Raw genomic sequence first — 72,089 nt, 5'->3', positions numbered from 1 at the left:
TTTAAACCACAAGAGGCAGTCCTTATTTATTTTTTCAATAATTTGTTAATCTAAATGTAATTGTTGGGCTTGACTGCAGGCCTTTAAGCCCAGGCCAACCTGGTAAGGTTATGGTGGACATAGAGTTTCTTTGGATTCATAATTCATTTCCAAAGGGAGACTTAAAGTCTTTCAGGGAATATTTTTATGAAGTTAGACCAGAAGGAGGCATAGAAAACTTTGTAAGTGACCTGAAAGAAAGGAGCTCTGTTTAGACCTGGTTCAACATCTTACTCATTTTTTGTGTGGAGTCATGGGCATAGCAGGGAACTGGAACCCCTTCTCTAGGAGACAGATACAGTAAATACTCAGAAGGACTTGAGAAATTTTGTTTACATTAAGTATTTGTTCAAATAAGTAAGTGTGGATTATGCTGAACAGTGAGCATCAGATAAAATAGAGGCTGGAGTTGGGGTGCTTTATTCAATTCTATGAATATGACCATGTGGCAGGAGAACCTGAGCATAGGACATAACTGTGTGAACAAAGTATATGAAAAGATTTGGACAATAGATTGGGAACTCTGATTATTGAAATGAGAGGTGGCATTCTAAGCAAAACTTAGGTGTAAGTCTTTAACGGATTTAAACTGGGGAGACAGAAAGAAAAAATTCACACTCTGGCCATGTCTTCTTCTAGCCCTGTAATTTTTAAGATTACCAAATATTTATGAACCTCTGTTAATTTCATTTGTTAAACAGACTTAATTAATAAGTATACTTTGAGTATTAAATAAATGAAAATCTCCAAACACATTTAATGCAACCATTCATTCTATATTTTGACTAAGGTAAAATCAGTTGTTAATCTTATTTCTGTTCCTGAAAATACCATCATTTGCCACAAAATTATTATGTGTTTTTTAACAGTGTCTTATGGGGAAATTTACAATATAGAAGACTTTCACCTTTATAAATTATGAAATGCCAGGATGTATTACTGAGAATGATTAATACAAGATAAGAATTTAGACTCCATTTTATTAAATATCAGATAGAGAGAATAGATTTTCTCCCAAATCACTCATTCTACATTATATGAGTTTCCTAATCCTATTGGAATGTTGAGACATTAAGACTCAGGTATTTTTGCTATCTTTTGACACAGAGGATTTTCAGGAGCATATTTGCATGGCAGGACACAATTTTCCCTCTAAATAGATGAAGTCCTTGAATTTCTCACCCCATGAAAAATGCATTCTTAAATTTCTTGATGACTATCCAATTCCAGTTGGATGAGATAGAAAACTCAGTGCTGAGTGAGTAATATTGTTGAATATCTCATGTGGAAGAACCAACATGATTTAGGGCAAGTATATTCAGAAAGGCAAGTTTAAGGTAATGTTAGAAGGATGTGAGAGTACACAGGACTGTCATGTATGCATCATAAGCCAGAAATAGTTATATTTGAGAAATTCCAGAGTGATTTCTCCTGAGGTGAAGACCCAATATTTTGATATCAGGGAGGAATTGGAAATCTCTGGAAACCATTAGCCAATGGATATATAAAATACAAAGATTTTCTTGTCCTTTTCTGAACAATTAAGGTATCCGTATCATCTTATCCAGAGTAGCCAAGACCTTCTTACTCATGACCCTGGCAAAACATGGTTACCCCACTTCTTATCTTAGAACACACTTCACATATCTGTTGATTGGACCTGGGTTACTACCAGATGAAGGGTTGGGAATCAAGAGATTTAGGTCTGGAAATTGAGGACAAGGCCAGAATATCATCATTTCTTTCTCTCTTCTCAATATGCTCACTGGTGCTTATCTGGTGGTGAATGAAAACCCGAGGAAGACAGTTGTCAGCTGACCTATGGACAATGAAGCCACTGGGGAGTAGGAATTATCCTTGCTGAAATCACCTAGGTATTGTCAACAGATGTGCATGAACATTCTAAGCTCATTTAGGAGATATGAAAGGATCCAAGTGCTAGTTAAGTTCATCCAGGCGTCTAGATGTACTATCTGGATAGTACATCAAAAAGTAATCTCCTTTCCAACATGAATTTGCTTTGTACTCCTTAAGGTTGTGTATTCACTGGAAAGTTGAGAAAGTTTCTCTCTTTGTCATTATTAGTAAAATATTGCACTCATTGATCCTGCTAATGTCTACAAGTGGCTTAGCCATGCAGTGAACATAGGTGAGAGAGATGAGTAACAACAGAATTTTACAGTCAGTAGGGAGGCTGGTGTTGAGTAGGTGAGTTCAATCAACACACTGTTATAGGTGCTTGGAGGAGGGCTGTGCATTGTTATGAGGAACAAAACTGAGGGTTAGTTAATAGAAGGAAAAAAAGATCAGTTATTTTCCCAACTTCTAATTTCTTAGAATATTGATATATATTTGCACCATTTCAAAGCTTTAAAAAAGATAACTAAAATTATCCTTTTCCTAACATCCTCATTGACCACTTTCCCTTTCTGTAAATAATCTATATTCAATTTTCCTAAGTGAAAGTAATGAAAATAACTTTATTTTTTAATTTTGGTTTACATTTGGGAGGAATATATTGGATAAAATTAACTGTCGTGTGGAATTTTTTGAAGAATTGGTCAGACCAGAATGGATTAAAAGGCTTCTTTGTACTCTCGAGCATATAATAGGAGGTGAAGATATAAGAGAGAAAATGAATAAGTGTACTTGAAGATCCCAAGGATAGTTGAGATGGGAATATCTCATATTCATGGAATGATCAGTCTAGGACCATCATTCAACACAGCACTCTCAGGAGATTATGATGTGTGCTGCTGAAATGTCTGTACTTGTATGTTGTGATTAACACCTGAGTTATGGAGAGTTGAGTGAGGCAGCATATACTGATTGCATTCGGTCCATGATACCTGTTTAGTACTTCAAACTGCTGGCCTATGTTACAAGATTTTCTTCAATTCTACTGAATAATATACATATGCATTATGATCAGATAGGCAGTAATGTACACACAGCTCATTGGTCTTTCAGAACATGTACAGGTTGTGAAATGATATCAAAGATGAGAGGAAGCTGAGGTCATCTTGGGGAATAATGTAATGAAAGCTAAAATATAAAGGGGGTATATCATACATGTTTCTCACCTTAGAATGTGTGTAAATTTACTTGAAATTGTTGGAAAACAGTGTTTTAGCTATGAATGCTTAAGTTCAAACTGTATATCATTATCTGAAAGTAATGAATACTAGTGTATTAGGAAATTTCCAGATTACATCACTCCACATGTCTTGTGCTCTTCTTTATTTTTCAGCATTTTTCTCTTGTATGGTATAACATGTACAAAGCAAAGAAATAAAAAGCAATAGTTTTCAAAGCATTCTTCAACAAGTAGTTATAGGACAGATCCCAGAGTTTGTCATGGGCTACCGTACAATCCTCTCATATATTTCTTTCTAACTGCTCCAGAATATAGGCAGCTAGAAGGCTTAAATACTTTTTTAACATCACAATCGACTGTTTTCCTTTTCTTTGTGAAAAATAACATACATATACACACACAACAAAGCTATAAATTTCCAAGCACAGCACCACAATTAGTTGTAGAACATATTTTAGAGTTTGGCATGAGTTACAATTCCACAATTTTAAGTTTTTACTTCTAGTGCACTAAAATACTGGAGGCTAAAAGAGATATAAATTTAGTGATTCAGCATTAATATTCATTTGTTAAATCCTATTTTCTCTGTTTGACTCCACCATCACCTTTGATCATTCCATCCCTCTCTTTAGGGGTGTTTGGGCTATGGCCATTCTAAATTTTTCAAGTGGAAAGGTCTGCCACTAATATGGGGTAGGGAGATGCAAATATCTGATATTCTGGAGAGGTTGGGGTAGGTTTCCGGACTTATCTGGACCAGGGACACATCTGGAGGTTGTAGATTTCTGGAAAGTTAGTCTAGTGCATGGAACCCTTGTGGCATCTTATATATTTCCCCATGTGTGCCTTAGGATTACCTGGAATGTTCCTGATTGGGGGATGGCTGGTTATGATAGGTAGCAAGGTCTACCTGAAGCTTGTATAAGAGCAACCTCTGAAGTAGACTGTTGACTATACTTGAACTCTCTCTGTCATGGACATTTTATTACATACAATTTTTCTCCCTTTTGGTCAGCATGGAATAGTTGAACCCACAGTGCCAGGGATTAACTCATCTCTGGGAGCCATCTTCCATGTTACCAGGGAGACTTTCACCCCTGGATGTCATGTTCTATGTAGGGAGGAGGGCAGAGATTTCACTTGCAGAGTTGGGCTTAGAGAGACTGAGGCCACATCTGAGCAACAAAAGATGTCCTCACGAAGTAACCCTTAGTCATGACTATTGGTAGTCTAAGCTTCTCTTCTACATAAGCTTCACAAGAATAATTCTCATGATCAAAGGTATGGCTTATTGATTTGGGTGTCCTTGAAGTTTGACACAATATCAGGGGATTCCATGATGGTAAGGTTTAATACTTCTGCATTCTTTCTCGCATCGCTCAGGGGACTTTGCAACATTTTTTGATTGCCTGCTTAATATAACCTAGGATGTATCCAGGCATTACAATAATCTATACAGGATTAAAGGACGTTTCTACTTCTGGGCTCCCTGTGTTTCAGTTGTTCAAATAAGCCATACAGATAGTTTGAGTTAGATTATGCACTACAGAAAATTTCAGTTCCACACCAAATAAATCTTTCTTCCATTGGTCTCAAAGAGTATGTGTGGTTCTAAAATATAGGCACTGTCTTCCTTACCCTTATGTTCTGAATTATTTTAACCCCAACCTGCTCAGCTTCATTCTTATCTCTAAATATCAAGGTATATATATAAAACAACCTCTCAAATTCCAGAAATAATAATCACCACAGTGGACTTAATGTGTCTGCTCTAAAATCTTGCAATCTAGGCCCCAGTTTTCTAATAAGCATTTTCTAAAAGTGACCATAACCTTTTTCTACTTTTGTTTCTGGCTTACTTTGTCCCACCAAGTGTCCCACATGTCCATTCACATTGTTCCATGCCTCATGACTATACTCCTTTTTGTAGTAGCACAGCTTTTGTTCATGAATATACACCATCATTCACCAATATACTTCTCAGTCAGTGCATCCTTCAACCACCTACACTCATGGGGCATCATGTAGAGGGCCCAAAGTCCACAACCTATCAACATTCTCAATTTTACATAATTTCATTGTTCCCAAGAGAAAGAAAACCAATAAACACACCCTTGCCAAATAGGAAATCTAAATTTCCTCTTAGCTCTTGTCCCTCCCCCCTTATTTACCTCTGCTGTTGCTGTGGTAGTGCTGATGGTTTCCTTTTGAACACAGCTCATAGCATGAAATAGTGATATTCCCCCTGTACCCTGACCTTAAGCACTCTTTGTACAAAAATCATATCTTTGAAGTAATTCTTGCAAGAACTTATTCATATTACTAATTGTAATCAGTGGGACACATATGTCTGTACAACCCCTTTCAATTTTGTTCATCTTCAGTGGAATGAAGTTGGATCTCAATAACCACACAAAGAACATTTACAAACATATAGGGATTAAATAACACACTCTTAAGTAACCAGTGGGTCTAGGAAGAAATTGCTAGAGAAAGCAGTAGCTATCTGGAGATGAATGAAAATGAGAATAAAACTTATCAGAAATTATGGGACATTTGCACACTGATGTTAAAAGCAGCATTATTCACAATCACCAAAAGATGGAAACAAAACAAATGTCCATCAACAGATGAGTGGATCAACAAAATGTGGTATATACATATGATGGAATTTATGCAGCAGTAAAACAAAATGACATCCTGAAGCACATGAAAAGATGGATGAGCCTTGAGGACATAATGTTGAGTGAAATTAGCCAGACACAGAAGGATAGATACTGTGTGACTCCACTTCTGTGACCAGCATGTGGGTATGATCAGAGGCTTATAATGCAAAATATAAGGGACTTAGAGATATATAGAAGCTAGAGATGAGTGAATTGTTAGCTAATGAGGTTGAAATCAAATGTAGGGGAATAGATAGGAGTGAAGGTGGTTTTCTATTGGGTCTATAAGATGAAACTTTTCCCCCATTATATCCTCAACTGCTCTTCCTAGCCCTTTACTCGTCTCTCCTCCTTCTGGAACACCAATGATTCTTCTATTTGTGTGCTTTGTTTTGTCTATCATTTCCATGAGATCCAATTTAAGTTTTCCCATCCTTTTTGCCATTTGCTGATTTGAGTCTTCAAACTCAGTTATCCTGTCCTCTACATCACTTATTCTTTCCTGTGTCTTCAGATCTGGTGTTGCGTGCCTCTAGAATGTTTTTCATTTTGTCAATAGAGTCTTTAATCTCCATGATATTCACTATTTTTCTATTCATTATTTCATATTCCTCTTTATGCTCTTTTACTGTCTTATTGATCTCCTTGATGTCATTTGCTATTCCACTTATTTTATTAAGTAGAGTTGTATGAACATCTTTGATTAGTTATTCCAATGTCTGTGTCTGCTCTGGTGTTTTAGTTTGGTCATTAGGCAGGGCTATATCTGCCTGCATTGTGAAATGCTTAGTGATCTACTGTCTTAATGGCATGTAAATATCTTGATTGATTTACTTTGGGGGTTGATATCTTTCAGTAGTCTAAGACCTTGTGTTTGTGGGATGGATTAACAGCACAGTGCAGTGTATAGGATGGGGCACTCAGTGCAGAGATTTGTTTCAGGGAAGATATAGGCACAGATTGGGGATTCTGTGTTGATACTTGTGAATGTGGGTGCCCAGTGGAATGTGGTGTACCAGTCTGGGGTCCATAACCCTGGTGTGCACTGGTCTAAGGCATGGGGCCCTTTGTGTGCATGTGTATTGCTGTGGCAGCTGGTCAATGTTATGCCTTCATGGATTAGGGGAAGATGTGGCCCAGCTGTATAGGTTAGCACTTTCTCAGCTGGGAAGTGTGGCTGAGGACTGTGCACATGTGTGGTTCTAGGACTGCTGTAAACTGAGGTTCCCAGAGCTGAGTGACCTGATTGGGGGTTTGTGCACATGTGTCCACCTAGGTAGGCTGTAAACTGATTCACAGAGCTCATGGGGGGTGGGGTGAGGCTGTGCAACACTATGGGCAGGGAGCAATTGTAACCTGGGTATGGAGGTTACTGCTTGCAGCCTTTATGTGCTGGCAACAGCCTGCAGGGAACAGGAATTGGAGTTAGTGTTTGAGAGGGGTGCAGGAGTGGTGGGTTGGGCTGAACTTGGGGTGAGGCAAGTGTATGCACTTGTAGCTGGTGGGGTGGAGGCATCTGGAGTATGAGGAATGAGAGTGAGTGACAGGGTTCAGGTGCATAGGATGTGGGATGAGTTGCCAGGTGCAGGGCTGTCCTGGTGAGGAAAGTTCACCCAAGGAATGTGGCCTGGCTTACTTCCTAGTCCCTGGTTCCTGTGTGTGCACTCCCACAGGCTCTGCACCTCCATGCCAGGCTCCATCCAGCTTTCTGCCTCTCAGTTCCTTGGCCTCTGCAACTAGGACCACCCTATGTGGTGCAGAAACCTTTCCCAAGTCAGCAGCACTCCTGAATCACCACCTCAGTCACCTCCTGTCCCTTCTCTAACTTTTCCATGCAGCATGGCTGATCTTGAGCTTCTCTATTTGACCATCTTCCTGGAAGTCTTGGGATGTTCTTTGATATGGAGTTTAAAGTAATCAAATTGTATGTTGTACATGTCTGCCTGTGTGAATTTCAGATAACCATTCATCACTGAGAATGATCTGACCTGAAGTGCCTACTCAGTTTGAATTTTCTGAAAAAGGCACTACTTCCTCAGTGCTGCCCCTCAAACATCCTACCCTGGACATCAGTAGAGATAATCCTCTCTGAATCTGAATGTCTGTGATGTCTTTAGGAATTAGTGAACTTGAAAGATATAATCATAGACTTCACCCGGAAAAGTGGTCTCTCCTAGACACATCCTGGAGAAAGCTGTTCAGAGATGTGATGCTGGAGAATACCAGTCATCTGGTCTCTGTGTATGAGTCAGATTTAGCTATCTATGTGATCTACTTTCTTGTGAAGGATCTAAAACAGCTTTTCCATATTGTTTTATATTCTTTTATATTTTATTTTATAATTTATATACATAATTTATTTAGTTACCTATAGCATGTAAATCTACTTAAAATATTTATTCTTCAGTTATTATTTACATCTAGATTTGCATCACACTAGAATGTACTCTTCTTGGGTACAAATTTATTATTTTTCTTCTATTCAATGTCCAACACTCAGAGCAGTGATAGGAATTCAATGAATATGTACTGAAAGCAAAGGTAAGAGGATTAAATGTATCCTAAATAATTATTCTGCTGTATGAATTTGTTGTAGATTTAGAACTTAGTAATATAAACAGCAGCCATATACTTTTCCACATCAACTTAGACTTTTCTGGGGGAATTCTTGTTATTGGATTCTCTTTGAAAATAAAAATGAACTATTGTGGAAACATAGAGTTTCTCCTTGTTTGAAATTATGTAAGGTTCTGCAGCTTATTTTTCGACTTGGGTACCTGCAACTAGGGTTCTCACTGTATTTAGACACTAGGCCAAACAACCCTATGATGATGAAAAAAGTCAATATTACCATGTTCCATGTAAATTTGCTTGCCTGACCTTCAATGCTTACCTATATCTTCCTTGGTCACTGTAGTAATTCAAGCTGCATGTGCCATAGAAAAATATGTTCATAAGCATAATACATTCTTGTGCATGTGAATCCATTGTACATAGGATATTTCATTGAGGTTACTTCAGTTCAGGTGTGTCCCACCCCAATTAAATGAGCCTTAATCCTATTAAAGCAATCCTTTCAAAGAGTATAGGGCTCAGATAGAGAAAGAAAAACCATAGCAAATGTGGAAGGCATATTGGTGCTTCCTCAGGAAGCTAAATATAGAATTGCCATATGACCCGGCAATACCATTGTTAGGTATCTACTCAGAGGACATGAAGTCAAAGACACAAGTGGACATTTGCATACCAATGTTTATAGCAGCATAATTTACAATTGCCAAGAGATGGAAACAACCAAAATGTCCATCAGCAGATGAATGGCTAAACAAACTGTGATATAATCATGCAATAGAATATTATGCAGCTGTAAGACAAAATAAAGTTATGAAGTATGTAAGAACATGGATGGACCTTAACTCAGATTATGCTGAGTGAGATTAGCCAGAAACAAAAGGACAAATACTGTATGATCTCACTGATATGAACTGACATTAATGAATAAACTTGGAGTATTTCATTGGTAACAGAGACTATCAGGAGATAGAAACAGAGTAAGATATTGAGTAATTGGAGCTGAAGGGATACAGATTGTGCAACAAGACTGATGGTAAAAACTCAGAAATGGACAGCACAATACTACCTAACTTCAATATAATTATGTTAAAACACTAAATGAACCTGAATGTGAGAATGATAGAGGGAGGAGGGCGGGGGCACAAATGGAATCAGAAAGAAAGATAGATGGTAAAGACTGAGATGGTATAATCTAGGAATGCCTAAACTGTATAATGATAGTGACTAAATGTACAAATATTTAAAAATTTTGTTTTAAAATATCTTTTTGCATGAGGAAGAACATAGGAATGTCATTACTGCAGGGTGTTGAAAATAGTAATTAATATTTTAAAATTTTAACTTATGTGTGAGACTAAGGCAATAAATACTTATTTGGTACAAAAAAACCCATAGCAAATAAGTAGGTGAAATCAGTGAAACTAGGAGAAGAAGTATACTGAATATGCTGCCATGTTTCTTGCCATATGACAGCCTAAGGACCCAGACTTGTGAGCTGCCAGCTCCCGAACACCACAGCCTTTGGTAGCCAGCACCCAAATGCCCTTCCTCACGATTATGCCTAGATTTGGATATTTCCATAATTAAAACCATTAGCAAATAAATTTCCATGCTTTTAAGTAACCTAGGAAACTGAAACAAATTTTGGAACAAGGAGAGTGAAGTGGTGCTGTTGCAAATACAAAGAATATAGAAATAGCTTTGGAATTGGGTAATAGATAGAGCTGGAGGAATTTTGAGACACTTGTTAGAAAATGCTGAGTTTGCTTTGAAGTGATGGTAGTTAGAAATATGGATACTGATGGTAGCACTTATGAGGCCTTAAAGGAAATGATGAATTTGATATTGGACACTGAAGGAAAGGCAACCCTTCTTTAAAAATGGCAGAGATCTTGGAAAAATTGAATTCTAATATCAGATGGGAGGCAGGACTTGAGAGTGGTGAAATTGCATATTTAGCTGAGATTTACCAGTTAAGCTTGGAAAGTGCAGCCTGGTTTCTCCGTGAAGCTTATAGGAAAATGCAAGAGTAATGGGATAAGCTGAAAAATACACCATGGACAGACAAACCAGAAACTGAAGGTTCAGAAAATTCTGAGCTTCTGGAATGTGGGCCCTCAGAGAAGAGTGCTTCATGTGAATGTTTAACTGAACTTGGAATCAATCAGAAATTTCCAAGAAAGTCTGGATCTTGAGGTAGTTTCCTAAGAAGGATCTGTGGAAAGTCCTTCTATTTGCTAGTTTGGACACTGGTGTAGTAAGTTTTGTACATGCAAGCTCAACAAGTTTCTTGTGAGAATTATAGGGACAGACCTGATTCTGAACAGCAACAGCCTACACTAAAGGAACAGAAAAGGGGCAGATTGAGAGTAAAATCACTTCAAGGGTAAACCCACAGAAGCTGATTCTGGTCTTCTGAGGCCAGGAGATTGGGTTCACTGGTGTGGAAAGCATGAGTCTGATCCAGCACTTGGAGAAGTGGGTTGTTGGACCCATTGTTGAGGAACAGTGTTTCCACCTTACTATTTTAAGAAGCTGTAGCCTATGCCAGGGAATTGGACAGAGTCTGGTCACCATTCCAGTATTCTCAGATAAAAGAAAATTGATGATGGAGACTTCCCCCTAGTGGCTGGGGAGAACACTTATAAAGGTGAAGCTTCTAAGTCATCAGTCCTGGAGAAGAAAACTTTTCCATAGTGGCTGTGCCATTATACATTCCCACTAGCAGTGCAAAAGTGTCCTAATATCTCCAAATTCTATCCAACATTTGTAGTTTCCTTTTTGTTTAATAGCAGCCATTCTTATAAGTGTGAGAATGTATCTCATTGTAGTCTTGATCTGCCTTTCCCTCATAGATAGTGAAAACGAGTGTCTCTTCATGTGCTTTTCAGCCATCTATTTGCTCATCAGAACAATGCCTATTCATATCTTTAGCCCATTATATAATGGAGTTGTTTGTTCTTTTGTTGTTAAGTTGTATAATTTTTTCTGCATACAGGATATCAAACCTTCATCCAATGTGTGATTTCCAAATATTTTCTCCCTTGAATTGGCTGTCTTCACCTTTTTTACAAAGTCCTTTGTAGCACAAAAGAATTTCTATTGCTGCTTGTACTTTATGTGTAATATTTGGGAGGCTACCTCATATTCCTAAGTCTTGAAGATGTTTCCCTACTGGGTGTAAGACAATGCTACTTTTTCATTCTTTTCTTATTGATATCTAGTTCTCCCTTGCCCATTTACTGAAAAGACTATTTAGTCCCAGTTCAGTGGATTTTGGTGCTTTTTAGAAATTTAGTTGATGACAGATTTGGTGGTCTATTCTGCACTCTTGATTAAATTTCATTGGTCAATACTTCAATCTTCATGTCAGTGTCATGTTACTTTGAACAAGGAAGCTTTATAATTTAAAAAATCAGGTTCTGTTAATTCTCCCACTTCATTCTTTTTTAGGATGTTTCTAGCAATTCAGGGTCTCTTTCTCTTCCATATGAACTTAGTAATTAGCTTTCCCAAGTCTTCACGGTAGGTTGTTAGAGTTTTGATTGGTACTGCATTGAATTTGTGGATAAATTTCAGTAGATTTGACATCTTAACTATCTTAAGATGTATACTTTCTTGGAAATTTCTGACTGATTCCATGTTCAGTTAAACACTCACATGAAGCACTCTTCTCCGAGGGCCCACATTCCAGACCTCAAAATTTTCTGAACCTTCAGTTTCTGGTTGCTATCTGTCCGTGGTGCAGTTCTCAACTTATCCCACTGCTCTTGCATTTTCCTATAAGCTTCATGGAGAAATAAGGCTGTCAAGGAGATTTGACATGTAACCTTCCTAAACATGAACCTGGAATGTCTTTCAACCTATTTAGATCCTCTTTGATTTCTTCATGATTGTTATGTAGTTTTCTGTGTGCAAGTACTTTACATCCCTAGTTAAGTTCATTCCTTCATAGTTCACTTTCTCAGTTGCTATTTTGAAAGGAATTTTTCCTTAATTGTCTCCACAGTTAGTTCATTGTTGGTCTATATAAATATTACTGATTTTTGCACATTAATTCTATAATCTGCCACTTTGCTGTATTTGTTTACTAGCTCAAGTAATTTTGTTGCATATTTCTCAGGATTTTCATAGTATTATGAAAATATACTATACTATGTATATTATATATAAAATATAGTATATATTTTAAAATATAGTATATATAGTATAGTATATATAAAATATACTATGAAAGTATTTCATAGTATTATGTCATCTGTAAATAATGAAAACTTTACTTCTTCCCTTCCAATTTGGATGCTTTTTATTTCTTTGTTCTGCCTGATTGCTCTAGCTAGAACTTCCAGTACAATGTTGAACAATATGGTGACAGAGGGCATCCTTGTTGCATTTCCAATCTTTGGGAGATTTCTTTCAGTCTCTCATCATTGATTATGATGCTAGTATGGGCTTTTCATATATGCCTTTTATCATATTCAGGAAATTACCTTTGATTCCTACTTTTAGAACTGCTTTTATCAGAAAAGGATGTTGAATTTTGTTGAATGCTTTCTCAGCATCAATCGAAATGATCTTGTGGTTTTCCTTTTGTTTTCTTAATGTGCTGTATTACATTAACTGATTTTCTTGGATTGAACCATCTTTGCATTCATGGCACATTTGGTCATGATTATAATTCTTTTAATGTGCTGTTGGGCTTGAATTGTTGAGAATTTTTACATCTGTATTCATTAGGGAGATTGGTCTGTAGTTTTCCTATCTTGTAGCATCTTTACCCACTTTTGGCATTAAAGAGATGTTGGCTTAATAAAATGAGTTAGGTAGTGTGTCCCTTTCCTCAATTTTTGGAAAAAGTTTGAGCAGGATTGGTGTTAGTACTTTTGTGATACTATTCCCCTGTGAATCCATCGGGCCCTGGGCTTTTCTTTGTAGCATTATTTTTGATAACTGAATGAATCATTTTATGTGTGATTGGTTTATTGAGATCCTCTATTTCTTCCTGAGTTAGTGTACCTTGCTTGTGCATTTCTAGAAATTTGCCTATTACATCTAAGTTGTCTAGTTTGTTGGCATATTATTGTGTATAGTATCCTAGTGATATTTTTTATTTCTTCAGAGTCTGTGGTAATGACCTCCTTCTCATTTCTGATTTTGTTTGTTTGAATCCTCTCTCTTTTTTCTTTGGTCAGTCTTGAAAGTAGCCCTTCAAATTTATTGATTTTCCCAATGAACCAACTTTTTCTTGATTTTTCTGTTGTTCTTTTATTCTCCTATTCATTTAACTCTGCTTTAATCTTTATTTCACTTCTTATTTGCTTTGTAGTTACTTTACTGCTCATTCTGAAGCTCTTCCAAGTGAGTGGTTAAGTTCTCAATTTTTGCTCTCTCTTCCTTCGTGTAGGGCAAAAAAAATCCCTCTCAGTATAGCCTTTGATGCATCCCTCAAGTTCTGATATGTTTTATTCTCATCCTTATTCATCTCCAGATAGCTACTGATTTCTCTAGTAGAAATGTAATCTTATATATATTTAATCTTCATATGTTTGTGAAAGTTCTCATTCTTTGGTGGTTATTGATTTCCAGCTCCATTCCATTGTAATCAGAGAAAGTGCTTTGAATAATTTCAATATCTTTAAATTTATAAATTCTTCTTTTTTTTGCCCCAGCATATGATCTATCCTGGAGAATTTTTTTCTTTAAATGCTTTTTGTTGTTAAATATAACATATATACAAAGAAAAGGCAGAAAAAGCAGTGATTTTCAAAGGTATCTACACTTCAAAGGTAGAGAACAGATTTCGGAGTTTGTTATGGGTTGCCATTACACTATTTCAGATTTTTCTTTCTAGCTGCTCCAAAACATGAAGGTTGGAAAATTTTTTCTTTTTGGTGAAAAATGACATATATACAAAAAGCAATAAATTTTAAAGCACATTGCAACAATTAGTTGTAGAACAGATTTCAGAATTTGGTATGGGTTACAATTCCACCATTTTAGGTTTCACTTCTAGCTGCTCTAAGTTACTGTAGACTAAAGGAAATGTCAAGATAATGATTCAGCAATCATACTCATTTGTTAAATCCTACCTTCTCTCTATATCTACACCATCACCTTTATCCCACCCTTTAGGGGTAATTGCGCTATGCCTGCCCTAAATTTTTCATGTTAGAAGGGGCTGTCAATAATATGGGAAAGTGGGGAAGAACTAGCTGATGTTCTGGAGTGGCTGACCCCTCTGCATTTCAGTACTTACCTGGACGGGGACCCATCTGGAGGTTGTAAGTTTCTGGAACATTAACCTACTGCATGGAACCTTTATATAATCTTATATAACACCCTAGATGTTCTTTACAATGGGCTGGAATGTTGCTGGTTGGGGTTCAGCAAGTTATGGTAGGTAGCAATGTCTAACTGAAGCTTGCATAAGATTACCCTCTCAACTCTGTTTGAACTCTCTCAGCCACTCATACCTCATTTGTTCCATTTCTTTTGCCCCTTTTGGTCAGGATGAATTGTTGAGCCCATGGTGCCAGGACCAGAGTCATCACTGGGAGTCATCACCCATGCCACCAAGAAGACTTCCACCCTGGATGTCATATCCCATGTAATGGGGAGGGCCTTTATTTTAGTTGCTGAGTTGGGCTTAGAGAGAGAGAGGCCACTTCCAAGCAACAAAAGAGGTCCTCCAGAAGTAACTCTTAGGTGTACCTATAGGTGGCCTAAGCTTCTCCACTACATACATAAGCATCACAATTTCTCCCATCCCTCAAGGTACTTTTCCAAAACTTTTTGACTATCTGCTTAATATACTCTAGAATGTATCCAGACATCACATTAAGCTATACAGAATTAAAGGCCCTCATTCTTATTCTGGGCTTCCTGTGTTTCAGCTGTTTAAATGATCTATCCAGACAGGTTAAGTTAGATTATGTGCTACAGAAAATTTAAGTTCTGGACAAAATAAATCTTTCTTCCTTTGGTCTCAAAGAGTAAATGAGGTTCTAAAGTATAGACAATGTCTTCTTCACCCTTGTATTCTGAATTGCCTTGAGCCTGACCTGATTGGCCTCATTCTTAACTCTAAATACCACGTTGTACATATATAAAACAACTTTATCATGTTGGAATTGGCTGTGAATAATATGATATAGGGGGATGGAATTATTTGATGTTCTGGGGAGGCCAACCCCTCTGAATTTCAGGACTTATTTAGTCTAGGGACCCATCTATAGTTTGTAGGTTTCTGGAAAGTTACCCTAGTGCATGGAACATTTGTAGTATCTTACATAACAGCCTAGGTGTTCTTTAGGATTGGCAGGAATGGTTTTGCTTGGTGTTTGGCAAGCTATGATAGGTGGCAATATCTAACTGAAACTTGGATAAGAGTGACATCCAGAGTAGTCTCCTGACTGTACTTGATCTCACTCAGCCACTAATATTTGTTAACTATATTTCTTTTTACCCTTTTGGTCAGGATGGTATTGTTGTTCTCATGGAGCCAGGGCCAGACTAATCCCTGGGAGTCATCTCCAACTCTGCTATGTAGTTTCACTTCTGGATACCATGTCCCACATAGAAGGGAGGGTGATGATTTCACTTGTAGGGTTGGTCTTAGAAACAAAGAGGCCACATCTGAATAAAAACAGCTGTCTTTTGGAAGTAACTCTTAGGGATAGCTATGGTAGGATAAGCTTCTCTAGTACCTACATATACTTCAAAAGAGCAAGCCTCAAGATCAGGGGCTTGGCTTATTGATTTGGGCATTGCAAATAGGTCACAATTACAGGGGTTTCCCTGGTGGCAAATTCAATAGTTCAATATTTTCCCCCCAAATACTACATTATACATATATAAAATAGCATCTCAAAATCCAGAAATAATAATTACCACTCCTGGCTAAATGTGACTCCTATAAGGGCTTGCAATCTAAGCCCTTTTTTTCTTTAAGTATTTTCTAAAGGAGACCATACAGTAATTCTCCTTTTGTTTCTGGCTTATTTTACCTCACCAAATGTCTTGTAGGTTCACTCACAATTTTGCCTGCCTCACAATTTCATACATTTTTTGTGGAAGCACAATATTTGATCATATGTACACAACATCATTCACCAAACTACTTTTCACTTAGTGCATCATTCAGTCACCTCCATTCAGTAGGCATCATATATAATGCCCAATATCAACAATCCATCAATACTCTCAATTTTTGATAATTTCTTTGCTCCCAAGAGAAATATAAACAATAAACACACCCTTACCATTAGAAGTGTAAATCTCCCCTGAACTCTTCTCTCTTCCCCCATTATTTACCTCTAGTGTTGCTGTTAAATGTATCCCATAGTATATAATATCAGTTCCCCCCATACCGTGAAATTATATGCAGATTGATGTTAACCTTTTGTTTGGGGCTCAGACTTTCAGAAGCTACTCAGCTGAGCCCTATGGCCATAGACAATAAAACCTACTGCCTGAAACTTCAGAGCCTTAGCCCTGGTTTGTTCTGTTTCCACATAATATTTCTGGAGGCTTGCAGTCTTGTCCCTTGTGTCACAGAACAGTATGAGAGTGCCCTTGTATGTAGTAAATTTTTTTTGCTGCTTTCAGAATTTTCTACTTCTCTTCAACATTTGAGAGTCTGATTAGTGTGTGTCTTGGGGATGGCCTATTTGGATTTATTCTACTTGGAGTTTGCTTGTCTCCTTTGAAGTGTATATTTGTAACCTGTATATGGGCTGGAAAGTTTTCCCAATTATATCCTCATGTAGCCCCTTACTCTTCTTTTCCCATTCTGGGATACTGATGATTATTATATTTGCTCACTTTGCTTTGTCCATCATTTTCCTGAGATCAATTCACATTTTTACCAGACTTTTTTTTGCCATTTCCTCTTTTGTATTTTCAAAATAAGTTGTAAATTGTTCAATTTAACAGGAAGATGCTATGATTACAAACAAAAATACACCTAATAGCAGAACTCCAAAATGTATGAATCAAATACTGACAAAATTGAAGGGAGGAATCAGGGATTCTACTTTAATAGTAGGAGATTTTAACACACTACTTTCCATTTTGGATAAATCATCTGATCAGAGAATCACTAATAAGTACAGAACTTGAATGATAACACTAAACTATCTAACAATCATATACAGAACACTATACTCCACAGAAACAGCATAATATTGTTCTTGAGGACACATGTCTTTTTCCAGGTTATGTCATATATGGGGTCACCAAAAGAGTCTCAATAAGTTGGAAAATATAGAAGTCATATAACACATATCCTCTGACTACAAGGGAAAACATGGATACGAATGAAGTTGGAACTCCATAATAGAGGGAAAATGAAAATTCACAAATATGTTGAAATTTACAAATGTACATACTTTCCTGCCTTGCAAGAGACCCAAGTTTGATTCTAAATCCATGCACTACCCCAAAACACAAAAAATCAGAACAGAAAAAAGACAAGCAAAAATTCAACATATGATGCTGCAATACTCATATGGAAAAATAGTGAAATGTGACCCTACCATACAGCATACTGATTATTTCTTTGAGTACAAAATAAAGCATACTCTTAACTAATTGGATGATGGTAAAATCAGAAGTAAAATTAGGAAACATTCCAAAGCAAATAAGCATGAAAATGGAATATATCAAAACTTGTGGGATGCAGTGAAGGCAATGCTAAGAGGGAAATTTATAGCTCAAATTTGTAAAATAGAAAAGGAGAAAGACTTCAAATCAGAGACCTAACCTCAAAACTGGAAAAAATAGGAGAAGGAGAGCAAACTAAAGCCAATGTGAGCAGAAGGAAAGAAGTAACAAAGAAAAGAGTAGAGAGAAATGGAAAACCAAACAAAAATAAAACAGTACAGTCAACAAAGTAAAAAGCTAGCTCTTTGAAAGGGTCATTAAAGATGGCAAACCTTTTGCTAAGCTGACAAACAGTGAAGAAGATACAAATAACAAAAATCATTAATTAAAAAGTTAACATTATCCTAAGCCTGTATAAATTAAAAGAAATTGAAGGGCATGCTATGAAAAAAAAACAGTAAATTAGATAACTTAGATGAAATGGACAAATTCTTAGAAATATGCAAACTACCTACTCTGATTCAGCAAGAAATAGAAGACACAAATAAACATATTACTGTAAATGGTGCCAAACATTCCAGGAGAACTTCACTCCAATTCTGCTCAAACTTCCAAAAAATGGAGAGAAGGGATCATTCCCTCAATCTTTCTACAATGGGAGTATCATTATCAAAGCAAAGCCCAATAAAATTATCAAAAAATGAAAACAACTGACCAATATCTATTATGAAAGTAGTTTAAAAAATCCTTAGCAAAATATAAGTAAATCACAACTTTATAAAAGCCATCTGTAAGAATCCCTAGTTAACATCTTAGTCAATGCTGAAATACTGAAAGCTTTCCCTCTAAGATCAGGAACTATGCAAGGATGCCCACTGTCATCATTGTTAGTCAACATTGTACTATAAGTTCTTGCCAGAGCACTTAGGCAAGAAAAAAATAAAACACTGAAATTTGAAAGTAAGAAGTAAAATTTTCCTATTCACAAAGGATATGAACCTATATTTAGAAAATTCTGAAAAATCTAAAACAAAGTTCTTAGAATTAATATAGTTATTCAACAAAGTGGCAGGGCACAAGATCAACATGCAAAAAATCAGTGGTGTTTCTATACACAAGCAATCAATGATTGAAAGAATAATTACAAAAAGGAAATTCCATTCATAATAGCAACTAAAAGAGTCAAGTATTGAGAAATGAATCCTACCATGGATGTAAAGGACTTGTATATAGATAACTAGAGAACATTACTAAAACAAATAAGATCTAAACAAATGGAGGGACATTCTATGTTATTTGATAGATAGACTAAATATTGTAAAGATGCCAATATTATCAAAATCAGTTTATAGTTCGAATGTGATATCAAACAAAATTTCCACAACATTCTTTGCACAAGTGGAAAATCCAATCATTAAACTTTCTGCTGTGATGCAATTTTGTTTAGAAAGATTCACACACTATGAAATCCATTGAAACTATGAAATAATGCCTCACAGTATCATATAGTTCTGCATCCACCATCACAGCAATTTTTAGAATATTTTCATTATTTAAAATAAAAAGATTTCCCATGAAATTTATATCCTTTCCATTATTGATTCCTAACATTTGATGTATAGCTGCTACTGTTGATAAAGAATATTAAGATATTACTTGTAATCATACTCCAAGTTTGCAATAGGACTTTTTCCCCATATACCACTTGTGCTGATTTGAAAGGTTTATGTATCCTAGAATAACCACACCTTAATCCTAATCCAATCTTGTGGGAGTGATCATTCCTTTTACACCCTATTTAACACTGTATGTTGGAAACTTGATAAGATTATCTCCACGGAGATGTGACATGCCCAATTGTGGGCATTAACTTCTGAATAGAGGGAGATGTGACTTCACCCATTCCACATTGGTCTTTATTAGTTTTCTGGAATTCTTTAAAAATGGACACATTTTGGAGAAAGCTTCAGAATGATGAGAGAACCACAGAGTTCACCATCCAATGACCTTTGGAGATGAAGAACAAGAATGCCCCTGGAGGAGCTTCAAGAAACAATAGGCCTGGAGAAGAAGTGAGAAGATATCACCATGTTTGCCATGTGCCTTTCCAGTTGAGAGAGAAACCCTGAACTTTATCAGTCTTCTTGAGCCAAGATATTTTTCCCTGGATGTCTTAATTTGGACATTTTTAGACTTAATTTAATTGGGACATTTTCATGACCTTAGAACAGCAAACTAGCAACTTATGAAATTCCCCTTTTTAAAAGTCATACTGGGGTGGGCCACAGTGACTCAGCAGGCAGAGTTCTCACCTGCCGTGCTGGAGACCTGGATTCAATTCCCAGTGACTGCCCATACAAAAAAAAGAAATAAAAAACCATTCTGTTTCTATTCGAATAGTTTACAAACTAGTAGAGATTTTGATGCCAGAGAAGTGGGATGCTACTCCCATTTGTAAACATCAAACATGTTGGAATGGTTTTTTAAATGGATAAAGGGAAGATTTTGGAGGAGTTGTGAGGAGCTAGAATGCTTTCAGGAGAATGTTAGTGGAAAAGTGGACTCTAAAGATACATTTGATGAGGTCCTAAACAGAAATGAGGCATGTGTTATTGCAAACTGGAAGGAAAATATTCTTGTTTTAAAATTGCAGGCAAAAAAAACAAACAAACTGTAGGCAACCTGGCAAAATTGACTAGGGCCTTTGGTGGGAAGGCAGAATTTAAAAGTAATGAACTTGGTTATTTAGCAGAAGAAATTTCCAAATTGAATGTGGAATATGTGGCCTGGTTGCTACTCTAGCTTATAGTGAAATGCAAGAGGAAAGAGATAGCTGAGAACCGACCTACTCTGGTACAAAGAAACCAAATTGATGTTCGGGAAAATTCTGGGCTTCCAGGAAGGGAGACCCCTGAGAAAAGTATCCCATGTAAGGATTTAACCAAATGTGGAACCAGTCAGCCATTTCTAAAAAAGCCAGGATTGGCAATGGAGTTATCCAAGAATGATTTGTGGAAAATCCTCCTGTCTGATGGACAGTATCCTTGCTTACTACATAGAAAGCCAAAAAGAGTGCTGTGGGGCCTGAATAAACAGAATTGCCCCCAGTCTGCATTGGGGAGCTCAGAAAAAGGAAAAAGTGAAGGTAAAATGTCTTCAGAGACAGAACAATGGAGGCTGGGATCTGAAGTCAAGAAGCCTCAGGCCAGGAAAGTAGATTCAACTAAACATGTGGAGAGGGTGAGTTTGCGCCAAAGACAGGGGATGGTCCTTCCACCCCATTGCAGTTGAAGAGTAGTGCTTCCTCAGGCTTGGAATGGGTTGAGCACATACCTTGGGGATTGGGGGGAGCCTGGTTGCCACCCCACGGAGGAGCTGAGTGGGTGCCTTGGTGTGGCTCCAATTCTTGGAGATGGTAGAGTTGAGAAAAAGTGATCTCCTCAATGTTCCCCAAGGATGCATTCAGAGAGAGGCAGTCCACTGCATAGGACATTGGAAAGGGTGAGATTGCTGCTTTCTAAAGCCCCAAAGATAAATGACTCTCAAGACTGAAATGTAATGAACTTTGCTCTGCAAGTTTTCAAAACTGTTTCGGCCAGTGACCCCTTTGTTCCTTTCAATTATCCCCTATGGAAGTGGCGGAATTTGTCCTATGACTGTTCCTCCTTTGTATGTTGGCAGCAGATACTTGCTCTGAGTTTTACAGTTCCAGATCAAGGGGATAATTTTGCCTTAGGACTGTCAATGTCTGTACTGACTTTGATGAAACTTGACTGGTTTTAAACTTATATTTGCATTGACACTTAAATGGTATAAGGATTTACAATATGGTGATGGAATGAATATATTTTCTACATAGGAAAAACATGTCCTTTTAGGATCCAGGTAGATTGTGCTGATTTGAAAGGATTCATGTACCTTAGAAAAGCCCTGCCTTAATCCTAATCCAATATTGTGGGAGTGACCATTTTTCTCAAACCCTATTCAGCACTGTATGTTGGAGACTTAATTAGATTATCTCCATAGAAATGCGACTTGCCCAATTGTGGGTGTTAACTTTTGAATAGAGGGAGATGTGAGTTCACCCATTCCACATAGACCTTGATTAGTTTAATGAAATCCTTTAAAAGGGGAAACATTTTGGTGGAAGCTTCAGAATGATTAGAGAACCAGAGTCCAACAGCCAGTGAACTTTGAAGATGAAGAAGGAGATTGCTCCTGTGGGAACTTCATGAAGCAGGAGGGTTGGAGAGGAAGCTAGAAGACATTTCCATATTCACCATGTGCCTTTACAGTTGAGAGAGAAACCCTGAAGTTCATCAGCCTTCTTCAATAAATGTGGTATTCCATGGATCCCTTAATTTGGACATTTTTATAGTTTTGCTTTAATTGGGACATTTTCTTGGCCTTAGAACTATAAATCAGCAACTTTATTAAATTCCCCTTTTTAAAAGCCATTATGTTTCTAGTATATTGCACTCCAGCAGCTAGCAAACTGCAACACCATTTTATCATTAACTCCTAGCAATAATATCATGAACTTGTTCTAGTGTGTAAAAACGTTTTCCAGGGATTTCCTTCATTTTTTTAGCATTTCAAACTAAATTTATTTTAACATTTGTTCCCCCTATTATTCATTTTTATTCCATATGTTCTACTCATCTGTTGACAAGGTAGATAAAAGGAGCATCAGACACAAGGTTTTCACCATCACACAGTCACATTATGAAAGCTATATCATTATACAATCATCATCAAGAAACATGGTTACTGGAACACAGGTCTACGTTTTCAGGCAATTCCCTCCAGCCTCTCTGTTACATCTTGGTTAACAAAGTGATATCTACTTAATGCATAAGAATAACCTCCAGGATAACCTCTCAACTCTGTTTGGAATCTCTCAGCCATTGACACTTTGTCTCATTTAACTCTTCCTTTTTTTGTTCGAGAAAGTTTTCTCAGTCCCTTCATGCCAGGTCTCAGCCCATTCTAGAGTTTTTCTCAATTCCTTGATGCTGAATCTTAGCTCATTCTGGGATTTCTGTCCCACATTGCCAGGAAGATTCACTATCCTGGTAGTCATGGCCCACATAGATGGGGGAAGGATGGTGAGTTTGCTGGCTGTGTTGGCTGGAGAGAGAGGCCACATTTGAGCAACAAAAGAGGTTCTCTTGGGGGTGACTCTTAGGCCTAATTTTAAGTAGGCTTGACCTATCCCCTGTTGGGTTAAGTTTCATATGAACAACCCCCAAGACTGGGGGCTCAGCCTATAGTTTGGTTGCCCACACTGCTTGTGAGAATATCAAGAATTCAACTTGGGGAGGTAGAGTTTTCCCCTGTTCTCACCATTCCCTGAAGGGAACTTTGCAAATACTTTTCCACTCACTGATCAAATCACTCTGGGATTCATCAGGGCAACACCTGGACAAAGCAACAAAATCTCATGTCCTATACAAAGTTCCATGTATTTAAGGTGTTCAACCAACTATTTACATAAGTTATATTAGGAGATGCACTAGTGAAAGTATAAATTTGTACCAAATAAACAGTTTTTGTTTAGTCTCGCATAAGTTGAAATTTTAAAATATTAATTACCATCTATTTTCAGCACACTGCAGTAATGACATTCTTTTGTTCTTCCTCATGCCAAAACATATTTTAAATTTGTACATTTAGTCACTATTATTATACACTCTAGGCATTCCTAGATTATACCATCTCAATCTTTATCATCTGTCTTTCTTTGTGATTTCATTTATGCCCCAGCCCTCCTCCCTCTGTCATTCTCATATTCAGTTTCATTCAGTTTTTTATATTTATTTATTAATTAAAAAAAGAAACAAAATAAAACAACATACATAATCAGTAATTCACAATATCATCACTTCGTTGTGTATTCATCATTTTGTAGAACATTTGCATTAATTCAGGAAGAGAAATAAAAAGACAGTAGAAAAAGAAATAAAATGAACACAGGAAAGAAAAAAAAAGATTATACATATCATACCCCTTACCCCTTGCTTTCATTGATCACTAGCATTTAAACTAAATTTATTTTAGCATTTGTTCTCTCTATTATTTATTTTTATTCCATATGTTCTACTCCTTTGTAGACAAGGTAGATAAAAGGAGCATCAGACCCAAGGTTTTCATAATCACACAGTCACATTGTGAAAGCTGTATCATTATCCAATCATCCTCAAGAAACATGGCTACTGGAACACAGCTCTACATTTTCAGGCAGTTCCCTCCAGCCTCTCTGTTACATCTTGAATAACAAGATGATATCTACTTGATGCATAAGAATAACCTCCAGGATACCCTCTCTACTCTGTTTGGAATCTCTCAGCCTTTGACACTTTGTCTCATTTCCCTCTTTCCCCCTTTTTGTCATCATTCAGCATTTTAACATAATTGTATTATAGTTAGGTAATATTATGCTGTCCATTTCTGAGTTTTTATATTCAGTCCTGTTGCACAATCTGTATCCCTTCAGCTCCAATTACCCAATGTCTTACCCTATTTCTATTTCCTGATAGTCTCTGTTACCAATGAAATATTCCAAGTTTATTCACTAATGTCAGTTCATATCAGTGAGACCATACAGTATTTGTCCTTTTGTTTCTGGCTAATCACACTCAGCATAATGTCCTTAAGGTCCATTCATGTTGTTATATACTTTATAATTTTATTCTGTCTTATGGCTGCATAATATTCCATCTTATGTAAATGCCACAGTTTGTTTAGTCAATGGTCTGTTGATGGACATTTTGCCTGCTTCCATCTCTTGGTAATTGCAAATAATGTTGCTATAAACATTGGTGTATAAATGTCCATTTGTGTCCTTGCCCTCATGTCCTTTGAGTAGAGACAGCATGTAGATGGGTCCTGTTTTTTAATCCATTCTGACAGACTATGTCTTTTGATTGGAGAGTTTAATCCATTAATATTCAGTGTTATTACTGCATGGGTAGTACTTTCTTCTACTATTTTGACTTCTGGATTTTATATGTCATATCTAATTTTCCTTCTTTTTACATTTACTCATAGACTTCCTTTCTACACTTTTCTCCACACCTCTCTCTTCTGTTTTCATATCTGTCTCTAGTGCTCCCTTTAGTATTTCTTGCAGAGCTGGTCTCTTGGTCACAAATTTTCTTGGTGATTTTTTGTCTGAAAATGTTTTAATTTCTCCCTCATTTTTGAAGGACAATTTTGCTGGATATAGAATTCTTGGTTGGCAGTTTTTCTCTTTTAGTAATTTAAATATATCATCCCACTGTCTTCTTGCCTCCATGGTTTCTGCTGAGAGATCTGTGCATAGTCTTATTGGGCTTTCCTTATATGTGATTGATTGCTTTTCTCTTGCTGCTTTCAAGATTCTCTCTTTCTCTTTGACCTCTGACATTCTGATTAGTAAATGTCTTGGAATATGTCTATTTGGATCTATTCTCTTTGGGGTACACTGCACTTCTTGGGTCTATAATTTTAAGTCTTTCAGAAGAGTTGGGAAATTGTCAGTGATAATTTCATCCATTAGTTTTTCTCCTCCTTTTCCCTTCCCTTCTCCTTCTGGGACATCCACAACATGTATATTCTTGCGCTTCATGTTGTCTTTCAATTCCCTGAGTCCCTGCTCATATTTTTCCATTTTTCCCTATGTTTTCTTTTTCTTGCTGGATTGCAGATGTTTCATCCTCCAGTTCACTAACCCTATGTTCTGTCTCTTGAAATCTACCATTGTAGGTTTCTATTGTTTTGTTTATCTCTTCTCCCTTGCCTTTAATTCCCATAAGTTCTGTGATTTGTTTTTTCAGACTTTCTTCCATTCCTTGCCTTCTTTATATCCTCCCTTAATTCATTGATTTGGTTTTTGATGAGGTTTTCCATGTTTTTTTCATATATTCTGAATTAATTGGCAAGTTACTCTAGTGCATGGAACCCCTTGTGCAATCTTATTGCCTTAGGTGTTGGGAAGGTTATGATAGGTAACAATGTGACTGAAGCTTCTGTAAGAGCAAGCTCCAGAGAGTAACCTCTTGACTCTGGTCCTATCATGTTCCACATCATCCAGAATCAGCTGGATTGATAGAAAAGTGGAATGGCCTCTTGAAAACTCAATTACAGTGCCAACTAGGTGGGAATACCTTGCATGGCTGGGATGATGTTCTTCAGGAGATTGTAGATGTTCTGAATCAGCAGCCACTCTATGGTTCTGCTTCTCCCACAGCCAGGATTCGTGGGTCTAGGAATCAAGGGGTGGAAAAAGGAGTGGTCCCACTCATTATTACCCCTAGTGATCTATAAGAATCTTTTTGCTTCCTTTCACTGAAACCTTGAGCTCTGCTGGTCTACAGGTTTTAGTTCCAAAGGGGGAGTACTTCTACTCAGAGAAACAGCAATGATTCCATTGAACTGGAATCCAAGACTGTCACCTGGTCACATTGGGCTACTCATGCCCCTGGACCAACTAGCCAAGAATGGGATTACTTTACTGTCTGGGGTGATTGACCCTGACTATCAGGAGGAAATAGACAGCAACTACAAAATGGAGGTAAAGAAGTGTTTTCTTGGAATGTAGGAGATACCCTATGGTGTGTTTTATTACTACCATGCTCTGTGATTAAAATCAATGGAAAACTGCAATAACTCAATCTAGGCAGGACTACCAATGGCTCTAAAACTTCAAGAATGATGGTTTGGGTCATCCCATCAGGCAAAGAACCATGGACAGATGAAGTGCTTGCTGAGGATAAGAACACGGATGGAATGGGTAATGGAATAAGTAAATGATAAACATGAACTGCAATCACATGATCAGTTACAGACATGAGGACTGCAAAGGTATAATTGTTTCTTCCTTGCTTTGTAATAAGCATCTGTGTAATTTTACATAAATCAAATATTTTTGTTTACCTCTTTATCTGCTTTATCATATGACATAAGCTGTTTTCTTCCTGTTATAGCATTTAAAGTTTTTTTAAATTTTTTTAATTTTTTTTACATGGGCAGGTACCAGGAATCGAACCCGGGTCCTGGGGCATGGCAGGCAAGCACTCTTACCGCTGAGCCACCATGGCCCGCCCTTTTTTTTTTTTTAATTTTTTTTTAATGAGTGGTGCCACTCTTTTTTTTTTTTTTTTGCATGGGCAGGCACCGGGAACTGAACCTGGGTCCTCTGGCATCGCAGGTAAGCATTCTTGCCTGCTGAGCCACCGTGACCCAGTTTTTTTTTTTTTTTACATAGCATTTAAATTGTAAGATAGCAAGTTTAAAAGCAAATATTAACCAAGGACTTGCAACCTATTCTGGAGAGATGTAATGCATTTCTGGTTGTACATGGGACAGATGAGTAATGTTAGCTGAGGGAAAAAATGTGTCAGTTATTGTTTTCTATTTTGAGATTACTTATAGTTTAAGGTGATGTGTATAGCTGCCAAATTGACAAGGGGTGGACTGTCATGGTCAAATTCATGTGTCAACTTGGCCATGTGGTGGTGCCCAGTGGTCTGGTCAGGTTATTACAGTTAGGTAGTATTGTGCTATCCATTTCTGAACTTTTGCAATCAGTCCTTGTGGTAGTTAGATTCAGTTGGCAACTTGGCCCGGTGAAGTCACCTAGTTCTGTTGCTGTGGACATGAGCCAATGGTATGTGAACCTCATCTGTTGCTGATTACATCTGCAGTCATCTAGAAGCTATGCCTGCTGCAGTGAATGATGTTTGAGTTAACTGGCTGGTGCTTAAATGAGAGTGTTCAACATAGCACAGCCCAAGCAGCTCAGTATGCCTCATTTCAGCACTTGCAGCTCAGCCCAGGCCTTTGGCACTGCAGAAAGAAATCACCCTGGAGAAAGCTGTTGGAACCCAGAGGCCTGGAGAGAAGGCCAGCAGAGACCATCCTGTGTCTTCCCACATAAGAAAGAACCTCAGTTGAAAGTTAGCTCCTTTCCTCTAAAGAACTAACAAAATAAATCCCCTTTTATTAAAAGCCAATCCATCTCTGGTGTGTTGCATTCCAGCAGCTAGCAAACTAGAGCAGGTCTGTTGCACAATCTGTATCCCTTCAGGTCCAATTACCCAATATCTACCCTATTTCTATCTCCTGATGGTCTCTGTTATCAACTGAAGTTTTCCAAGTTCATTCACTAATGTCAGTTCATATTAGTGAGAACATACAACATTTGTCCCTTTTTTTCCAGCTAATCTCACTGAGCATAATGTCCTTAAGGTCCATCCATGTTGTTACATACTTCACAACTTTATTCTGTCTTACAGCTGCATAATATTCCATTGTATGCATGTACCACAGCTTGTTTAGTCACTTATCTGTTGATGAACATTTAGACTGTTTCCATCTCTTGGCAATTGTAAATAATGCTGCTGTAAATATTGATGTGTAAATGTCCATTTGTTTCCTTACCCTCATGTCCTCTGAGTAGATACCTAGCAATGATATTGCTGGGACATATAGCAATTCTATACTTAGCTTCCTAAGGAACCATCAAACTGCCTTCCACAGTGGTTGTACCCACCAATAGTGGACAAGTGTACCTCTTGCTCTACATCCTTTCCAGCACTTGTTGTTTTCAGTTTTAGTGATAATGGCCATTCTGGTGGGTGTGAGATGATATCTCATTGTGGTTTTGATTTGCATTTCCCTAATAGCCAGGGAAGTTGACCATCTTCTCATGTGGATTTTGGTCATTCATATTTCCTCTTCTGAGAAATGTCTGTTCATGTCTTTTGTCCATTTCATAATTGGGTTGTTCATCTTTTTGTTGTTGATTTTAAAAATCTATTTATATATTCTGGATACTAGACCTTTATCTGATGTATTGTTTCCAAATATTGTCTCCCATTGTGCAGGCTGTCTTTTTATTTTCATGATGAAGTTCTTTGGTGCACAAAAGTGTTTAATTTTGAGGACTTCCCATTTATTTATTTTTTCTTAGTGCTCATGCTTTGGTTGTAAGGTTTAAGAAACTGCCTCCTATTATAAGATTTATAAGGTATTTCCCTACATTTTCTTCTAAAAGTTTTATGGTCTTAAATCTAACATTTAGTTCTTTGATCCATTTTGAGTTAATTTTTGTATAGGATGTGAGATGTGGATCCCCTTCTATTCTTTTGCATGTGGATATCCAGTTCTCTAGGTACCATTTATTGAAGAGACTGTTCTGTCCTAGGTGAGTTGGCTTGACTGCCTTATCAAAGATAAATTATCCATAGATCAGAGGGTCTATATCTGAACACTCAAATAAATTCTATTGGTCAATATATCTATCTTTATGCCAGTACCATGCTGTTTTGACCACTGTACCTTCATAATATGCCTTAAAGTCAGGGAGTGTGAGATCTCTGACTTCATTTTTCTTTCCTTAGGATAATTTTAACTGTACGGGGCACCCTGTCCTTCCAGATAAATTTGGTTATTGGTTTCTCTATTTCTGAAAAGCAAGCTTTTGGGATTTTAATTGGCATTGCATTGAATCTGTAAATCAATTTAGGTAGAATTGACATCTTAACTATATTTAGTCTTCCAATCCATGAACATGGTATGCCCTTCCATCTATTTAGGTCTTCTGTGATTTATTTTAACAGTTTCTTGTAGTTTTCTTTGTTAGGTCTTTTGTCTCTTTAGTTAAATTTATTCATAAGTATTTTATTCTTTTAGTTGCAATTGTAAATGGAATTCATTTCTTGATTTCCCCCTCAGCTTGTTCATTGCTAGTGTATAGAAACACTACAGATTTTTGAATGTTGATCTTGTAACCTGCCACTTTGTTGTACTCATTTATTTGCTCTAGTAGTTTTGCTGTGGATTTTTCAGGGTTTTCAACATATAGTATCATATCATCTGCAAACAATGAGATTTTGATTTCTTCCTTTCCAATTTTGATGCCTTGATATTTCTTTTTCTTGTCTAATTGCTCTAGCTAGAATTTCCAACACAATGTTGAATAACAATGGTGATAGTGGACATCCTTGTCTTGTTCCTGACCTTAGGGGGAAAGTTTTCAGTTTCCCCCCATTGAGGATGATGTTAGCTGTGGGTTTTTTCATATATTCCCTTTATCATTTTGAGGAAGTTTTCTTCTATTCCTGTTCTTTGAAGTGTTTTTAATAGGAAAGGATGCTGAATTTTGTCAAAGGCTTTTCTGCATAAATTAAGATGATCATGTGGTTTTTCTGCTTTGATTTGTTGATATGGTGTATTTCATCAGTTGATTTTCTTATATTGAACTATCCTTGCATACTTGGGATGAATCCTACTTGGTCATGGTGCATAATTCCTTTAATGCACTGCTGGATTTGACTTGCAAGAATTTTATTCTGGATTTTTGCATCTTTATTCATTAGAGAGATCGGTCTGTAGTGATTTTTTTTCTTGTAATATGTTTGTCTGGCTGTGGTATGAAGGTGATGTTGGCTTCAGAGAATGAGTTAGGTAGCTTTCCCTCCTCTTCAATTTTTTGAAGATTTTGAGTAGGATTAGTAGTAATTTTTTCTGGAATGTTTAGTGGAATTCACATGTGAAGCCATCTGGTCCTGTGAAGTAAATCTTAGAAGAACTCATTCATATTTCTTTTGTGAGTCAGTGGGAAATGTACGTCTACAGTACCCTTTCAATTTTGTTCATCTTCAATACGGTAATATTCTAGACCTTTTAGAGAATCATCTTCACTCCAATTTATTCCCTTACATTGAAGTTCAATCTCATTAGCTACCAGTTCACCCACCCCTACCTTGTATTCTAAGTTTTCTATCTTCTGTATTATAAGCCCCTGATTATACCTTTATGCTGGTCATAAAAGTGGACTCATGCAGCATCTATCCTTTTTTGTCTGGCTAACTTCACTCAGCATTATGTCCTCAAGGCTGATCCTTCTTGTCATGTGCTTCAGGATGTCATTTTTTCTTACTGCTGCATAATATTCTATAATATGTATGCACCACATTTTGTTGATCCACTCATCTGTTGATATACATTTGGTTTGTTTCCATCCTTTGGCAATTGTGAATAATGCAGCTATGAACATTTCTGTGCAAATTCTGTTCATATCCTTGCTTTCAGGTCTTCTGGATATATACCAAGTAGTGCTATTGTTGGGTCATAAGACAGCTTGATATTGACTTTCCGAAGGAACCCCCAGTCTTCCATAGTTGCTGCACCATTGTACATTCCCACCAGCCTTGGAATGCTTTACTCAGTTGCTTGGAATGGTCTGGCATAGTGAGCATGCAAATCTCCATCCACCAGATTAATCTCATCTTTATGGCGACATGAGTTATTGAGTGGACTGTGCCTGTCAACAAATTTATGGCTTTTCTAAAACTGAATTGGGGTTGAAATAGAAAATATTTAAGGTTCAATGTTCTACCTCCTTCTACTAAAGTGCCTATCAATTTAATTGAGAAAGTTTAACCTACAGAATTTAACATTTTATTCTTAGTTGTAAATCAAGATGCATAATAATTTCTATTGTGGAATATTTTATAACTTTGTGGAAAGATAATATAAATACTTTTTAATAAAAAAATGAAACAGATTATTACAGCATACAGAGATTATACTTTTTAGTATGTGCTGACATTAAATTCTATATTTGTAACTTTTTAAGTATTTGTTTGTAACTTTAAACACGAAAATTGAGGAATGTTTGTACAACCAATGGAGTGAATATGAGCAGATAAAGGCCTTGCCTTGTTGCAACTGGAAGTAGTTTAAAAGATTTCCAGGGAATGAGAAGTTACCCAAAGATTTTATATTTTATGTATGGCAAAAATTATTAGTGATAGGGGAGTACTATTTATAATGTGCCAGTTAACTGAATTCAGAGACATGTTCTGTTGTTGAAGAAACAAATTTTAACACTTTAGAGAAATCTGTTATTGTTCCACATTAGCTCATATTTATGCAAATGCTAAAACAAAGCATTTGTGTCCCTGGAATACATCTAAACAAAAAAGTCACATGAGGAAATGAGGAAGATGGAGTTAGAGTATAGGACAGAATGTTGTCTTTCCATTGTGCAAAATGTCTCCAGTTATCTCTTGGTAAGTAGGCAGGGGAATGAGGTGACCTCTGAAAGAAACCATGGCAATGGTGACTGCAATAGTCCTCTAACTACATCTATTGAACACTATGGAAAAATTGCTGTACAAATCCCATTATATGGATTATTTTATTTGATTGTTACAACAAACTTATAATTAACTTCATTATATGCCAGGTGCTCTTCTAAGCACTTTGCACATTCAGATTCATTCCATCCTCACAAGAACCTCATGAGATAGATATTAACATTATGCCCATTTTACAAATGGTGAATTGAAGAACAGAGAGGTTAACTAACTTACAAAAAGCTAGTGAGCAGTGGGTTCACAGTTCTAGCCTAGACATTCTGTTTCTTGCATTTAAAGTTCAAGTGTAGGAGGTTGAATTCATCACACTCCTCAGTCCATGGCACACTCTCATCATTGATCTCTACAATGCGCCTATCTTACTCTCCCTCTCTCTGACATATTCTATTTTATGTCCTTGGTTCTTGTTCCTCCCAGAAGAAGCCATTGTAGTTGCTTTATTTAATGGATATATTTCTGTTTGTGCAACTTATTATAAAACCTGTGCTGTTATGTTGTGTGAAGTCTCTTATCCACTCTACCAAGAACAGCAAAGACCTTTGTTCACCATTATGCAAGATTCCTGCTGCTATACACTTCTCTAAAATTTCTGAAGTACTATACCAGAAAAATGAACACACATACTGCCTTCTCTACTGATGAGCATGGAACCCGCAAGTAATTCTGAGAGTGTGATAATCAGAGTAGTCTTGGTCCAATTTCCAACCAATATGTTTGTGTCAATACAATTAAAACATATCTTGAAAGGTCAGCAAGATGAAAGGATAAGCCAGAGACTAGTGAAAGTCCATGTATATGCTCAGGGTCTGGCCACCACTAATTTCCATGAACTCCATTTACCCCAGATCACCCCACATTACAAACCATGTAAACATGGAGGGCTTGCCATGAAACATGGCTTTAGGACAAGTTCTCTAGCCTCCCACTTCCAACAAGATTATCACCCCAAGCTCTGCAGAGGACTGGATCCATCCCTGGAGCTTCCGTAAGTACCTGACACATTCAAGTCAATTTTTCATGTTTGAAATAAAAATGGTGTTCACACATCATTCACAATAACCAAAAGTTAGAAACAACCCTAATATCCATTGACAGATGAATTGATAAGCAAGATATGGCATGTACACACAATAGAATATTACTTAGTCATAAAAAGGAATTAAGTACTGACATATGCTACAACATGGTGAACCTGGAAACATTATGACAAGTGAAATAAGTCAGACACAAATGGACAAATACTTTATGATTCTACTTACATGAAATATCTAGAACAAGCAAATTCACAGTAGAATAAGTTGATTAGGGGTACCAAGGGCATCTAATGAGATAGTGAAATAGGAGAATTGGGAGTTACTGCTTAATGGGTACAGAATTCCTGCTTTGGTTGTGAAAGCAGTTTTGGAAATGGATAGTAGTGATGGTAACATAACATTGTAAATGTAATTAATGCCATGGTATCAATTGAAATGGTTAAAATGAAAAATAAATTTAAAAAATGGTGCTCTAAAAAAATAAAAATAATACAAAATGGTACTTAGGCATACTAGGGCAGTTGGAATTGCACTTGAAACCTGGAAATGTCCACCCTCTGGACCTGTAACACACACTTACACATTGGCTCAAGAACCTTCTGTGCTCTACTCCCCTACCCCAAACCACCTCATGCTGGTCTCAGGCACCTCAGAACCCCTGACCAGCACTGACCCTGGCCTTGGGAGGGGTCTCTCACCTCCTCACCCCATGTTACAGTGCATCCTCAGGAAGGCCTGCAATGGGTTGTCTTGGATGTTAAGGCTGTACAAAGGGCAAGGCACAATGGGGACTGTGAGCCTCCCCTCATCCCCCTAACCTGGCCTGCCTGCTGTGGATCCAGGCTGGACCTCCCAATGCATGAACATGAACCCAGCGCTGTCTCCAGAGGACCCAGCATGGATCCCTGAGCCCTGCAAGCTTGGGACTATTCCTAGGAAGGGAGGGAAATGCAGGACAGAAGCAGTGCCAAGGGCAAGTGGGTAAGAATCCCAGACAGCATTGGGCAGAGGTGGGACCAGGAGGGACAGGGGTGCAATATTCAATGCTCAGGATGTCACTTTGCATATTCATGGGTCCAGCAAGACTACCTAGGAGAGGTAATGAACTATTCATGAGGAAAATGGCTTGCTTTGCCCAGAAAGACATTGTTGTTTCTTCATAAGCCAAAGAGGTGGGTTTGGGAGTACAAAGGCAAAAACGTAATGACTTCTCCCAGGGTATATATAGAGCTGAGATGATGTCCTTGTAGAAAGGGGAGCTGGGATGATTAGTTGTGTTTTGAAAAATTTGTATTCTTTTTTTTTAATTGTTAAATGTTTATTAGAGTGAATTTGAACGGAACACTTCTGTTTTATTTTGAATGTAAAAGTCAATAAGGTGGCTGAATAAAGGTGGCTGAAAAATAGATTGGTAAATGATGGTGTACACATATGATTGAATATTGTGTTGCTACAAAAAAGATTGAAGTTGTGAGACATGCAACATTATGAATGAACCTGTAGGACATTTGGTGAGGCAAAATAAGCCAGAAACAGAAGGGCAATTATTGCATGGTCTCATTTAGAAAATACTTAAAAGAAATCAGGTGCCTGGATTTTAACCTCTTAAAGAGTCACATTTAGCCCAGAGCAGTAATTATTATTTCTGCACTTTGAAAGCCTGTTATATATATATATAACCTGGTATTTAGAGATAAAAGTGAAGCCAATCAGGTCAGGATTAAGGTAATTCAGAAATAGGGTAAGGATGACATTGTCTGTATTTTAGAACCTCAGCTGCTCCTTGAGACAAAATGAAGAAAGTTTATTTTGTTCAGAACCCAAATTTCCTTTAGCAGATAATCTAACTCAATCTGTCTGGATAGATTGTTTACACAATACAAACTCAAGGAACCCAGAATAAAAGGGCCTCTAATCCTGTATATTTTAATATAATCCCTGGATGTATCTCAGAGTATATTAAGGAGATAGTCAAAAAGTATTGGCAAAGTCCCTTGAGGGATAGGAGAAAAAATATGGAACTATTAAACTTTACTAATGGGGAAATGCCTGACATTATGTCAAGCATTAGGGACACCCAAATCAATAGGCCAAACCCTTGATTTAGAGGTTTGCTCTTGTGAGGCTTATGTATGTAGAGGAAAATCTTAGCCTAACTATAGGTAAGCCTAAGAGTTACTTCAAGCGGACCTGTTTTATTGCTCAGATGTGGCTTCTCTCTTTCTTAAATCCAATTATTGCTCTCCCCTCTACATGGGACATGACATCCAGGTGGGAAGATCTCCCTGGCAGTGTGGGAGATGACTCCCAGGAATGAGTCTGGCTCTGGCACCATAGGATTGATAATGCCATCCTGACCAAAAACAGAAAAGGGAGTATTACAGATAAGTTATCAGTGGCTGAGAAAGTTGAAATAGAATCAAGAGGCTACTCTTGTGATCATTCTTACACAAGCTTCATTTAGACATTACTACCTATCATAATTTGCCAACCCCCAACCAAAACCATTGCAGACAATCCTAAAGAATCCTAGGGCATTATATAAGTTTCTACAAAGTTTCCATGCATTATGGTAACATTTCAGAAACCTACAGCCTCCAGATGTACTCCTGGGCCAGATAAGTCCCAAAATGCAGAGGAGCTAGCATATCCAGAATATCAACAAGCTCCATACCCTTATCCCATACTATCAAGAGCCCCTTCCAAAATGAAAATGTTAGACTAGGCATAGCCGAAATGACCCTTAAAGACTGGAAGAAAGATCAAAAGTGGTGGTGAAGATATATAGAGAAGATAGGGTTTAACAAACAAGTATGATTGAAAAATCATTATATTGATATTTCTTTTAGCTATAGTATCATAGAACAGCTAGAAGTAAAAAATAAAATTGTGGAATGTAACCCATACCAAACTCTGATTTTACATGTCTTAATTGATCAAGTTTCCTTTTTACTAGTAGGGTAAGTGTAACAAGGTAGGTTTTGGGCTTTCCAGTACTGATGAAAAACTGCGAATATTGGTTATTTATATTCTTAGCCATAACTTGATGGAGAGAAACAAACGTTCAGCTGTGTGTTTATTAATGAATTAGGGGGAAAAGATTTTTCAGTATGCTTTGTTAATAGTCTCAGGATTTCTCTTTTAAATAGTTAAGAAAGAGAGAAGGGAAACCTGCTACCTACTCTACACACAGTGTGAACCACATAGAGAGCTTCTGATAATCCCCAGAGTGTGGTGAAATTGGAGAGTGTAGTTAAGTATGTTGACTACTCTGGTTAGATGAACTGCTCAAACTCAAGGAACAGGAATCAGCTGATCTTGAGCCAGCAGGTTTTTAACCACATTGTTACCTGCCTTTCACACCCAGGCAATCGTCTTTGTCATATAAATCTTGGTTAATTAATTCTTTTTATGAACTTTTAAAGTGAAAGTTATTTCTCTAAATTCATAGAAGGTGCCTTATTTTTTTCTTTGAGTTAAACTGTTCCATATCAGAACTTCCCTTGGTTTACTAGAGACAATTGGTTTAAAGTGTTGGGTTTTGAACAGTGTACAGTCTTGACTAATTTGACTGCTAAATTGGTATATTTGCAATTCTTTTACATATGTAAAATTGCATTCTCTTTGTATTTCATGTGTAATTTACCAGTTGAGTGCATTTTATATTAAGGCATGATTGTGCATATTTGGCTAAATGAAAACTGTATCTTATTTGATTTATCCTTTTAAAATTAAAGTTCCTTGAATATTTAAAAAGAATCCTAATCCTAGGTTTGAAAAATTTCAATAAAAAACCAACATGAAGCAGGGTTATTCTGAGTGCAGTTCTTTACTTGGCTCAAGCACTACCCTCACAGTAGCCCTCTGAGTGAAAATGTGCTTTCCTCCTCTTGGTACATAGATGGTGAGAGAGAGGCAAGAGGAGTTTAAGACACAACTTCACATACACAGATGAGGTCCAGTGACAGGTGGGGACTAAAACTCAAGAGTGCCAAGCTCCAAGTCAACTTGATTACACCTCATACACACACACACACACATACACACACATGCATGCATACATGTTTATGTACTCCAACTCACTTGAGCTACTCATGACTAAATCATGTATGGAATGAAGTGGGTGAGACTTAGATGGGTTATGTATGGTGAGAAACACTTGCAGAAAGAAAACCATAAATGTTCCTCTTGTTTTTTCAATTCATTTACTTCTTGTCTGCCACACTCAGATTCCTCGATCTGACAGAACTTTATGAATTAAAAATATTCAGTCTCAGAATAACATGTGATTTTCAATTCTCATTAATTTTTTATCCCCTGGGGACTGCACTCATTTATCTTAATAAAACCTTATAAATTACATATGTGATTTACCACAATGAAACCCACAGGAATTCAAACCATTCATGAAATGAGAGTTGAAATTGTGGTGTAGTGCCTCATTTACAGCATTCTTAAATTTCTTTCTCAAACTTTTCTTCAGTCAACTGATCTCAGGCATGCTGGGCAATAAATATTAATGAATATTACTCAAAGAAGAAATCTCCCAGGAAAATTTCTGTCCTAAACACGAGGATCTGTATGATCAGCTGGTCACCTATTTTCTGTGAATAAACTACATAAATTTGACAAAATCAAAATAAATACCTGCTGCCAAAACAAGGTCAAAATCAAAGAATACCAAAATCAATGAACAAGAGAAACTCCACTGTATTTAAGGTCAATAAACAACAAGCAGGAATAATACCTATAATAATAATAAATATATATTATATTTATATTATATGTTATATATAATAATATATAATGATATTATAGTATTAAAATAATATAATATAATAATATTATATATATAAATTATATATAATAATTATAACAATACTTATAATAATATTTGCCAGACCTATGGAAAATAAAGAGAAGAAATGACTGTTGAGGTTCCTTTACTGTCACCATTGGAACCATGCAAGGATGGGAGGAGCTGTGAATTGGAGAGACAAGATCTAAGATGGCAAAGGAGGATCCACAATCACACAGTTTAGTCAGACCCCTGCTGGGCTTCTGTGACCCCTGCTTCTCTCTGAGCCCTGTTCTAGGAAACTGGGTGGGAATCTGTCCTGCTTTGATCTGGCAATTTCTTGCTGCGTGGTTCACTACCCCTGATCCTCAATAAATTCACCTATAAACTGTAGGCATATCATGCCTGGACAAGCACGCAGAGTGGGTGGCACAGGGGAGGGGAGGAGTCTGTGTAGGTGTGGCCACTGCAAAGGGAATAAGGCAAGGGAACTGGTTTTCAATCTTTATTAAGCAAATCAATTGTCATGTTCATATGAAAATCTATGCAAATGTCCAATATGTCAGAGATTGATGTGAAACTACTCTGGAGGAAAGAGAGGCTATCAGGAGAGTGATGCCTGAGATAAGTAGATGGCCCTAGGAGGAGTCTTGGTAATCCTAGGATTTCATAGAACTCACTTTCAAAACCATAGATTTTACCTATTATGGAAGGAAGAAAGATAGCTAACAAAAATGAATACAGAAAGATGTAATGTATATTTTACAGTTTCCATATTGGATGTTGTGTTGCCTTTACTTTTTTTTAAGTCTTTGAGTACCTCCCGACTTAGGGCATGTTGTTTATTAATGTATAGTGTCTTTCTTTGTCTCTTATGATGTCTTCACATTTAAAGTCTATTTTGTCCAATATTATTATAGCTACTCCTAATTTCTTTTAGTAAGAAATTGCATGGAACATCTTTTTCCATCCTTTCCTTTCAATCTATTTCTATCCTTGTGTCTAAGATGAGTCTCTTGTAAGCAACATACAGCTGGACTTTATTTCTTAATCCATTTTGCCAGTCTGTATCTTTTACTGGTAAATTTAGTCTATAAACATTCAAAGTTACTACTGAAAAGTTGTTTCTTGAAACCATCATCTTATCCTTTGGATTTTATTCATCAGATCAAAATGTTCCTATTCCTTTTTCTATTTTTGTTCTTTAAGTTAGCCTTACTGGTACTCTTCAATTCTTTGCTCTCCTCCAGACCTCTCTCTATTGTCTTTTTTTTCAACTAGCAGAACTCCCTTTATTATTTCTTGTAGGGCCAGTCTCTTGTTGACAAATTCTTTCAGGATTTGTTTTTTTGTGAAAATTTTAATCTCTCCCTCAGTTTTGAAGGACAATTTGTCTGGGTACAGAATTCTTGGCTGGAAGTCTTTCTCTTTCAGGATCTTAAATATATCATACCACTGCCTTCTCACCTCCATGGTGCCAGTTGAGTAGTCTGAACCCAGTCTTATGTGGTTACCCTTGTATGTAGTAGATTGTTTTTTTCTTGCTACTGTCAGGATTTCCTGCATTTCTTCAACCTTTGACAGAACGGTTAGTGTCTTGGGGAAGACTAAAACTAATTAAACTAATTATTAACTAATAATTAAACTAATTAAATCAAACTAATTATTTGAATTTATTCTATTTAGAGTTCATTGGGCTTCTTTGACTTGCATATTTATGTCCTTTATGAGTGTTGGGAAGTTTTCCCCCATTATATCCTCAACTGCTCTTCCTAACCCTTTACTCCACTCTTCTCCTGCTGGGACACCAATGATCTTTATATTTGTAAACTCTGTTTTGTCCATCATTCCCTGAGATCCAATTCAAATTTTTCCATCTTTTTTGCCATTTGATATTTTCAGTGTTGAAATCAGTTGTCCTGTCCTCTAGCTTGCTTTTTCTTTCCTCAGCCTCTTCAAATCTGCTGTTGTATATCTCTACTATTTTCTTGATTTAGTCTGCAACGTCTTTAATCTCTGCAATATCTATATTTCCATTTATTCTTTCAAATTCTTCTTTATGCTCTTCTAGTGTCTTCTTGATCTTCTTTATATCATCAGCTGTCCCATTTACTTTATTTAGTAGAATTATATGTACATCTTTGATTAGTTGTTCCAATATCTGTATCTTTTCTGGTGTTTTAATTTGGTCCTTAAGCTGGCCAATATCTCTCTGCATCTTGATATGCTTCATGATCTTTTGTCATCTTCAGAGCATGTAAATATCTTGAATGGTTTACTTTGGAAGTTGAATTCTCTCAGTAGTCTAAAGACTTGTATTTGTGAGATGGATGTGGAGCAGGATGCAAGGTGTGGAGTGGGGCAGGGATGCATTGCAGCACAGGTATAGATGCAGGTTGAGGATGCTACACTGGTGCCCATGAGCATGGGCACCCAGTTGTGTGAATATGGCTGTACAGGTGAACAGATCTAGGAACTGGGGCCTTGGTGTGCACTGGTATTTTGTGTAGGTCTGTTTATGTGCATGTAGAGCTCAGGACAGTGGGTCAACATTGTGCCTGTATGGCCTGTGGTGGATTTGACTGATGTGAAGATTAGCACTTGCCCAGAGCTGTGTGGCTTGACTGGGGGCCATGCACATGCACAGATCTGGGAGGGTCACACATAATGTACATGCATGCAGAGCACAAGGGGTTGGGATGGAGTTGTACAACTATTTGCTAGGGGTAGGTGTAACCTAGGTATGGAGGTAGGTGTCCACAGTCTTTATGTGCTGGCAACTGCTTGCAAGGGGCAGGGAAGGAGAGGAAAGGCTTGAAAGGGGTGGAGCAAGACTGAACTTTTGCAGGAGAGGTGGGTTGGACTGGGTCAGGTTTGAACACACTTGGTGTGGGGTTTGGGGCAAGAAGCACAAGGGTCATTGGCAGAGTGGGGGGTATTTGGAGCATGGGGGTTGGGTGACCGGGTTCAGGGGTGTGGTATGTGGGGTGAGTCATAGGTTGTGGGGTTGTGCTAGTGAGGGTAGTGTGTTCAAGGAACGTGGGTTGGCTTTCTTCCTAGTTCCCATCTCCCTGTCTGTGCACTTCTTCTCAGAACCTCCCCAGGGCATATTGTTGAGAAAATGAATATAGAATAGGAAAATCGTCATGTTTGGGAAGAATCCTTAATTACAAACCAGAATTCTCATTTTATTTTCTCTTCTATTTACCTTCAAAGGGGGAAAGAGACTTCTATGAATAAGAACAACTTGGATTAAATATAAAAATACTTAACCCTTTTGAAATCCTATTGCTTACACAGCCAAACAGATAAAATTTTACAAAAACTGACCATAAATCTGGAAAAAAATAAAAAAAGAGTGGAGGACTATACTGTGATTTGTTGTATAAGAGGTTCTGAATATGGTGTCTTTATTTATTACAAATATTGATTATAAAGAAACCAGAAGATAATGGCCATATAGACTTAAAATGCATGCTCACACTGGTGTTCATGGTGGTAGTGTTCCCTATTCAATATGGATGGAGGTGGTCCAGGGGTTCAATGACTGAGGAATGGAAGGGGGAACTATGGTGTATGCATACAATGGACTACTGTGTGGTCACAAGAAGGAATGAAGTTGTGAGGCACACAATTAAATGAGTGAACCTTAAGAACGGTGTGTTGAATGCAATGTCAGAACAAAAAGACAAATATTATCATGCCCCACTCATATGGACTAGTACATAAAAAACTCAGTGAACTGAAGTCAAGAGCATGGGCTATCAGGTTGGGGACTATTGTAAAGTGTTCTAGATTATAAGCTTTTATGGCAGTTACATATATTCAGGGGTTATGATTATTATTTCTAAATTCTGAGATATTGAGTTATTTATATATAACCAGATTTTCCCCTGAAACTTCAGGTATTTATGTGACATCTGAGACTCAGAGTTAGAGCTCTGAAGCTATGAAAGTTAGCAGTACCCCATACAGGAACTGTTTGTACAGTTGAAAAAAGGGATCATATTTTGACTAGAGATATGTAGGAAGCTGATCTGAATAGGTTTAAGGTAGACCTAATATAGGGTAAAGATGATATCATACATAGTGTAAAACCTCAACTTCTGTGTGAGACCAAAGGGAGAGATGTTTGTTTGGTGCAAAAATTATATTGTGAGTAGTGCATTACCTAATTTAACTTGTATGGTCAGTTTAGTTGAACACCATAAGGACATGCAATCTTGAATAGGGTGTGAGATTTTGTTGGTGTGCTCAGATTAGCATGATACTCCTTGTTATACCCTAGAGTAATTTGGGCAGTGAATAAAGAAGTGTTTGCAAAGTCCCCTTCAGGGACTGGAAAGAAAGGAGGACATGTTCAGCTTCCCCATTTGGAGATTTTCTGATATTCTTGCAAGTAGTGGTGACAACCAAAAGAAAAGGCTGAGCCCTTTGTTGGGGTTCACCCCTATAAAACTTATTCCTACAAATGGTAAACTAAGCCTACTTAAAATTATGCATAAAAGTCACCTCCAGAGAACCTCTTGTTGTTCAAATGTTGCCTTTCTCTCTCTGAGTCAACTCAGCGGGTGAACTCACTGCCTTCCCTCTTAAATAGGACATTACTGCTAGGGGTGTAAATGTCCTTGGGAATGTGTGACAGAATTCCAAGAATTCATCATGGGATCAAGAAAGCCTTCTTGATCAAAAGAGGGAAGACAGAAAATAAAGTTTCAGTGGCTGAGAGATTTCAGAGTTAAGAGGTTACCCTGCAGGTTATTCTTATGCATTATATGGATAACCCTTTTTAGTTTGTAGTATATTGAAGTGGCTGGAGGGAAGTTCTTGATACTGTTGAGCTGTGTTCCCATAGCCTTGATTCTTGGAGATGATTGTATAAAGATATGTTTCACACTGTGGCTGTGTGATAGTGAAAATCTTATGTCTGATGCCCCTTTTATCCAGGGTATGGTCAGATATGTAAAAAATGTGGATATAAATAAATAAATAATGAGGAGGGGTGTAAGGGGTAAACTAAATTGGAAAGATGGAAATACTAGTGGTCAATGAGAGGGAGGGCTTAATGGTACAGGATATATGAGTTTGTCTTTTTACTTTTCTGGAGTGATGCAAATGTTCTAAAAAATGATCATAGTGATGAATATGCAATTATGTGATGGTATTGGGAGCCACTGATTGTACACCATGTATGGATTATATGTGTTTCAAGATTTATCTATAAAATTATTTTTAAAAACTGTGTGCTCAAATATCTAAAGTTTCTTGCTTTAAAAATTTTAAATGTATGATACAGAAAAATCAATAAAATAAATGTATCAAGAAATTTGACTTGGAGAACAGAAAATTAAACATAGCCACAGGTATCCAAGTCATTGAATTATAAACAAAAGAAAGAAATGCACCCACATAATCTGTAATGCTAAAGATTTAAGACATCAAATATTTGAGTATGACTTTTCCAAATAAATTAGAACATCCATGGATAACCTACAAGAGAAAAATTAAACAAAAAATCTTAGTATTTCGTATAGCCATTCCAAAGACCTAGGCTAAAAAGAAAAACAGATACTTTAATCAAGCATGGAAAAACCTCTATAATCACAGAAAACAATAATGCACCTTCAATTAATACAGAATACTGCTCCAAAATTAAGAGGTAGTAACTAAAAGTAAAAAAAAAAATACACATCTGCTATTACTATCAATTTAATAGATTTTGTAGGAGATTTATATAGTAATTGCAGTTAATATTCCCTTTCACTAACAGTTTCCTACCCATGGATAATAATTTAAAAAAGTGAATTCCTTACGTATACAATGTTAATCACACCATGTTTCATGAAAAGGTAAATTTGATACTGTAAAATTAAGTTGTAATATGTAAAAACATGATTTGACCCTCTGCATTACAGAAATCATTTCCTTAAAAGTAAAACATAAAATTTTTGCATATTTTGAAGAAGGAAAACTTAAGCATGTGGCATCACCCTTTGCTAATTTCCGTGTTCAAAGATTTTTTTAACAGACAAATGAAAACAACATACACATACAAACATTCTTAACATACAAAAATTCCATACATGTTGTACAATCAATGGTTTACAATATCATCACACAGTTGTATATTCATCACCATGATCATTTTTTAGAACATTTGCATCACTCCAGAAAAATAAATAAAAAGAAAAAAGAAAACCTCATACAAACCATATCCCTAACCCCTCTCTCTCATTGACCATGACTATTTCCATCCACCCAATATATTTTAAACTTTGTTCCCCCTATTTTTTCTATACACTTTGTCATTCCCTTTCATTGATCACTAGTATTTCAATCTACTTAATTTATTTTAACATTTGTTCACCCAATTATTTATTTATTTTTATCCATATTTTTTACTCATCTGTCCATACCATAGATGGAAGGAGCATTAGATGCAAGGTTTTCACAATCACACAGTCACATTGTGAAAGCTATCTCATTATACAGTTATCTTCAAGAAACATGGCTACTGGAACATAGTGCTACATTTTCAGGCACTTCCCTCTAGCCTCTTTAATATACCTTAAACTAAAAAGAAGATATCTATGCAATGCATATGGATAACATCCAGGATAACTTCTTGACTCTGTTTTAAATGTCTCAGTCATTGAAGATTGTATCATCTCTTTCTTCCCCCTTTCAATAGACAATCCCTTGATCCTGGCATCCAGAATACTTCTATTATGTTGGAAGACATGGACATGACTGGTACCTGCTAGTCCTTAGATTCCAGGTTCCATTGCTTTTCATTTATTGTTCCAGTGTGTCCCTCTGTGAGTCCTCCCTTTGCTTTTCCAGGGCTATTCTCTTTATGAGTTTCCCTAAATATCATCTTTCAGCTTCTTTTGGCTTTCTGGGCCTTTTCTGTCTTGGATCCTCCCATAAAGAACTCTAGGAAAAGGATTAAGGCAAACCTTGAATGGAGTGGACCACATATCAGTAGAAATAATCTAACCAAAATGTACAAGTCACAATAGCTGTGCATCCACTGGAATGGATGAAAAAAACATGGACTTTTCTTGGTATACCACAGCTCCAAACTCCCATAGCTGTAGATAAGAGGGTTTATTTCTGAATTCTCAAAATTCCAATACATTTGTCAGCATAGCTATCCTTTTATCATTCTGTTTTTTAATGTCTTTTGATAAGTTATTTTATTACTCATTTACTCATACACTGAATAAAGGGGTTGTCAATCATGAGGTTTTTACAATCACATGATAACATAAATGCTATATAGACAGTCACTATCAAAGATCAAGGCTGGGTTACAGTTTAGTAATTTCACATATTTTCTTGTTATTCTAATATACTAGAAACTAAAAATATATGTCTATATAATGTTTCAGTAGGCATAATCATTTGTTAAATCCTAATTTTTCAGTTACACCTCCTCCCTCTCATTTGAGCATTCTCTCAGTCTTCAGGGATATCCTCACAATTATCATTCTAATTTCATGCTGACAGGGGTTGTTGACACTATGGATAGATAAAGGAATGAATCTGGTTGATGTTCTTGAGGAATTGATACCTCTGTGTTTCTGGGCTTATCTGGCATAGGAAGAATCTGGACGCTTTAAGTTTCTGAAAAAATATACTTAATAAGTAAATAATACCCCTGGTATTCTTCACAATTTTCCTGAATACTGTTGGTTGGGGCTTGGCATACTTTGGCCATTTCAGCATCTGGCAGGAGATTACATAAGCATAACCCCAAGAATGACCCTCTCAACTCCATTAGAAATTTCTTAGATAATGATACTTTACTTTGTTTCATTTCTTTTATCTCTTTCAGTGTAGAAGGCAATGTATGTCATACAATGCTATTGCCAGCCTCATCCCTGGGAACCATGACCAATCAAGGGCAGGGTACTGTGTTTATTTACAGAGTTTGGCTTAGAGGGTTCACATATGAGCAACAAAAGAGGCTCTCTGGGTGTGACACATAGGCATAATTATAAATAGGCTCAACTTACTTCATCATTAAAGAAGTAAGTTTCAGAAGGTCAAGCTTCAGGTTCAAAGGTTTGGCATATTAAATTGGGAGTCCCTAATGCTTGATATAATATCAGGAATTTCCCTCTACCTGTGCTGCAAGTGCACTCTTCTTTGTGATAGTCATAGTGAGTCACTGTGTCCTGCATACAGTACCTCATGCATTACTTCTTGGGCCTATGTTATTGCAGGGATGCATGTCTTTTATAAGTCATACACAGCAAATGGTAGTCTTGCACATCCTTTCCTGCCCTTCAACATGATATTAATTTAACTTCAATTTTGTTGAGAATTTCATTAGGAAAAACAATCAGTGCACTGGTTGGTATAAATGAAAGAAAATTAAACTTCTCTGAAATAAAGTAGATGGTTACCACTGTTAGATAATTGTTTTGAAGTTTGTGTGTCTCTAGTGTCACTATATTTTTGTTTCTTTGCATAGTCCTGGACTAGAAACTTTTTTTCTGAAGCAGGGAGGAAATCAAGATTTTGCTGTATGAAAATATTTTTCCCAAAATAAGCTTCATTCCTTTATAAGCATGCACAACTTACTCACAAAAAGAAAGAGTGAAGCTGTCTTTTTCTTTCTCTTCACTGTGAACATGTTTAGTCATTGCCTTGAAATCTAACACATTTCTGCTGTTTTATGTTTTGGATGTTATCTTGTCTACATAAGAGTTAATCTTTCTGTGGAGACTTTTGGAAGTCCTGAATGATAAGAACCAGTAATTAATTTGTGTCTTCTCTGTGTCAGCAGACCAAAAATATATATATACAAAGGAAATGAATTGTTTGGATTTTGGAACTTCATTATGTGATTCATGATTTGGGTGGCATTCAATCCATAAAATGGAGGGGAGGTCTGAGGAACAATAGAGGGAGTTGTATAGGCAGAAAAAGAAAGTCCTAAAGAAAATAATCTTATTGGTTGGTACAGGAAATTTTTCCCTGGTTTGGCCTTGAGTTACATAGCATAGCTTGTATTCATCATGTCATAGTATTCAAGTTATAGAACAATAAGTTTTAGAGTGAATGTCACCTAAGGACCTGTAAGCTATTCTGGAGAGATATATTGTTTTTCTGGTTGCATGCATGACAGTTGAGTATTATTAGGTGAAATATACATCTCCTGTGTTCTCTTAAGAGATGAAATATGATTTAAGGTTATATGTATAGCTGCCAAGTTGATAAAGGGTGGACTGTTTTGGTTGGGTTCATGTGTCAACTTGGTCAGGTGATGGGGCCCCATTGTCTGGACAAACCAGCACTGGACTGGCCATTACTGCAAGGACATTTCATAGCTGGTTAATAAATCAAAAGACTGGTCCATTAAATCATCAGCATATTAATTGCATCCATGGCTGATAACATCTGCAGCTGGCCACAAGTGTCTCCCAAAATTGGTGATGTGTAATCTACTCAGCTGGGGGCTTTAAAGGAGACAACAGAAGAGACTCTCTCCTCTTCAATCAGCTAACCTCTCTGGGGGGATTCATTATTGATCTTCTATGGAGTTTTCAGCTTACAGACTGCACTATGGAATTTGAACTTGTGTATCCCCACAGTTGCATAGCACACATTTATGAAATCTTGTATTTACAGATATTTTCTATTTGTTCTGTTTCCATAGAGAACCCTAATACAGTTTTGTACCAGGAGTGGGACTAAGGTGTAGAAGAAAACTGGAGCTGGCAATTATGATTGGGTATTTTCAGATTTGAGGTTCTTGGAAAACAGGTACTTACAAAAAATAGTAACTTAGTTTAGCTTCAGTTTGCTGACATAGGGCTTCGCATGAAGGACATCAGCTTTGGCCTACTTCATATATTCAACAGTTTCCCCAATTTTGACCTTTCAGACTTTGATAGTTGTGGTCAACATATTTGGGGTTATGCAAAGCTCTCAGTTACTACTTAAGGTCTTTGAGGACTAATTGCAGGTTGTTTTGATGTTGCGACCATTATGGACATAAAGAAATCTTTTGCTGGTTAACAAGCAGCTGGGTACTCCCATTTAACACTCCTGTGAGGAAACAATGCACCAGGGAGACTACAGTGAGTACTATTGAGTAAAAAAATGCCCAATTTATCCCCTCTTAATAGACTCCTAAGCTCAGGTTACATGATAAACCAGCAGAAATCAGAATTTTAAAGTGATCTTGAAGAAGACCTTTCCTCTTTGAGCCATGTGGCTTGTTCAGTTATTTCATCTAGCTGTGACTCAACTTCCCAGTAGGTGTTTTCCCAAGTACAAGAGGTGGCGTTGGCAATGGCAAAAATGCCTCTTTGTTTAGCAAATACATGGTCACAGACAAGAATGCTATTGTTTAAAACATGCTTAGCTAATGAATCTAATGACTATCGTTTTGTAGTGATGCCTCTAGCAGTAGATTCAGCAAGTTCTAGTGTGACTAATAGATTTCTAAATATGTTTTCATGATTACCCATGTCAAGATAGCCACAATCTGCCAAAAGAGGCAATTCCAGAATCATGAACTCGATGGGTACTTCCCATTTTTTTCTCATGAACTTAGATTGAGGGAAGCTGTCTTGTGAGAAGTTCCAGCTTGATTATAAATTGCTTAGGTGTTTTCATGGTCATTTTCATCTGTCAACTTGGCCAAGTGGTGGTACCTGTTCTTTGGTTGGGAAAACGCTGGCCTGTCTGTTGCAGTGAGGACATTTCATAGAACTAAATCATGATCATGTCAGCTGCATCCACAGCTGATTCCATTTGTAATCAGCCAAAGGGGAGTGTCTTCTGCAATGAGTGATGCTTAATCTAATCACTGGAAGCCTTTTAAGGAGGATTCAGAAGAGACAGTCTCTCTTCCTGCTTCAGCTGGTGAGCCTCTCCTGTGGAATTTGTCCAGACCCTCCATTGGAATCATCAGCTTCACAGCCTTCTCTGCAGATTTTGGACTCTGTGTTCCCACAGTCATGTGAGACACTTTTATAAATTTTATATGTGTGTGTTCCCTGTTGATTCTGTTTTTCTAGAGAACCCTAACTAGTACAGGGGTCTTGTGGGAGACCAAGTGGATCTTGGCCATTTACCATCTGTTAAGTCAATGTGGTGCCCAGGCAAATACCTTATCAAAGCATCCTCAAGTAAAAGGATAGCCTGAAAGAACAACTTAACTATAGCCAAGGTGATACTTTTTATAGAGAGATTACTATGAATACCATCATTTGTCCCTAGTAACTGAGGATTTGTGATATTGGGAATACACATAAGGAGTTGGTGAAAATTTATTTGTCTTGTAAATCTTGTAGCCAGGGTCTTAAACTGGAAGGTGGACATGATTTTTTTCCTACAACATTTTAAAATATTTTTTATTGTGAAAAATAAAAACATATTTATAGAAACATGCATATAGAAAACATATATATAGAAAAGTCATGTATTTAAAAGTACATTTTAACAAATAGTTATAAAACATGTTTCAAAATTTGATATGAGTTTCAGTTCTGCCAAGTTTTTTTAGCTTCTCCCAGACACTGGAAACAAAAACAATCAATATAATGATTCAGTAGTCATACTCATTTGCTATAACTCCTCCTCTCAATCTTTCAGGATATTTGGGTTATACAGGTTCTAATTTTTTTGTGGTGAAAAGGGGTATCAGCAGTATGGGGTAGGGGGATGGAACTTGTTGATGTTCTTGGAGAAACTGGCAACTTTGGGTTTTAAAAACTTTTTTCCCTTAGGAACTATTTGAAGGTTTTAGGTTTATGAAAAATAAACTTAGCATGTGAGACTTTTGTAGAATTTCAAATAGCATCTTGGATATTCTTTAGGGTTAACAGCAATGATGTTGGTTGAGGTTTGGCAAACCATGAAAATTAACAATCTCTAGCTTAAGCTTGCATAACAATAATAGTAGATTCCAGAATAGCCTCTCAACTCTATTTGAATTCTTTCAGCCACTGATACTTTATTTTGTTATGGCTCTTTTTTTTTTAATTTTTTTAAATTTTTTTATTAATGGAAAGAAAGAAAAAGAGAAAAAAAATAAAAATAAAAAAAGAAATTAACACAACATTTAGAAATCATACAGTTCTACATATGCACTCAGTAATTCTTAACATCATCACATAGATGCATGATCATCGTTTCTTAGTACTTTTGCATCGGTTTAGAGGAACTAGCAACACAACAGAAAAAGATATAAAATGTTTATATAGAGAAAAGAAATAAAAGTAGTAATGATAGTAAAAAACAACAACAAAAAAACCCTATAGCTCAGATGCAGCTTCATTCAGTGCTTTAACATGATTACTTTACAATTAGGTATTATTGTGCTGTCCATTTTTGAGTTTTTGTATCTAGTCCTGTTGCACAGTCTGTATCCCTCCCGCTCCAATTACCCATTATCTTACCCTGTTTCTAACTCCTGCTGGACTCTGTTACCAATGACATATTTCAAGTTTATTCTTGAATGTCCGTTCACATCAGTGGGACCATACAGTTTTTGTCCTTTAGTTTTTGGCTGGACTCACTCAGCATAATATTCATGCTATTACATGCCTCATAAGTTTATTTTGTCTTAAAGCTGCATAATATTCCATCGTACATATATACCACAGTTTATTTAGCCATTCTTCTGTTGATGGACATTTTGGCTGTTTCCATCTCTTTGCAATTGTAAATAACGCTGCTATAAACATTGGTGTGCAAATGTCTGTTTGTGTCTTTGACCTTAAGTCCTTTGAGTAGATACCTAGCAATGGTATTGCTGGGTCATATGGCAATTCTATATTCAGCTTTTTGAGGAACCGCCAAACTGCCTTCCACAGTGGTTGCACCATTTGACATTCCCACCAACAGTGGATAAGTGTGCCTCTTTCTCCGCATCCTCTCCAGCACTTGTCATTTTCTGTTTTGTTGATAATGGCCATTCTGGTGGGTGTGAGATGATATCTCATTGTGGTTTTGATTTGCATTTCTCTAATGGCCAGGGACATTGAGCATTTCTTCATGTGCCTCTTGGCCATCTGCATTTCCTCTTCTGGTAGGTGTCTGTTCAAGTCTTTTTCCCATTTTGTAATTGGGTTGGCTGTCTTTTTGTTGTTGAGTCGAACAATCTCTTTATATATTCTGGATACTAGACCTTTATCTGATATGTCATTTCCAAATATTATCTCCCATTGTGTAGGCTGTCTTTCTACTTTCTTGATGAAGTTCTTTGATGCACAAAAGTGTTTAATTTTGAGGAGCTCCCATTTATTTATTTCTTTCTTCAGTGCTCTTGCTTTAGGTTTAAGGTCCATAAAACCACCTCCAGTTGTAAGATTCATAAGGTATCTCCCTACATTTTCCTCTAACTGTTTTATGATCTTAGACCTAATGTTTAGATCTTTGATCCATTTTGAGTTAACTTTTGTATAGGGTGTGAGATGCGGGTCTTCTTTCATTCTTTTACATATGGATATCCAGTTCTCTAGGCACCATTTATTGAAGAGACTGTTCTGTCCCAGGTGAGTTGGCTTGACTGCCTTATCAAAGATCAAATGTCCATAGATGAGAGGGTCTATATCTGAGCACTCTATTCGATTCCATTGGTCGATATATCTATCTTTATGCCAATACCATGCTGTTTTGACCACTGTGGCTTCATAATATACCTTAAAGTCTGGCATCGCGAGACCTCCAGCTTCGTTTTTTTTCCTCAAGATGTTTTTAGCAATTCGGGGCACCCTGCCCTTCCAGATAAATTTGCTTATTGGTTTTTCTAATTCTGAAAAATAAGTTGTTGGGATTTTGATTGGTATTGCATTGAATCTGTAGATCAGTTTAGGTAGGATTGACATCTTAACTATATTTAGTCTTCCAATCCATGAACACGGTATGCCCTTCCATCTATTTAGGTCTTCTGTGATATCTTTTAGCAGTTTTTTGTAGTTTTCTTTATATAAGTTTTTTGTCTCTTTGGTTAAATTTATTCCTAGGTATCTTATTCTTTTAGTTGCGATTGTAAATGGGATTCGTTTCTTGATTTCTCCCTCAGCTTGTTCATTACTAATGTATAGAAAAGCTACAGATTTTTGAATGTTGATCTTGTAGCCTGCTACTTTGCTGTACTCATTTATTAGCTCTAGTAGTTTTGTTGTGGATTTTTTCGGATTTTCGACGTATAGTATCCTATCGTCTGCAAACAGTGATAGTTTTACTTCTTCCTTTCCAATTTTGATGCCTTGTATTTCTTTTTCTTGTCTAATTGCTTTGGCTAGAACTTCGAACACAATGTTGAATAATAGTGGTGATAGTGGACATCCTTGTCTTGTTCCTGATCTTAGGGGGAAAGTTTTCAATTTTTCCCCATTGAGGATGATATTAGCTGTGTGTTTTTCATATATTCCCTCTATCATTTTAAGGAAGTTCCCTTGTATTCCTATCTTTTGAAGTGTTTTCAACAGGAAAGGATGTTGAATCTTGTCAAATGCCTTCTCTGCATCAATTGAGATGATCATGTGATTTTTCTGCTTTGATTTGTTGATGTGGTGTATTACATTAATTGATTTTCTTATGTTGAACCATTCTTGCATACCTGGGATGAATCCTACTTGGTCATGATGTATAATTCTTTTAATGTGTTGTTGGATATGATTTGCTAGAATTTTATTGAGGATTTTTGCATCTATATTCATTAGAGAGATTGGTCTGTAGTTTTCTTTTTTTGTAATATCTTTGCCTGGTTTTGGTATGAGGGTGATGTTGGCTTCATAGAATGAATTAGGTAGTTTTCCCTCCACTTCGATTATTTTGAAGAGTTTGAGGAGAGTTGGTACTAATTCCTTCTGGAATGTTTGATAGAATTCACATGTGAAGCCGTCTGGTCCTGGACTTTTCTTTTTAGGGAGCTTTTGAATGACTAATTCAATCTCTTTACTTGTGATTGGTTTGTTGAGGTCATCTATTTCTTCTTGAGTCAAAGTTGGTTGTTCATGTCTTTCCAGGAACCCATCCATTTCATCTAAATTGTTGTATTTATTAGCGTAAAGTTGTTCATAGTATCCTGTTATTACCTCCTTTATTTCTGTGAGGTCAGTAGTTATGTCTCCTCTTCCATTTCTGATCTTATTTATTTGCATCCTCTCTCTTCTTCTTTTTATCAATCTTGCTAAGGGCCCATCAATCTTATGGATTTTCTCATAGAACCAACTTCTGGTCTTATTGATTTTCTCTATTGTTTTCATGTTTTCAATTTCATTTATTTCTGCTCTAATCTTTGTTATTTCTTTCCTTTTGCTTGCTTTGGGATTAGTTTGCTGTTCTTTCTCCAGTTCTTCCAAGTGGACAGTTAATTCCTGCATTTTTGCCTTTTCTTCTTTTCTGATATAGGCATTTAGGGCAATAAATTTCCCTCTTAGCACTGCCTTTGCTGCATCCCATAAGTTTTGATATGTTGTGTTTTCATTTTCATTCGCCTCTAGGTATTTACTAATTTCTCTTGCAATTTCTTCTTTGACCCACTTGTTGTTTAGGAGTGTGTTGTTGAGCCTCCATGTATTTGTGAATTTTCTGGCACTCCACCTATTATTGATTTCCAACTTCATTCCTTTATGATCCGAGAAAGTGTTGTGTATGATTTCAATCTTTTTAAATTTGTTAAGACTTGCTTTGTGACCCAGCATATGGTCTATCTTTGAGAATGATCCATGAGCACTTGAGGAAAAGATGTATCCTGCTGATGTGGGATGTAATGTCTTATAAATGTCTGTTAAGTCTAGCTCATTTATAGTAATATTCAGATTCTCTATTACTTTATTGATCCTCTGTCTAGATGTTCTGTCCATTGATGAGAGTGGTGAATTGAAGTCTCCAACTATTATGGTATATGTGTCTATTTCCCTTTTCAGTGTTTGCAGTGCATTCCTCACGTATTTTGGGGCATTCTGGTTCGGTGCATAGATATTTATGATTGTTATGTCTTCTTGTTTAATTGTTCCTTTTATTAGTGTATTGTGTCCTTCTTTGTCTCTTTTAACTGTTTTACATTTGAAGTCTAATTTGTTGGATATTAGTAAAGCCACTCCTGCTCTTTTCTGGTTGTTATTTGCATGAAATATCTTTTCCCAACCTCTCACTTTCAACCTATATTTATCTTTGGGTCTAAGATGCGTTTCCTGTAGACAGCATATAGAAGGATCCTGTTTTTTAATCCATTCTGCCAGTCTATGTCTTTTGATTGGGGAATTCAGTCCATTAACATTTAGAGTTATTACTGTTTGGATAATATTTTCCTCTACCATTTTGTCTTTTGTATTATATATATCATATCTGACTTTCCTTCTTTCTACACTCTTCCCCATATCTCTCTCTTCTGTCTTTTTGTGTCTGACTCTAGTGCTCCCTTTAGTATTTCTTGCAGAGCTGGTCTCTTGGTCACAAATTCTCTCAGTGACTTTTTGTCTGAGAATGTTTTAATTTCTCCCTCATTTTTGAAGGACAATTTTGCTGGATATAGGAGTCTTGGTTGGCAGTTTTTCTCTTTTAGTAACTTAAATATATCATCCCACTGTCTTCTAGCTTCCGTGGTTTCTGCTGAGAAATTTACACATAGTCTTATTGGGTTTCCCTTGTATGTGATGGATTGCTTCTCTCTCACTGCTTTCAAGATCCTCTCTTTCTCTTTGACCTCTGACATTCTAACTAGTAAGTGTCTTGGAGAACGCCTATTTGGGTCTAATCTCTTTGGGGTGTGCTGCACTTCTTGGATCTGTAATTTTAGGTCTTTCATAAGAGTTGGGAAATTTTCAGTGATAATTTCTTCCACTAGTTTTTCTCTTCCTTTTCCCTTCTCTTCTCCTTCTGGGACACCCACAACACGTATATTTGTGCGGTTCATATTGTCCTTGAGTTCCCTGATACCCTGTTCGAATTTTTCCATTCTTTTCCAGATAGTTTCTGTTTCTTTTTGGAATTCAGATGTTGTATCCTCCAAATCACTAATTCTATCTTCTTTCTCTTTAAATCTGTCATTGTAGGTATCCATTGTTTTTTCCATCTTTTCTACTTTATCCTTCACTTCCATAAGCTCTGTGATTTGTTTTTTCAGTTGTTCTATTTCTTCTTTATGTTCAGCCCATGTCTTCTTCATGTCCTCCCTCAATTTATCGATTTCATTTTTGAAGAGGTTTTCCATTTCTGTTCATATATTCAGCATTAGTTGTTTCAGCTCCTGTATCTCATTTGAGCTATTGGTTTGTTCCTTTGACTGGGCCATATTTTCAATTTTCTGAGCGTAATCCATTATCTTCTGCTGGCGTCTGGGCATTTAGTCAAATTTCCCTGAGTGTTGGACCCCATAGGTTGTAAGATTTTTCTGTGAAATCTCTGGGTTCTGTTTTTCTTATCCTGCCCAGGTGGTGGCGCTTGTGGCACACGTTTGTCTACAGAATCCACCAGTAAAAGTTGCTGTGGGTCCTTAACTCTGGAAAACTCTCGCTGTAGGTGAGGTTTGGCAGCCGAAGCGTCTTGGAAGAGTGCCAGCCGGCCCGGGGGTCCGAACGCAGGGACGGTCACCGGCTGCCGCAGCACGTGAGAGCGCCCGACCAAATTTCCTAGTCGGCCCGGGGCGTCAAGCGTGGCGGAAGGGCGCCAGCTGTCGCAGCCCGGGAGAGTGCACTGTTCCCAGGTGGACCGGGGAGTCACGTGTTTGGAAGGGACGCCCTGGTCACCGTTCTCTGCAGTCTGGGGATTTCTGACCCAACTCTTTCAGTTGGTCCGGGGGGTTTCGCATGGTGGGGATGCCAGCCACCGCGGCCTGAGGGGACCGCCTGCCCAATTCTGCCAGCTGGCCTGGGAAGGAGGAAGGGAGGGACTCCGACCGCTTGCCGTCCCGCCCAGGAAAGCCCACGTCCCTCAGTGTTCTCACCAGAGCTGGTTCTCCCAGACAGTCAGCCATTCCAGGATGGGGTACGCTGTCCCTTTGATCTCCGTCGTGGCTCCGGGAGCTTCTCTGTATTGTCTCCACTCCCCCAGTAGCTGTTGGGAATGGCCTGGCATCCTCTGCCCACCGCCTGTGCTCGGTCAGAGAAGTCCCTAAATCATCCGCAGAGTAAGAGCAGTTGCTGGGGTTACTGCCATGCCACTAACCACCCGGCGTAGCAGGAACCTGAAGGCGACTTCACAACATCTTCATTCAGCGACCTCAGTTCTGCAGCAACACCCAGTCAATGGCAGCCCCCACACCTGTTATGGCTCTTTTCCCCTTTTTGGTCATGAAGGGATTGTTGATCCCATGGTGCCAGGGCCAGGCTCATCCCCCTGGGAGTAATGCCCACATTGTCAGGGAGAGCAGTACCCCTGGATATCATGCCCTATGTAGGGGGGGATGGTAATGATTTTACTTATGGAGTTGGGTTAGTGAGAGAGGCCACATTTGAGCACAAAAGAGTTTCTCTGGAAGTAACACTTACACATAATTATAGGTAGGCTTAGCTGCTTTTAACTTGGGAGCCATTAAATATTTGAGAGAGTATCAGGGATTTCCCAGGTGGGAAATTTTATTAGTTCCATATTGTTTTCCAGCCCCTCAAAGTTCATTGGTAATACTTTTTGATTATCTGACCTACATATTCTGGGATGTATCCAGCAATTACATTAAGCTATACAGAATTATGAACCCTTGGTGCCATTTTGTGTGCCATGTGTTTGGGGTGTTTAAATGAGCTATCCAGACTGGGTGCATTAAGACAAGTGCTCAGATAATTTGGGTTTTGGACAAAATAAAGATCTCTTCCTTTCGTTACATACAGTAGGTGAAGTTTTGAAGTACAGACAATATCTTTTACCTTATATTTTGAGATACCTTTGTCTCAATCAGATCATCTTCATTCTTATCAATAAATGAAACCTGATCTTTTTTGGTTTAACAGTTGTATGTAGCAATGCTGACTTTCAGAGCTGAAAAACTTCAGCTCTGAATCTTAGGGGTCACACAGGTAAACAAAGTTCCAGGAAAATACCAGGTTATACACATATAGCACAGAATCTTAAAATCTAGAAATAACAAAGCAGAGGTGTAAATGTGACCTTTATAAGAGCTTTCAATTGAGGCCTTAATTTTCTTACAAGTATTTTCTAAAGATACCCTACAATATCTGTCCAATTTTCTCTGAAATTTTTCACAACATTTCCATGCCTCATTCACCTCATTACAGGCCTCACAACTTCATTTCTTTCTGTAGCCACATAATACTTCAACTCTGTATACACCACAGTTCACTTTTCTGCTTCTTAGTCACTATACTCTATTGCCACTTCTATCCATTAACCATCATGGATAATGTCCAGAAAACACAATCCATGTCTCACAGTATCCTCACTTAATTTTTGTGCCAGTTTAAAGCCATTATGTACTGCTTTAATCCTCATTCAGTATTGCTGAGGGTAAGCTTTTCTATTGTTTTCATGGAAATATGATCCATGTAATTGTGGGTGGTAATCTTTGATTAGATTGTTTCCATAGAGATGTGTCTCCATCCATTCAAGATGGGGTTTCTTACTGGAGACCTCTAAGAGAGAACTATTTTATTTATTTTTGTTTTTGTATGTTCTATAGCAGGGGGTACATTTCATTCTTGTCCTAGGGAGTGTCCTATTATTACAGCACAATTTTCAAAATTTTTGTTTGTTTTTGGGAAGTACAGGGACTAGGACTTGAACCTGGTCTCCTGCATGACAGGTGAGAATTCTACCACTGAACAACCCTTACACCCTCAAGAGGGAACCATTTTGGAAAAAATCACTAGGGCCACCAGAACCAATGAAGTCCATGCATGTAGAGATCTCTGGAGCACAAAGAAAATGCCCCTGGAGAAGCTTTATGAACTGAGGAGAGAAAGCTAGCAGACATTGCCATGTGCCTGCCCAGCTGAGAAAGAAACCCTGAACATCATTGGCATTCTTGAACCAAGGTATCTTTCCTTGGATGCCTTAATTTGGACTTTTTTTTATAGCCTTACTTTAATTTGGACATTTTCATGGCTTTAGAACTCTAAACTTGCAACTTTATAAATTCCCCTTTTTTAAGCCATTCCATTTCTGGTATATTGCATTCTTGCAGCTTAAAAATGATACCAGAAGTGGGTGCTGCTCTGTTTTGCAATTACCAAACATGTTGGGATGGCGCTATAAATGCATAAGGGGAAGATTCTGGAAGCTATGAGGAGCTTGATAGAGAAGGTGTAGAGTGCTTTGAGGAGACTGTTGTTAGAAATGTGGACTCTAAATATACAGAAATGATGTACATTCAATTGCAACCTGAAAGGATGGTGATCATTGTTTTAAAATTACAGATTATCTATCAAAACTGACTACTGGTCTTAGATGGAGGGCAGATTTCAAAAGATGTGAACTTGGAAATTTAACAGGAGATTTACAAATTAAATGTGGAAATGATAGCCTGGTTTCTCCTTGCAGATCATAGCAAAATGTGACAAGAAAGAAGTAAGTTGGTAACTGAACTCTTGGATATAAAGAAATCAGAAATTGATGGAATTTCTGGAAATTTTGGGCTTCCAGAAAGGGAGACCCAGAGAATAGTGTCCCATGTGAGGATTTAACCCAACATGTAACCAGTCAGTCATTTCACAAAAAGCCAGAATGGGAGGTGGAGTTATCCAGGAAGAATATGTGAAAAGTCCTATTGTCTGATTGTTATGATCCTTGCCTATTATAGGAAACCAGCAAGAGTGCTGTGGGGTCTGTATAAATGGAACCACTGCCATTCTGGACTAAGAAGAGGAGAAAATGGAAACATTGGGGGAAAAATAACTTCAAAATCAGAACCATGGAAGGTAAGGTCTGAAGTCAAGAAAACTTGTGCCAGGAGAGTGGACCCACTGAAATACTTTGAGAGTGTGTTTGCCCTGAAGGCAGAGGATAGGCCTTTCACTTCACTGTTTGGGAAGAGTTGTACCCCAAGCCCTAGACAGGGAGGAGCACATTCATTGTGGAGTGGGGAGAACCTGGCTGTCACCACATTGTTCTGGAGGGATTGAGTGATGGCAGAGAGCCCCAAGGCAGCCCCAATACTTGGAAAGGGTAGAGCCAAGAAAAAGGTGGTCTCCCCAGTGTCCCCCAAAGTTGCATTCAAAGAGAGATGGACCACTATGTAGGCCCTTGGAAAGGATGAGACTGCTGCTTTCTAAAACCCTGAGTACAAATAACTCTCAGACCCTGAAACTTAATGGAGTTTGCCCTGCAGGTTTTTAAAACTATTTGGTTCCATGTCCCCTGTGTTCCTTCCACTTTCTCCATGTGGAAATGGAAATATGTACCCCATGACTGTTCCTCCTTTGTATGTTGGCAGCAAATAACTTGTTCTGAGTTTGACAGGTTCAGAGCCAGAGAAGAATTTTGCCTTAGGACAGGCCATACGTGTAGCTGACTTTGATGAGATTTTGTACTGTTTTTGACATTGAATTTTATTTGTATTGTTACTGAAATGGTTTAAGATTTTCAGACATTGTTATGGAATGAATACATTTTGCATTTGGAAAGAACATACTTTTGGGGTGATCAAAAGATGAAATGTGCCAGTTTAAAGTTTTTATGTCCCTAGAAAGTCCATGTCCTTTACTCATTCAATATTGCTGGGTGAAATCTTTTTATTGTTTCCATGGAGATGTGACCCACCCAGTTGTGGGTGGTGACTTTTGATTAGATTGTTTCCATGGAGAATGTTTCTCCACCCATTAAAGTTGAGGTTGCTTACTGGAGCCCTTTAAGAGTGAAAAACATTTTATAATCTCTAATTAAGAGCACACCAATAATCCAAGTAAACTGTCATCTTATAGTGAAAAACAAATCCTTCTTTTGTGTGGCTGTACTGTCTGATAAGAAAACCTTTAAAAATCTTATAATCTGTTTGAATCTTAACCAGGTAAAATGACATGCTTTTTCTGAATTCCTTCTACAACTTTCTAGTTCCATCCACATGGTCCTAAATATTCCTGCTTCTCATTCTGCAAAACCAGTTATTTTACTTTAAGACAAATGCTGTCTTTTCTCTTAACAAAACACATGTTGCATACCTTATGTAAAGCTATCTGAAATATCTTTGACATTGAATTCTTATTTGTATTGTTTCTGAGATGGTTTAAGGTTTTCAGAAATTGTTATGGAATGAATGTATTTTTTGTTTGGAAAGAACATACTTTTGGGGTGATCAAAGTTAACATCCTTCAAAGCATAATTACTACTTCAATAGAAATATACATTGTTTATTATCTTAAATATCTAGTAGTTATAATGCTAGTTTACTTGATCATACTGCTGTATAAAAATACCAAAGTAGAATAAAATTATATGGTTTTTGTTTACATTCATAATTTCAAAGACATAGCTATTTTTATTTAAATAATATTAATCCCATTAGTCAAAGGTTTATCTGAATTATGGAAACTTTTAATTTTCTTCAAAATGCTTGGATTTAGTTCGATGAGTACACTTTTTTCATTGGAAATATTAGAAGTTTGCTTTTCTTAATTTCTGTAACTTAACTAGGATTACTTTTTATATGTGTTATTAGTTTAGTTTGTGAAAGCTGCCAAATGCAACACACCAGAGATGAGTCAGCCTTTAATACAGGGATTTATTGGGTTAAAAATTTATAGTTCTGAGGAAAGGCAGTTAGCTTTCATCTGAGGTTCTCTGTTACATGGAAAGGTTCATTCATGATGATGTCTGCTGGCCTCCTGTCCTAGCTTCTGGGTCCCAGTGGCTCTCCCTGTGGTGATTCCTTACTGTGTCTCCAAACATACAGGCTGAGTTGCAAGTGCTGAGATGAGGTATCCTGACCTGCTGAGTGCTCTTTCTTTTAAGCTTCCATCTGATTAAATTAATCCTCACTCATTTAGAAGGTGCTGCCCTTAGCCAATGGCAAATGAAATCAGCCATTAATGAATTTCAGACACTGATGGTTTAAGTCTACAGTGACAGAACAATGGGGTGTCATCACTTGGTCAAGCTGACTGCTAAAACTAACACAGTTATTTATCATTAAGCCAATTTGAGCAGAGCTCTTTTAAGGAGTTTTATTAGTTAATTTGGTAATACCATTTTGAGGTATGAAAACTCATACAACAAACATACTGAGAACTTATGATGTTCAATTAAAAGATGTTTGTTCTTAGACATAAAAACACATAAATACTATTTTAGTTTACTAATCTTGCCAGAATTCAAAATACCAAAATAGAATGGCTTTTATAAAGGGGATGTGCTAGTTTAAAAATATTATGTACCCCAGAAAAGCTGTATTTTAATCCTGATTCAATCTTGTGAGAGCAGCTTTTTCTTTCAATCACTATTCAGTAATGTAGGATGGAAACTTTATTAAATTATCTCCATGGTGGTATGCACCCAGTTGTGGGTGTAACATTTGATTAGATAGAGATATGACTCCACCCATACCAGGTGGACCTTGAATAGTTTATTGGAATCTTTTAAAAGAGGAAACATTTTGGAGAGAATCAGAGCTGACAGAAATGACAGAAACCTCAGAGCCTACAGAGAGAGCATGCATAGTTTCTTGGATAACAGTTGCTTCATAGAATAGAGACATGGATGTTTGGAGAAGCTTGGAGCCCAGCAGACATAGCCATGAGATATTAAGCAAGCCAGAAACTGGAGAGTGCCAAGGGAAGCCAAGAAATGAAAGCCAGACCCAGAGAAGCAAAATGAGGAACCCCCACATGGACAGAAACTGAAAACAATTGTGCCCAGGAGCAAGGAATCAGCATATTCCAGCCACATGACTTCCCAGCTGATGGAGATATTCCTGACTAACCAGCCCTTCTTGAGTGAAGATAACCTCTTATTGGTGCCTTTATTTGGACACTTCCATTTCATTAAAGCTGTAGATTTGTAACTTGCTAAATTTCCCTTTTAAAAAGCCATTTTGGTTCTGATATATTGCTTTTGGTAGCCAGCAAACTAACACAGATTTTGGTACCAGGAAAGTGGGGTGCTGTTATTTGCAGTTACCAAATATGTTGGAACAGCTTTTTAAATGGATAAAGGGAAGATTCTGTAAGAATTTTGAAGTACTTTATAGAGAAGGCCTAAAATGCTTCGAAGAGACTCTCTAAAGACATTTCAAATGAAGCTTTAGACAGAAATGATGAATGTTTCATTCCAAATGGAAGGAAGGCATTCTCTGTAGGTGAAAGTCAGAATTTGGAGTGATGAACTTGGGTATTTGGCAGAAGAAACTTCCAAACTAAATGTGGAAAATACAGTATGATTTTTCCTTGAAGCTTATAATGAAACATGAGAGGAAAGAGATAAGTTGAGTACTGAACATGTGGGTACAAAGATAACAGAAAGTGGTGTTCTGGAAAATTCTGGACTTCCAGAAAGTAAGATTCCATTGAATAGGGCCCCAAATGAGGATTTATGTAAATATGGAGGTAGTTAGTCATTATAGGACAAGTGAGGAATTGAGATGGAGTTATACAGGAAAGATTTGTGGAAAAGCCTTTTGTGTGATGGGCACAATCTCAGCCTACTACATAGAACACCAACAAGATTTTTGTGTGATCTGCATAAATGGAACTGCTGACTGTCTGAACTAAAAGAGAAAAGGGACAAAGTGAATAAAAATAACTTAAGAAGTTAATGTCTGAAGCCAGGAAACCTAGGGCCAGGAAAGTGGACTGACATAAGCATAGAAAGGGTGAGTTTGCCCCAAAGGCAGAGGATGGGTCTTCCACTTCATTATTCAGGAAGAGTTATGTCACCTCAGACCTTGGAGAGTTTGCAGTGCCTAAAATAGGGATTGTGAGAAACCTGGCTACCATAACCTCATTCTGAAAGGGTTGATCATGTATCCTGGAGATGGCAGAGAGACCAAGTAAAGCCGTAAGGTATGGAAAGGTTGGAGCTGAGAAGAAGATCATCTCCTCAATGACCCTCAAAGTTGCATACTTCATGCCAGTGTTGTGGGAGAGCAAGAACATTGCATTGGCCCTTGGAAAGAATGGAATTGCTACTCCCTAAATTCCCGAGGATAAATGACTCTCAGACTTTGAAATCCAATGGAGTTCACCCTGCAGACTTTTGTACTTACAAAATCACATGTGTCCAGTGACCTCTGTGTTCTTTCTAGTTTCTCCCTATGGCAGTGGAAATATGTATCCTATGATTGCCCCTCCTTTGTATATTGGCAACAGATAACATGTTCTAAGTTTCACATGTCCAGAGCCAGAGGAGAATTTTTGCCTTTGAACAGAGCATGTCTGTAACAGACTTTGGTGAGAATTTGTACTGGTTTTAAATTTGTATTATATTTGTATTGTTACTGAAATGTTTTAAGGCTTTTGTGATATTGTAATGGAATGAATGTGTTTTGTGCATGGGAAATTATGTCTTTTTTGGGGTCTGGAGCATGTATTGGAACACCAAGTTCAGATAAAATTTTATGTATATTTTTGAATATATTATGTACCCCAGAAAAACCATATTTTAATCCTGATCAAGTCTTGTGGGAGCACCCATTTCTTTTGATCCCTATTCAGCAATGTAGATTTGAAACTTCATTAGATTATCTCCACGGAGATGTGGCACACCCAATTGTGTATGTGACCTTTGATTAGATGGAGATGTGACTCTACTTATTTCAGGTGGGTATTGGTTAGTTTACTGCAATCCTTTAAAAGAGGAAACATTTTAGAGAGAGTCAGAGCTGACAGAAATGACAGAAGCCTCACAGTGTACAGTGAGAACAGATGTAGTTGCTTGGAGAACAGGTGCCTCAGAGAAGAGAAACACAGATGTTTGGAGATGGTTGGAGCCCAGAAGACATTGCCATGATATGTTAAACAAGCCAGAACCTGGAGAGAGGCAAGGTAAGCCAAGATATGAAACTCACCACTTCTCTTGTACCAAGATTGGTTTTGGTTTGCTAGTGCTGCTGGCATGTAAAATACCAGAAATGGAATTGTCTTTACAAAGGTTATTAAGTTGCTGGTTTATAGTTTTAAGGTCTTAACTGCATCCAAATTAAGGCATTCAGAGAAAGATACCTCATTTGCAAAGCAAGGCCAAATGGTGTCCAGGATTTCTCTATCACATATGCCATGATCTTTAATTTCTCATTTGCCTTTTGCAAGTAATCCTTTAATGAAACAAAATTTCTGAGGTTTTAGTTTCTAGGAGCAGGAGCATTTACACGAGACTGAAATTTGATTAAGCTTCAGTTTGCTGACCTGGGCTTAGCATGCAGAACTTCATCTCAGGCCTACTTAATTTATTTATCATTTCTTTTGCTTGTATCTATTATCTGTTTTGAAAATAAAAGTCTTTATTACTTTCTCAAAGAAAGAAAGTAGAATGAATTCTCCAATTATTAAACAAATGCATATATGAAAATATTGCAGCCCAAACAGAAAATCTAACTAAGAGCTTGTGAACTTGGCAACCAAATGGTTCATAAAATAAGATGTAGGAAAACCTCAAAAATGTGAAAGGGATAATGAATATTCCCTATTCTAAAGGAAACAAAACCATAAAATAGTGACAAATAGGAAATATAATGTAGGAGCTGAAAATTAACAAGTGAAAAGTCTTTAAAATATACTTCACCAAAATTTTTAAAATATACATTATGGAAAAATAGTAATCAAAAATACTACATATAATTGCCAAAGCCACAAAGCTAAATCAGTATTCCCAGGAAAATTATTGGCCTTATAATGTGAAAAATACTTATATTAATTAAAGTAAATAATTTAATGATATTAACCCTCTATCTTAAGAAGTTAAAAGAAATGCAATAAAACATCATTTGAGGAAAGGTAGAAGGAAATTAATAGAGTGGAACAAAAAATAAATCATTTATAAATAGAAGAAATGTCTAAGGTCCAGATCAGTGTGCTTTATATAAGTTCTTTCTGCAATGAAGACTGTTCTATGTCAGTACCATCATTACAGAAGCCACATGTGGCTATTTGAAATTTAGCTAGGGGTACTGAAAAACTGAATTTTAAAGTTTTTATTGAATTTAATTAATTTGAGTTTAATAGCCATATGTGGCTTATAAATATTCAACACTTATAATATTGAACAGTAAATACTTAGAATCTTAGAAGAGGCAATTAAAAGTAATAAAATGGATTCAAAAGAAATTGGGAAAAGGACCAAAAATCAAATAGGAAATGAGTTTTGTGAGGCAAACATTGACACAATAAAATGTAAGGTGTTGGTTGGATGTAAAAAAGTATGAAGACATTTTGGCTGTTTCCATCTCTTTGCAATTGTAAATAACGCTGCTATAAACATTGGTGTGCAAATGTCCGTTTGAGTTTTTGCCCTTAATTCCTTTGAGTAGATTCCCAGCAATGGTATTGCTGGGTCGTATGGCAATTCTATATTCAGCTTTTTGAGGAACCGCCAAACTGCCTTCCACAGTGGTTGCACCATTGGACATTCCCACCAACAATGGATGTGTGCCTCTTTCACCGCATCCTCTCCAGCACTTGTCATTTTCTGTTTTGTTGATAATGGCCATTCTGGTGGGTGTGAGATGATATCTCATTGTGGTTTTGATTTGCATTTCTCTAATGGCCAGGGACATTGAGCATCTCTTCATGTGTCTTTTGGCCATTTGTATTTCCTCCTCTGAGAGGTGTCTATTCAAGTCTTTTTCCCATTTTGTAATTGGGTTGGCTGTCTTTTTGTTGTTGAGTTGAACAATCTCATTATAAATTCTGGATACTAGACCTTTATCTGATATGTCATTTCCAAATATTGATTCCCATTGTGTAGGCTGTCTTTCTACTTTCTTGATGAAGTTCTTTGATGCACAAAAGTGTGTAATTTTGAGGAGTTCCCATTTATTTATTTCCTTCTTCAGTGCTCTTGCTTTAGGTGTAAGGTCCATAAAACCGCCTCCAATTGTAAGATTCATAAGACATCTCCCTACATTTTCCTCTAACTGTTCTATGGTCTTAGACCTAATGTTTAGATCTTTGATCCATTTTGAGTTAACTTTTGTGTAGGGTGTGAGATACAGCCAAAATGTCCATCAACAGACGAGTGGCTAAACAAACTGTGGTATATACATACGATGGAATATTATGCAGCTTTAAGGCAGGATAAACTTATGAAGCATGTCATAACATGGATGGACCTAGAGAACATTATGCTGAGTGAGTCTAGCCAAAAACCAAAAGACAAATACTGTATGGTCCCAATGATGTGAATGGACACTCGAGAATAAACTTGGAATATGTCATTGGTAACAGAGTTCAGCAGGAGTTAGAAACAGGGTAAGATAATGGGTAATTGGAGCTCATGGAATACAGACTGTGCAATAGGACTAGATACAAAAACTCAAAAATGGACAGCACAATAATACCTAATTGTAAAGTAATCATGTTAAAATACTGAATGAAGCTGCATCCGAGCTATAGGTTTTTGTTTTGTTTTGTTTTGTTTGTTTTGTTCTTATTATTATTACTTTTATTTTTTTTCTCTATATTAACATTCTATATCTTTTTCGGTTATATTGCTAGTTCTCCTAAACCGATGCAAATGTACTAAGAAACGATGATCATACATCTATGTGATGATGTTAAGAATTACTGATTGCATATGTAGAATGGTATGATTTCTAAAAAAAAAATGGTCAGCACAATACTGCCTAATTGTAATGTAATTATGTTGGAACGCTGAATGAAGCTGCATCTGAGCTATAGTTTTTTTTTCTCTTATATATTTTTGTACTTTTTATTTTTATTTTTGTTTCTCTCTGTGTTATCACTTTATTTCTTTTTCTGTTGTCTTGCTATTTCTTTCTCTAAATCGATGCATATGTATTGAGAAATGATGACCATACACCTATGTGATGATATTAAGAATTACTGATTGCATATGTAGAATGGAATGATTTCTAAATGTTGTGTTAGTTAATTTTTTTAATTAATAAAAAATAAATAAATAAATAAATAAAATATATGAAGAGATAATTCTTGTAAAATGGAAGTGAATGATGCCTTATGATATTTACTGTTTGAAGAATTCATCAGCACTTAAAAAATGGAAGACTCTGAAGTCAAATAGGTTCAAAAGGAAAGCAGAACTTTTTTCTTCTCCCAAAGTTCTTCCTTGTTCATTCTTCTTTTCAACGTTTATATAACCTGTATTTTGTATTCCTTTAAAGCAGTCAATAAAACTTTTTAAAGGTTATATTCCAGTGGTCACCCCCTGACTATTCAATGATAAATGCAGTCAATGCTTCATTCTCTGGGACACTCACTCGTTCATCTTGATTGGAAATACAATTACAAAACTATAACCCTCATATAATGTTGGATATGTAAGGCCATTGTGAAGGGAAATTTTGAAAATTCATTCATTTCTTTATTATTCATATGTCCTTTTGACTGCATTCTGCATACCAGGAAATACTCTAGGTCCTTTAGATTCAGCAGGGAACTGAACACACTCTGCACAGAAAAGGCTGGGATTCTCTGAAATAAATCTGGAAATAAAAATACATGGAAGCCAAAGTAGTATGAATTTTCTCACATGGCTAATGATATGAAAAATAAAAAAGTAAAAATTACTTAGAGGGAGAATGGAGGATTGGAGTGGTAGGGTAGAGGCCATTAACTCTCTGGAACAGGTTAAAAATGTTATTAATCATTCTAAGCCAAAATGGATACCAATTTTTTAAACTTTTTTATTGTATGGTATAGCATATATACAAAGAAAAGGAATTAAAAAGAAGTAGTTTGCAAAGCACTCTTCAATAAGTAATTATAGGACCAATCCCAGAGTTTGTCATGGGGTGCCATATGATCCTTTCAGATTTTTCCTTCTAGCTGCTCCAGAATATAGGAGGTTAGAGGCTTAAATATTTTTTTTATTATCACAATTGACTTTTCTCCATATTCTTTGCGAAAAATACATATACACCAAAAAGCAATACATTTCAAAGCACAGCATCACAATTAATTGTAGAACATATTTCAGAGTTTGACATGGGTTCCAATTCTACAATTTTAGGTTTTTACTTCTAGCTGTTCTAAGATACTGGAGACTAAAAGAGACATCAATTTAATGATTGATCATTTAGGTATTTATTTAATCCCATCTTCTCTGTATAACTCCACCACCAATTTTGTTCTTTCTATCCCTCTCTTTAGGGGTGTTTGGGCTATGGCTATTCTAAAATTTTTCATATTGGAAGGGTCTATCACCAATACAGTGTAGGGAGGTGGAATTATATGATGTTCTGGAGAGGCTGGGCTAGGTTTAAGGACTTATCTGCACCAAGGACCTATCTTGAGTTTGTAGGTTTCTGGATAGTTACTCTAGTGCATGAAATCCTTGTGGAATCTGATATATTGCCCTAGGTGTTCTTTAGGATTGGTTGGAATGGTTCTGGTTGGAGGTTGGCAGATTTTGATAGGTAGCAAGGTCTAGCTGAATCTTACATAACAGCAACCTCCAGAATAGTCTCTTGACTATTTGAACTCTCTCTGCCACTGATACTTTATTGGTTACACTTTTTTCCCCCTTGATCAGGATGGAATTGCTGATCCTATGGTGCCACGGCTGGATTCATCCCTGGGAGTCCTCTCCCACATTGCCAGGGTGGCTTTCACCCCTGAATGTCATGTCCCACATAGGGAAGAGGGCAATGTTTTGCAGAGTTGGGCTTAGAGAGAGTGAGGCCACATCTGAGCCATAAAAGAGGATCTCCAGATGTAACTCTTAGGCATGCCTATAGGTAGTCTAATCTTCTCTGCTACCTAAATAACCTTCACAAGAACAAGCCTCATAATCAGGGCTTTTTGATTCGGGTTTCCCTAAAATTTGACACAGTATCAGGGGATTCCCTGATGGTAGGGTTCAATAGTTTCATATTCTTTCTACCATCCCTCAAGGGACTTTGCCAGTACTTTTGGATTATCTGCTTAATATACTCTAGGATGTATCCAGGCAGTACAATAATCTATACAGGATTAAAGGACCTCTTTCTTATTCTGGGCACCTTGTGTTTCAGTTGTTCAAATGAATTATACAGATAGGTTGAGTCAGATTATGTGCTACAGAAAATTTCAGTTCCTGACCAAATAAAGCTTTCTTCCATTGGTCTCAAAGAGTATGTGTGGTTCTAAAATATAAATACTGTGCTCTGAATTACTTCAAACCCAACCTGTTAAGCATCATTCTTGTCTATAAATATCAGGTTATGTATATAAAACAGCCTCTTGAAATCCCCAAATAATAACGACCACTCCAGACTTGAGTTTGCTCTAAAAGCTTACAATCTATACCCCTGTTTTCTTATAAGCATTTTCTAAGGGTGACTGTACCATTGTTGTTCTTTTGTTTCTGGCTTATTTTGTCTCACCAAAGGTCCCACATGTTCATTCATATCGTTGCATGCCTCAGGACTTTTGCTTTTTGTAGCAGCTCAACCTTTGTTCATAAGTATACACTATCGTTTGCCAATCTACTTCTCAGTCAGTGCATTCTTCAGCCACCTGCCTTCATCAGGCATCATGTAGAGTGTCCAAAGTCCACAGTCAATCAACATTCTCAATTTTAGATAATTTCATTGTCCTCAAGAGAAAGAAAACCAATAAACATACCCTGGCCAAATAGGAAATCAAAACCTGCTCTTAATTCTTGTCCCTCTCCCCACTATTTACCTGTGATGTTGTTGTGGTAGTGCTGATGCTTTATTTTGAACATAGTGCATAGAATGCAATAGCATTTTGCCCTGCACCCTGATCTTAAACAGTCTTTGTTCACTAATCAAATCTTTGAAGTAAGTTGTGCAAGAACTAATTCATAGTTCTAGTGTTAATCAGTGGGACATATAGGTCTATACAATCCATTTCAATCTTGTTCATCTTCAAATATGGTATTATTTATTGACCCACTAGAGAATCACCTTCACTCCTGCTCCCTTACATTGGAGTTCAACCTCATTAGCTAATGGTTCACCCATCTCTAGTTTCTGTGAATCTCTAAGTCCCCTCTATTCAGTATTCTGGTGGATGGCAATTTTATTCTTGCTTTCAATGAGGAAATTATATGAAAATGACAGTGCATAACAGTGCAGACATGATTTTGTTTCCCTTTCATTCAAAATTGAATTGGACATTTGAGAGGAAATTCAAGTGTTTCTTTTTAATTTGCCATTTTTAACTCTTTTCTAATATGTCATTTTTCCATGAGAAAGATATATTAGAAAACACTTACTAAAATTTAGAACTATTGCTTATATTCAGATCTAAAGATCAAAATATATACGTTTTGTATTCCATAGAAAATTGGATTTCTTTAAATAAAATGTCATGCAATTGCTATACTTGGGCTTCTCTGCACATTTTTTATTGAGACAAAATTCACATAACATGAACTTGACCATTTTAACCAATAGATTCAATTAAGTTGAGCACGTTTGCAATATAGTAATTTCCAGAGCAATTTCGTAACTCCACAGTGAAACTTCATACCCATAAAAAGACTCACTGTCCATTCCCTACTCCTTTCAATCTGTATCACCCATTAAACTTTTATTCTGTCTCTACTCATTTACATATCCTGGATATTGCAGGTAAATGGAGTCCTTAAAAAATATCTGACCTTTTTTTTTCCATGGGGAGGCACTAGGAATCAAACCTAGGTTTCTGGCATGATAGGCAAGCACTTTTCCTGCTGAGCCACTGTGGCCTGCCTAAATGCAACCTTTTTTTCTGGCTTCCTTCACTTATGTTTTGAGATTTTTCCATGTTATGGATTGTACCATTAGTTCATTCTTTTTTATGGCTGAACTGTATTCCAATGTATGGATATAATATATTTTGGTAATTCATTCATTAGAGGATAGGTATTGGTTTGTTTCCACTTTTGGATATTATGAATAGTGCATCTATGAATATCTGTATACAATTCTTTGAATATGTTCTTTCAGTTTGGGGTATATATCAAGTAGTAGAATTGTCAAATCATCTGCTAATTCTGTATAAAACTTATTGAGGAACTGCTGAAATATTTTCCACAGTGGTGGCATGATTGTGCATTCCTAGCCTACAGTCAAAAAGGGTCCCAGTTTCTGCATAAACATACCAAGAGTTATTTTAGATTTTCAAAATATTATAACCATCCTTTTGGGAGTGAAGTGGTGTCTCATTGTGGTTTTGATTTGCTTATCCCTAATGGCTGAGATTTTGAACATCTTTTCATGCGCCTGAGTCCATTTGCAAAGATTTCCTTGAAGGATGGTCTTTTCACATTTATCATTGTATTATGTGTTTTTTAAAATTAATTTAGTTTTTATTTATGCTGCATGACCACATACAAACACAAGCATTCTTATCATGATTGTTCCATTCTTGTTACATAATCAGTAACTCACACTATCATCACATAGTTGTATATTCATCATCATGGTCATTTCTTAGAACATCTGCATGAATTCAGAAAAAGCAATAAAAAGAAAACAGAAAAAATATCATACATACCAGACCCCTTACCCCTCCCCTTCACTGATCACCAGCATTTCAATCTACTAAATTTATTTTAACATTTGTTCCCCCTATCATTCATTTATTTTTAATCCATATGTTTAACTTGCCCATCAGTAAGGTAGACAAAAGAAGCATCAGACACAAGTCTCTCACAACCACACAGTCACACTGTGACAGCCATATCATCATACAATCATCTTCAAGAAACATGGCCACCAGAGCACAGCTCCACATTTTCAGGCAACTCCATCCAACCTCTCTGTTACACGATAACTAAACAGATGATATCTATTTAATGTGTAAGAATAACCTCCAGGATAACCTCTCAACTCTGTTTGAAATCTCTCAGTCACTGACACTTTATTATCTCATTTTGCTCTTCCCCCTTTTGGTTGAGAAGATTTTCTCAGTCCCTCGATGGTGAGTTCCAGCTCATTCTAGGATTTCTGTCCCATGTTGCCAGGAAGGTTCACCCCTGAAACTCATGTCCCACATAGACAGGGGGAGGGCAGTCAGTTTGCTTGCGGTGTAATCTGAGAGAGAGAGAGCACATCTGAGTGACAGAAGAATTATGTGTTTTTTTAAA

The sequence above is a fragment of the Tamandua tetradactyla genome, unplaced genomic scaffold, assembly GCF_023851605.1.
Source record: "Tamandua tetradactyla isolate mTamTet1 unplaced genomic scaffold, mTamTet1.pri URTXT_11a, whole genome shotgun sequence".
NCBI lineage: Eukaryota > Metazoa > Chordata > Mammalia > Pilosa > Myrmecophagidae > Tamandua > Tamandua tetradactyla.
This window is presented reverse-complemented; position numbering follows the sequence as displayed.